General features: G+C 41.1%; 3 protein-coding genes across 5 annotated transcripts in view; 2 read left to right on the top strand and 1 right to left on the bottom strand.

Moving 5' to 3' along the window:
- dnali1 (dynein, axonemal, light intermediate chain 1) overlaps positions 1-5,919 on the bottom strand; it is a 20,061-nt gene extending 14,142 nt beyond the window's left edge. The window contains exons 1-2 of the mRNA XM_060847494.1: positions 5,811-5,919; positions 2,211-2,344 (exon numbers count right to left, since the gene is read on the bottom strand). Coding sequence (XP_060703477.1) covers positions 2,211-2,344; positions 5,811-5,891 — 215 coding nt within the window. The 5' untranslated portion in view covers positions 5,892-5,919. The remainder of the gene's footprint in view (positions 1-2,210; positions 2,345-5,810) is intronic.
- Positions 5,920-14,278: 8,359 nt separating this feature from the next.
- Positions 14,279-21,076, top strand: snip1 (Smad nuclear interacting protein). Of its 3 annotated transcripts, none has more exons than XR_009646318.1 (4): positions 14,279-14,556; positions 15,566-16,173; positions 18,415-18,742; positions 19,133-21,076. XR_009646318.1 is itself a non-coding variant. In XM_060847561.1 (4 exons), exons 1-4 carry the CDS (start codon positions 14,308-14,310, stop codon positions 19,134-19,136), a joined length of 1,032 nt encoding a protein of 343 aa, XP_060703544.1. In that variant the 5' UTR covers positions 14,279-14,307; the 3' UTR covers positions 19,137-21,076. The 3 variants fall into 3 exon arrangements, 2 of the variants coding, with proteins under 2 accessions (XP_060703544.1, XP_060703543.1); XM_060847561.1 differs by having other exon boundaries at positions 18,415-18,585; XM_060847560.1 differs by having other exon boundaries at positions 18,415-21,076.
- Positions 21,077-30,698: 9,622 nt separating this feature from the next.
- On the top strand, positions 30,699-41,315 carry meaf6 (MYST/Esa1-associated factor 6). The gene is made up of 7 exons (XM_060847361.1): positions 30,699-30,869; positions 32,659-32,774; positions 34,025-34,112; positions 34,208-34,253; positions 34,894-35,089; positions 39,733-39,766; positions 40,474-41,315. Exons 1-7 carry the CDS (start codon positions 30,780-30,782, stop codon positions 40,480-40,482), a joined length of 579 nt encoding a protein of 192 aa, XP_060703344.1. The 5' UTR covers positions 30,699-30,779; the 3' UTR covers positions 40,483-41,315.
- Positions 41,316-71,845: the final 30,530 nt, after the last annotated feature.

Here is a 71,845-nt window from a genome sequence, read left to right as displayed (position 1 = left end):
TGAAATACTGAAATTATTGTTTTTACTGTTTATTTCTTCTATATTTGACCTACTCCACAATTTCATATTTTTATTGTAACAGAATGTCCTTATTCTTTTGATTATAATTTCAGTGCAAAACTATATAATTTAGTACTTTTTACAATGGGAGAAAATTAATACTGAGCAAAATTGTGTTCAACTTATTGTTGGTTCGGCCCTCCAACACAACTCAGGTTTCTCATGTGGCTCCTTGGTGAATTAATTGCCCATCCTGGTTCTATAAATGAGGAACAGTGGGGTAAAGCCACTATTAGAGGGAGTGGTGTACAGGTAACTGTAACCATAATATGCAACAAAGTATTCAAGAAGAAATTTTGGGTGCTTATGATAAAGTGATGGTCATTACTATATATAACTTAATGTATAAATTGGAAAAATTTATCCATTTGATCAGCAGTTGGAGCCTGTATGAGGAATTCACAGAATGCTGACAAGATAGTTTCTTTGAGCAGCAGGTTTTGAACCAACTAGAGACCACATTGTATTGGAATTAATATTGTGTAATGTGTCAAGTTTAATTTGTGAAGGAAGCTAAATAGGAATGTAAAAATAAATTGAGAACAATGGGGCACTGTTTAAAAACTAGTGGTCCTCCTTCTAGGAGATGAAGGGGCTTTTCTTCCTCTCTCAGGGTTTTGCAACTTCAGAACTCTGCCTCAGAAAGCAGTGGAGATGAGGGTTATTGAATACTCCTAAGATAAGTTCTTGTTAAGCAAGGGAATCAAAGATTATTTGGGGAAAATGAGAACATAGAAGTCGGAATACCAAAGATCAACCATACTCTTATTGGCTGGAACAGCAGGCTCAATGGTTTATTTCTACTCCTGATTTGTATGTTCATTTTGGAGTTTGTATGTGTGTTCTTCATAATGATGTATTCAAATGAAGCTTTTGGAAATTTATGAACTTAGTGCATAGTGGTACACCAGTTACTTAAATCAAAATATTGAATGACTTTACATGAAATTGTCCAGTGAATAAAATCAAGGTAGAGTCACCATTTTCCCTGAGGATCATAGTGCTGCTCTTTCAGAGACAGATGGCTAGCGGTAGTTTAACCTGAGAGTTTGAGACATTTGTAACCTCAAACAATGCAGGAATTGAATTCATGGTGTTGGCGGGGCTCTGCACAGCAATACAGCTGTACAGCCAACTGAGATAACAGAACCTCTACAAGTGAAATAAATTATTATCACTGCAATGTTCCTTTTCTTTAAGTTTTTTTTTAAATTTACCCCCCATTCTTACTAATGTTGAATTGGAAAATGTTACAGCTCAGCAAAAACTGCACACCAGAGACAGTGGAGAGGTCCTGACAGAGGCTGCTGCACTGGTGTGGGGTATTCTAGTGTACAGAAGGAGCATAATGCTATGCATTTGGATGATGTCACTGCAGGAAATGTGTAGATGTAAGATGTAAGTGGGAGCCAAGGAGAATTCTGAGTTAACTGTGTGGAGGTGATTGAAGAAACCATTGTGGATTTCCTGGCCACTGCTGGATGAATATAATGGAATCAGGAAAGGAAAAACAGTGCCATCCAGCTGGAAAGCAGAAGACAGGTGGAAGATGATCGTATGGGCAAACATGTCGATTACTACAGAGAAGACAAAATAGATGAGGAAGCAAACCAAGATCATCAAATACACATTTACTTATTGTTCATCTTATTTTCTCTATGTAGAGAAAATACGTGCACAAACTGGTTGCCATATTTGCCTACATTAGACTTGAAAGACGATATTTTAATTTGAATTTTTGAGTTGCTTCTGATTATAGTAGCTGCAAATGTGTTGCTGGTCAAAGCACAGCAGGTTAGGCAGCATCTCAGGAATAGAGAATTCGACGTTTCGAGCATAAGCCCTTCATCAGGAATAATTCCTGATGAAGGGCTTATGCTCGAAACGTCGAATTCTCTATTCCTGAGATGCTGCCTAACCTGCTGTGCTTTGACCAGCAACACATTTGCAGCTGTGATCTCCAGCATCTGCAGACCTCATTTTTTACTCTGATTATAGTAGGTTGCAATGCTGGGAAATGTACATCCTGTTCACATCCATGTTGTCAAAGCCATTCAGCATCTTAGTTGTAAAATGAAGTGTTACTTTTTTGTGGACCGGAATCTTCAAATTTCCTAAGTGCCTCTTGAAAGACAAATCTGCTGGTTTACCTGGGTGGCAAAATTGCATTTAAAATCTCCTCTGTCTGCTTGGTGACATCTACTGCAACTGGTTTGGCTTTTGGAGGACTTGGAACCGGTGAAGTCGATGTAGGCTGCTGGGCACTCACTTTGAAAGGACGGGCCTGTAATGGATAAAACACAAATTAACCCTCTCCTGTTCAAAGTGGGCATTTCACTGTGAAACAGTTAACCAAGAAGCCCAGAATACAATGAATTATTTATTTACTTAGTGACATTTTACAGCACATTTCTATCACTTCCACCACTTTCTATCCCATATTTCAACTAACACAATAGTGTGAGTTAATAACTGTGGGCAACGCTGAAGTAGGGAAATAGATGGTGACATCTTGCAAAATGTCCAGATTACAGAGGAGGAAGTGCTAGATGTCTTGAAATGGATAAAGGTGGTTAAATCCACAGGACCTGATCAGGTGAACCCGAGAACTCTGTGGGAAGCTAACGAAGTGATTGCTGGGCCTCTTGCTGAGATATTTGTATCATTGATAGTCACAGGTGAGGTGCCGGAAGACTGGAGGTTGGCAAACATGGTGCCACTGTTTAAGAAGGGCGGTAAGGACAAGCCAGGGAATTATAGACCAGTGAGCCTGACCTCGGTGGTAGGCAAGTTGTTGGAGGGAATTCTGAGACACAGGATGTACATGTATTTGGAAAGGCAAGGACGGATTCGGGATAGTCAACATGGCTTTGTGCGTAGGAAATCATGTCTCAGAAACTTGATTGAGTTTTTTGAGGAAGTAACAAAGAGGATTGATGAGGGCAGAGCAGTAGATGTGATCTATATGGACTTCAGTAAGGCGTTTGACAAGGTTCCCCATGGGAGACTGATTAGCAAGGTTAGATCTCATGGAATACAGGGAGAACTAACCATTTGGATGCAGAACTGGCTCAAAGGTAGAAGACAGAGGGTGGTGGTGGAGGATTGTTTTTCAGACTGGAGGCCTGTGACCAGTGGAGTGCCACAAGGATCAGTGCTGGGTCCTCAACTTTTTGTCATTTACATAAATTATTTGGATGCGAGCATAAGAGGTACAGTTAGTACGTTTGCAGATGACACCAAAATTGGAGGTGTAGTGGACAGCGAAGAGGGTTACCTCAGATTACAACAGGATCTTAACGAGATGGGCCAATGGGCTAAGAAGTGGTAGATGGAGTTTAATTCAGAAAAATGTGAGGTGCTGCATTTTGGGAAAGCAATTCTTAGCAGGACCTATACACTTAATGGTAAGGTCCTAGGGAGTGTTGCTGAACAAAGAGACCTTGGAGTGCAGGTTCATTGCTCCTTGAAAATGGAGTCGCAGGTAGATAGGATAGTGAAGAAGGCTTTTGGTATGCTTTCCTTTATTGGTCAGAGTATTGAGTACACGAGTTGGGAGGTCATGTTGTGGCTGTACAGGACATTTGTTAGGCCACTGTTGGAATAGTGCGTGCAATTCTGGTCTCCTTCCTATCAGAAAAATGTTGTGATACTTGAAAGGGTTCAGAAAAGATTTACAAGGATGTTGCCAGGGTTGGAGGATTTGAGCTATGGGGAGAGACTGAACAGGCTGGGGCTGTTTTCCCTGGAGCGTCGGAAGATGAGGGGTGACCATGTAGAGGTTTACAAAATTACGAGGGACATTGATAGGGTAAATGGGCAAAGTCTTTTCCGTGGGGTTGGGGAGTCCAGAACTAGAGGGCATAGGTTAAGGGTGAGAGGGGAAAGATATAAAAGAGACCTAAGGGGCAATTATTTCATGCAGAGGGTGGTACGTATATCGAATGAGCTGTCAGAGGATGTGGTGGAAGCTGGTACAGTTGCAACATTTAAGAGGCATTTGGATGGGTATATGAATAGGAAGGGTTTGGAGGGACCTGGGCCGGGTGCTGGCAGGTGGAACTAGATTGGGTTAGGATATCTGGTTGGCATGGATGGGTTGGACCGAAGGGTCTGTTTCCATGCTGTACATCTCTATGACTCTATTAAACTAACAAAAACAATCTGTACAATAAAAAAAAATCCAGGCAATGAAAATTTGTGTGCTATGATAATTTAGCTTAGTTATTGATTCTCTTGCCTGTGAGTTGAAGTGTGTGGATTCAAATCCCTTCCCAAGAAATGAGCACATGATTGCAATTTGTATTCAGGCTGAAGTTTTAGAGGAGCTAGGCCTGAAAGTCCTTTACAACTTGCATGTGCAAACTCAGTTTGAACTTGCAAATTTCACTGTTGTATGGCCTCTGGCAGAAATTCACACAAGATGCCATCATACCCGCAACGCCAAATATCGGCTGACTATCGACTGGATTTGGGCTGATCAAAATGTATTCATAAAGGTTTAAGAAAAATGGTTTCTGGGACTTCCTTGTACCTCCCCCCAAAAAACAAAAGTTGGTTCAAACAATACTGTTTATTAGAGTCCCCATTTCTACTGCAATAAGTCTCAGTAAAGACTTTTTCAGATTTTTAAGCCATTTTAGCGTAATTTGAGAGACTAGAGCAGTTGGATTGTTGACTTCTGGCTGCAGCTGCAATCATTGACTCTTTGATTGTAGAGGCTCAGAAAAGATCGGCTGAGGGTATCACAGCAACAGCAACATCAGATAAGTCAGCAAAGACAGGTGAAAGAAGTTGGCAAAGGAATCATGGACAAAGGGGTAGCTATGACCGTAGTTGTTTTCTGGAAATGGGATGTTGTACCTCAACATATCAGTGGGTTCGTTTATAAGAAGACTGTGCTGCAGCAGCAGGTAGTCTTGATTGATGGTACCTGTGCAGTAAGAATATTGCCAAACTACACACCACTGCTTGTGGATCTGAAGTAATGGTGGCTTTCATTTTCTATACCACAGCCTTGTTGCACATTGCAGTCAACATCAGTCAATGTACTGTCCATCAAGGATAATGCAATAAATCAACATCTAAACAGAATGTATTTGGTTTGACCACTCGCAAGCAGCAGATGGTTCTAAGTCATCTACTTGTTGATGTCAGACCAACAGTTGGTCAGTACTGTGACAATTATGGAACAAAATGGTGCAGAGGTAATATTGGCTATCTTCACCAATCCAATATCTAATTTCATACTTTTACAGAAAACCTTAATGAGGAATATGAGAGAGGCAATAATGGAATGATATTCTATACAGGCACATGAACATTACCCATTCATACTGAATACAATGGTAAAGGTAAGAAATAATGAAGGTAGTTGCACAGACGAAATGTGAAAGAAGTCAAAGATTAGAGAAGTTTAAAAGGTATAGCTCTATAATCACAGGCATACAGGTCATTACTTGGTGGGTTTAGCTAGGAAAGTCTCAGTGCCCTGGGAGAACAGAAATAGGACCTAAAAGTTCAAATACAGAGAAGTCTGGTCAGAGGTGACAGCACTTCAGAATCTTCGATGAAAATGATATTAGGAATGAGATAGTAGTTTGAGAAGATGAAGAGATTGAAGATTTATAACAGTTTTAAGCAACAACAGCCAAGTTGATGAGCATTTGGTGGGAAGTAAAGGAGGAAAGCTGTATTGAAGCAAAGCAATGAAGGTGGATTTCAAGTTAAAACTGCAGAGTCCTCCTCACCTTTGCAGATTTTTTCTCTACATTTCTGCTGACAAGTAGTGGATGGTCATATTTCAAAAGTGAGTCTATTGGAGGAATCATCTTCTGCAGCTCTCCTGGTTTATCTTAATCTCCCTACCTATCCCAGTTCAACTTGGTCTCTCTCCCTATCCCAGTCTCTTTCTCCCTGTAGCTCCCAGATTACTCCCGTCTCTCTATCACGTATCCTTCTCTTTATCCCAGTTTATTCCAGTCTCTATCCCACACTCTCTACCGCTCTCTGCTACTCTCTCTCTCTCTTCTATCTCTCTATTCCTCTCTCTACCTTTCTCTCCTTCCTGGATTACTCCAATCTATCACAGTATCCTTCTCTTTATCCCAGTCTCTTTATCCCACACTATCTCTCTACCACCCCTTTCTAACTCTCTCTCTGTCCTTCTCTTCCTTCAATCTATTTCCTTTTCTCTATATCCTCTTTTTCTCTCTCTATCCAATATACCTTTCTCTATCTCAATCCTTCTCAAGCTCTCTATCCCTCTCTCCCTTTTATCTCTCTATGTCTGTCTCCACCCACTCTCTATCTCTCCTCTCTATTTCTATCGTCCCCTCTATTCCTCTCTCTCTCTATCCCCTCTCTATATTCCTTTCTCAACCCCTCTCCCTTCTACCTCTCTATCCCTCAGTCCCTATCCCACTCTTCTCTCTCTATCCCACTCTCTCCTCTCTATTTCAACTGCCCCCTGTATTCCTCTCTCTCTATCCCCCCTTCTATATTACTTTCTCTACCCCTGTCCTTTCTATCTCTCTATCCCTCAGTCTCTATCCCACTCTCTCTCCTCCTCTCTCTATCCCACTCTCTCCTCCTCTCTCTATCCCACTCTCTCTCCTTCTCTCTCTATCCCACTCTCTCTCTATCCCACTCTCTCTCCTTCTCTCTATCCCACTCTCTCTCCTTCTCTCTCTATCCCACTCTCTCTCCTTCTCTCTCTATCCCACTCTCCTCTCTCTATCCCACTCTCTCTCTCCTTCTCTCTATCCCCCTCTCTGCATTCCTTTCTCAACCCCTCTCCCTTCTACCTCTCTATCCCTCAGTTCCTACCCCACTCCCCTTCTCTCTCTATCCCACTCTCTCCTCTATATTTCAATCGCTCCCTCTATTCCTCTCTCTCTATCCCCCCTTCTATATTACTTTCTCTGTCCTTTCTATCCCTCAGTCTCTACTTCTCTCTCTCTATATCTCTCCTTCTCTCTATCCCGCTGTCTGTACTCCTTTCTCCATCCCTCTCTCTATCCCACTTTTATTTCTATGCTCTTTCCCAGGCGCTGACTCCAAAGCGCGTGCTGTTTCTATGGGAACAAAACTTGGAAACGGCGCAGCTTAACGTCCAGGTGTCTCAGCATAAAGTGTCCGGGGGGACGGGAACAAATTGCGAACCGGAACGGACAGTAATGGGAGCCGGACCCGAAAGGGAGAAACGGGAGCTGTGCCAGTTGTCCAGGACAGTGATGGGCCCTGGCCACTTCTCCCACTGTCAGCACCAACAAAAACACATTAGTTTATTCTTGTAGAAATTTACTTCATGTAAATTTGGATCCTGTATAACTGCATTTAGAAGGTAATCTTTTTTTTGTGCCCAACACTTAACTGATCGCAAATATTTAAAAACTGAAAATCTCGACGTTATTAAAGTATAACGTCATTATAACACGTTCGTGTTTCTTCGGCTGAAATGAGTTTTAAAATGTTCAGAAGTCATGAAAAGCGCCACTTAAAATGCAATTCCTTTTGCAATTTTACTGTTAGATATTTTTACTAATACACAAACCCCATGTTTTTTCTGTAACTGCACATGCTTTATTTTCTGACGACAATCCAATTCATTTTTGAATGCTTTGATTGAATCTGCCTCTGCCACAATCTCGGGTAGTGCATTTCAGATCTTAGCTATTTGCTATGTATAGCATTTTTTCCTCATGTCTCTTTTGCCACTCGCTTTAAACCTTGACAGCAATCCTTTCATGAGCAGGAACAATTTCTCTTCAAACCTGTCAAGGTTTTGAATACCTCAATCAGATGTCCTGTCGGCCTTCTCATCTCCAAAGAGAACTGTCTCATCTTCATCTGTCTTTGCCACTGAAATTCCTTATCATTGGAGGCCCTGTCATGAATTTTTCCTGCATTCCTTCCAATGCCTTCACATACAGTCATAGAGATGTATAGTATGGAAACAGACCCTTTAGTCCAAATAGTCCCTATCTGACCAGATATCCCAACCTAATTGAGTCCCATCTGCGAGCACCTCACCCATATCCCTCTAAACCGCTCCTATTCTTATACCCTTCCAGATGCCTTTTAAGTGTTGCAATTGCACTAGCCTCCACCACTTCCTCCTAGAATCATAGAGATATACAAGCAAGGAAACAGACCCTTCGGTCCAACCCATCCATGCCAACCAGATATCTCAACCCAATCTAGTCCCACCTGCCAGCACCTGGCCCAAATCCCTCCAAACGCTTCCTATTAATATACCCATCCAAATGCCTTTTAGATGTTGCAATTGTACTTGCCTCCACCACTTCCTCTGGCAGCCCATTCCATACATGTGCCACCCTCTGTGTGAAAACGTTGCCCCTTAGGTCTCTTTTATAAATCTTTCCCCTCTCACCCTAAACCTATGCCCTCTAGTTCTGAACTTCCCCACCCCAGGGAAAAGACTTTGTCTATTTATCCTATCCATGCCCCTCATAATTTTGTAAACCTCTATAAGGTCACCTGTCATCCTCTGACGCTCCAGGAAAAAAAGCCCCAGCCTGTTCAGACTCTCCCTATAGCTCAAATCATCCAACATTCTTGTAAATCTTTTCTGAACCTTTTCAAGTTTCACACATCTTTCCGATAGGAAGGAGACCAGAATTGCACGCAATATTCCAACAGTGGTCTAACCAATGTCCTGTACTCAATACTCTGACAGATAAAGTGGCATTCCAATTGGAAGTAACATCCCAACTGAGGCTAAGCTAGTGCCTTACTTAATTTCAATATTAACTAATATAAATACAAATCTTCTCAAAAACCTTAACTACTTAATTTTATGCACTATGCCCCTACTCGTAAAACCTAAAGTACTATATGTTTAATTAATCACACCCTCAGCCTATCCTGTAACCATTTATGCATATATATATATATACCCAGGTGTCTGCACTCTTGAACTCCCTAACTCGATGTTGTTATTCCCATGTTCTTCCTTCCAAAACGAATTACATCATATTTCCCCACATTAAAGTTCAACCACTTGTCTGCCTAGTTTCCTGACTTTCCAATGTCCTGTTGAAATTCTACTCTCCTCCTCCTAGTTCAGGCTTCCAAGTTTATAAACATCCACAAATTTTGAAATTGAACCCTTTATGCCAAGGGAATTTTAAAAATATTACCTATCTGGAGATGGTTGTGTATTAAGTTGTTAAAATTGTGCTACCAATATTTTAGTTATGGAGCTATCACGTGCCATTGTAGTACATGACTGAAACCTTTTTCCTTAACAGTTTATTTTTCATTTGTGTAAGTAATTTTCCTCTTCAGTTTGCCTAACTTATCTTAGACAAGCATGAGGTGGTTCTGCATAGCACAAGCTCATACACTTTCAATTTATCTTGTGTGGTGCTTCCACCTTTTCCCAAACCTGTGCACTTCTTGTCTTCAACATTTTGCAGTCTGCTCATGTTTTGCTGGCAACATTAAATGTTAGCTGAAAATGTGTTGCTGGTTAAAGCACAGCAGGTCAGGAAGCATCCAAGGAACAGGAAATTCAACGTTTCGGGCCAGAGCCCTTCATCAGGAATCTACTCTGTCAACTCACAATGTAATATAGGCCCTGATTACAAGGTCTTTCTAATGATCAGCTATGTGAGGTCATTCTCCCAATACCACTGCCATTTTTTAGGTGACAAAAAGATGAACTGACTGTCAATTAAGTCATAAGCAGTACATTCCACCTGTATAACCAGATACTGACTCAACTTTGCACAGAAGCAAAAGTGTTCACACTATAACCTGGCCCACAACATGACATCCACGAACAAACTAAAAACGGTTCTTTTCTAGTTCAGACATTTTTTCCTCTTTAGAGGCATGTTATCTCACTGTTGTTTTCCTTTGTTTGATCTGTAAAAAAAGAAACAATGTTTGCCAATTACATTGACGATCAGAGTTCCTAAGGATCATGGAGGCTGTATATAATCATTCCATCCTAAAAATCTCAGGAAGGCTGTTTAGATTAGATTACTTACAGTGTGGAAACAGTGTGGCCCAACAAGTCCACACCGACCTGCCGAAGCGCAACCCACCCAGACCCATACCCCAACATTTACCCCTTTACCTAACACTACAGGCAATTTAGTATGGCCAATTCACCTGATCCGCACATCTTTGGACTGTGGGAGGAAACCGGAGCACCCGGAGGAAACCCACGTAGACACGGGGAGAACGTGCAAACTCCACACAATTTTTCTGGTTTTGAACTCTATCCAATTTATTTAGCAGGGCATTTAATTTAGGAAAAATATTTGGCATATGTTTAAATTGCTGTTTCACAACAACATCCTGTGCTTTTACAGAACCTTCAACATAGAAAAATGTTCCAACATGCCTTCTGTGTTTAACTCAGATAAGAATTAAAAGAAATCAACATTGTATAGAGCTTTCTATAGGCACTTGCTATAGAACAGCAATTGCTTTTTGCATCATTCCAGTCAGCACACCTGTCAGAGGCTCCCAGAAATTCACTTTCAAATTAAAAATCTTACTCATCAGTTTAAATCTTTTTCTTGATTTGTCTGCCCTGTCTTTGTAAGCTATTTCCTGCCCTACACCAACTTCCCACTATAATTTTTCATTCCTCCATCTTTGCTCATTCCTTCCTTCCACTTATCATTGTCAGTTGGTGAGGCCTTGCATTGCTGGAATTCCTTCTCTCAACTCTTCCATATCCTTCTCTTCGTTTGGATTGTTTTTTTTTTAACAATCCAGCAGTTTGACAAATACTTTGGTTACTTATTTAGTTTGGCATTAATATTTTTTCTCCTGTTATGCCTCCATGCACAGTCTTCTACATTAAAGGTTTCGTATGAACAGAGGAGGTCGTTATCAGACAGCAATTTATAGAGTCATGGAGGCATACAGGAAAGAAACAGGTCCTTTGGCCCAACTCGTCCATATTGACCAGGTTTCCTAAACTAGTTCTATTTGCTTGCATTTGGCCCATATGTCTCTAAACCTCTCCTATCCATGTACCTGTCAAAATGTCTTTTAAATATAATTGTACCCGCCTCTACCACTTCGTCTGGCAGCTCATTCCATACACACACCATCCTCTGTGTGAAAAAGTTGCCCCTCAAGTACCTTTTAAACCTTTTCCCTCACCTTAAACCTATGCCCTCTAATTTTGAACTTCCTACTGTGGGGGAAAAGAACTTGGCTATTCACCTCTCAGTCTCCTACACTCCAGGGAAAAACATCCCAGTCTATCCAAACCACAGAAATTGCAGGCAGCTTGAGAATCTATGAATCAATTTAAAAACCTATTCTATCTAGGGGTGCTTCACTACATACCATCAGCATTTTTATCTACGATATATATTACATGCCAGATATATCACCCTGAGAGATTTTTGGTGTCTTAGTTTATAATAAAGGGATTGAGGGCCTTACAGATAGAAACCTTTGCCCTTTGACTCTTTCGTGTGTTTCTGTACGCTGTCCTGAACCTGAACATTCAGTTTACAACACAGTGACCAATTGTCCTGAATATTATTGGATTGTACAACACAGGAGGAGGTTGTCCCATGTCGTGGATTGTCTGTTGTCAGAGCAACCTTTATCCTGTATTTTTTATCTTTAATTGTTATGCATGACAGGGACAGTCGGCATAGTTTTTGTGTGAGGAAAGTCGTGTCTCACAAACTTGATTGCGTTTTGAGGAAGTTACCAAAAAGATTGATCATAGCACAGCAGTAGACCTTGTTTATTTGGATTTTAGTAAAGCCTTCCAACAAATTTCCACACGGTAAACTGATTAGTAAAGTTAGGTCACATGGGATTCAGGGTACATAATTGGCTTAACAGCAGGATACAAAGAATGGTGGTGGAGGATTGCTTTTGGTACTGGAGGCCTGTCACTAGCAGTGTTCAGTAGGGATCAGTTCTGGATCCTCTTTTGTTTGTCATTTATCTAAATGATTTGGATGAGAATATGGAAGGTACAGTTGCTAAGTTTGCGGATGTCATTAAATTGGTGGCATAGTTGATAGTGAAGGAGCTTTATGAGATTACAAAGGGATCTTGATCAAATGAGTCAATGTGCAGAAAAATGGCAGATGCAGTTCAATTTGGTTAAATGCTAGGTATTACATTTTGATACAACAAACAAGGATAGGGATTATACAATTAATGGTAGGGCCTTGGGTGGTGTTGTCGAAGAGGGATCAAGGGGGTGCAGGCACATAATTCTTTGAAATTTGCTTCACGTATGTCCAAGCTGGTTAAAAAGGCATTTGGCATGCTTGCCTTCATGGCTCAGTCCTCTGTGGAAACGGGTTGGGAAGTCATGTTGAGGTTGTACTGGACATTGGTGAGGCCTCTTCTGGACTATGTGTCTACTTTCATTGCCCAGTTAAGATGGAGAAGGTTCTGAAGAGATTTCCCAGAATGTTGCCAGGTGTGGAAGGTTTGAGTTATAAAGAAAGCCTGGATAGGCTGTGACTTTTTTCACTTTGGTAAGGTCCTAGGGAGTGTTGCTGAACAAAGAGACCTTGGAGTCGCAGGTAGATAGGATAGTGAAGAAGGCATTTGGTATGTTTTCTTTTATTGGTCAGAATGTTGAGTACAGGAGTTGGGAGGTCATGTTGCGGCTGTACACGACATTGGTTAGGCCACTGTTGGAATATTTTGTGCAATTCTGGTCTCCTTCCTATCAGAAAGATGTTGTGAAACTTGAAAGGGTTCAGAAAAGATTTATAATGATGTTGCCAGGGTTTGAGGATTTGAACTATAGGGAGAGGCTGAACAGGCTGGAGCTGTTTTCCTTGGAGCGTAGGATGCTGAAGGGTGACCTTATAGAGGTTTACAAAATTATGAGTGGCATGGATAAGGTAAATAAGCAAAATCTTTTCCCTGGGGTCGGGGAGTCCAGAACTAGAGGGCATAGGATTATGGTGAGTGGGGTAAGATATAAAAGAGACCTAAGGGGAAACTTTTTCACACAGAGTGTGGTACAGGTATGGAATGAGCTGCCAGAGGAAGTGGTGGAGGCTGGTACAATTGCAACATTTAAGAGGCATTTGAATGGGTATATGAATAGGAAGGATTTGGGGGTGTTGGCAGGTGGGACTAGATTGGTTTGGGATATCTGGTAGGTATGGACAGGTTGGACCGAAGGGTTTGTTTCCATACTATACATCTCTATGACTCTATGATTTGAGCATAGGAGCTTGAGAGCCAAAATGATACAGTGAGAGGTATAGATAGAGTTGATAGTAGTTGCCTTTTCCTTTAGGTGAGGGATTTCAACACTAGGGGGCACATTTTATAAGATGCGAGATTTTAAAAAGACATGACAGGCAAATGTTTTACAAAGAGGGTGGTTCGCATTTGGAGTGAACTTCCTGAGGAAGTGGTGGCTGTGTATACAATTGCAACATTTAAAAGACATTTGGATAGGTAAACAAATTGGAAAAGTTTGGAGGGATATGGGCCAGGAGCAGGCAGGTTGGACTAATTTAGTTTGGGATTATGTTTGACATGGATTGGTTGGTAATGTACCTCCCACTGGCTCACCAACATCTCCCAGCCCAGACGAATAGTCAACTATGCCAAAATGTCCCTTCTCTCTGCCCCCAAAGTTGCACCCCCTCCCGTTATGGACATAGTAATTAGGAACAAAAGCCATTTGTCCCCCTAAACCTGCTTTGCCATTCAGTAAAACGTCTGAACTAATTGTGGCCTCAACTCCTCTGTGACATCTAATTCCCCCCTCCCAATAACCTTTGCCTTGCTGGATAAGAACCTACCTCTGCCTCAAAAATATTCAGTGAACCCACCTCCATCATGCAAGAGACTGTCAATGGCATTTGACCTTCTGACAGACAAATAAACTCGTTATAACTTTAACTTGAAATGGGATGCTCCGTAATTTTGGTCTAATTCCAAACGAGCCCATCGACACCTGTTGCCTAATGGCTTTGAAAGGAGCATTGGGGAGAGGAAAGAACCAAAAATAATAAAAATAAGGAAACCTCAGCAGCATCTTTGGAGTAGGATGTTATTGAGAGGTGAAGAAGTGACTGCTCAATCTAATATTTGGGGGGGAGGGAGTTGGGATAAAGTCCCTCTGCAGTTGGCTCCCCAGTAATGGAGGTAAGAGCCTTGGCTGGCTGACCTCTCACCTCTGCTGCGTGCCCCCGGAAGTGTTCTATGAGCTGGCCGGCGGTGTTGTTCCGGGTCGGCGTCACTGCCGGGAAGATGGAGGCTCAGGGCCGACGCAGGGCCTGGCACAGCCCCGAGCCTGAGTACCGGCCCGGGCACCACCGACTGAGGATCAAAAGAGAGGGGGCAGCAGGCCCCAAGCACCGGCCCTCGAGTTCGGGCTCCTCCGGGGGCAGCGTCTCTCCTCCTGGGCACTGGCAGAGCCGCTCCCCGGCCCGGCGGAAGCCGGCACCCGAGCAGCAGCAACAACAACAACATTCACGGGCCGGGGGCAAGTGGAAGCGGGTGAGTCACCGAATATTAATAATAAAACACTCCTGTTCATCACAGCAACATCAGCCTGAATCCAGCCACCTCTGTAACGGTGCAGGGGGGGGATTTAACACTCACATCAGATCACACTGTAATGTCATTGCTGAAGGAGAGTGTGTCAGGGTGAAAACTCCATTCCTTAATCAGCGCTTAATACCAGGAAGGAGGGGAACTTGGTGCAACAGGGAGGCAGGGGAAGGGTGATTTTAAAAAAGAAGTCCCATTAAAGTGCATGAGGAATTGTGATCAACAACAGAAGGGGCCTGACTGAGAGAGCACAGATTCAAAGGTGATCAGAGAAGGAACCAAGTGCAAATTTACTGTTACCCTGTGAGGTCTTATACTCTGGAAAGCATTCCTGAAATGGTGGCAGGAACACATTCACAGTTCATTTTCAAAGGAAGTGAAATGGTTTGACAGGGACAAGAGTCACTGTGGTCAGTGAGTAGGGCTAATTGGACAGTTCACTGAAGGTGCTATCTGGCTGACTGGCCTCCTTCATTCTGATTAAATTCTGTTCTTCACATATTTAGTTCACATATTTCTGGAATAAATTAATTTGGTTACATAGCTGCCTCAGTGCCAGTGATCCGGGTTCGATTCTGGCCTTGGGCAACAGTCTGTGTAGAATCTCCCCTTCTGGTGCTCTGTTTTCCTCCCACAGTCCAAATGTGCAGGTTAGGTGGATTGGCTGTGCTAATTCTCCCCACAGTATCCAAGGATGTTTAGGCTAGGTGGTTTGGTCATGGTAAATGCAAGGTTATGCAGACAGGATGGAAGGTCGATGTGTGTGAGTCTCCAGCTCTTTGGAAGGTTGGTGCAGACTCGATGGGCTGAATGGCCGCTATCTGCACTGTAGGATTTTATAATTCTATGATGTAACAATAATCTCTACTGGTTGCCATGTGAGGTTTTTTTAACCAATTGTCAATTTCTGGCTGTGTCATGACTTGCGAAACTAGATTTTTTTCATTGCGTTCAGGAACGGCATGACCATTCGCAGCGGGATCATGTTGAGAGACGACACAGAGACCATTCCGATAGAAATGGACACCGGCGCAAGAAGAACAGTGACCGAGAGCGACACAGAGAATGTTCAGACCGGGGGCGAGGCCACAACAAAAGGAATGGCAGCTCTCACACAGAAGCTGGCGTGAGTGGCCGAGACAGGGAGGCTCAGCTCCTCAGCACCCAGCAGGCCGAGCGAGAGTATTACAATGAGAGAAGGCGTCAAAACCGTAATCAGTGCCCCCTGCTCAATGATAAGAATCCTGCCTCTGAGTCAAATGACAGCCAGGTTCCTAGTGGCAACGCAGCCCAAGTGAAAGAGGAGCCAAATTTTGAGCTGTCTGGTGCCCTCGTGGAAGACACAAACACCTTTCGTGGAGTGGTGATAAAATACTGTGAACCACCCGAGTCCCGGATCCCAAGGAAACGATGGCGTCTTTACCCATTCAAGAATGATGAACCACTTCCAGTCATGCACATTCATCGTCAGAGTGCCTATCTCTTGGGTCGACAGCGTAGGGTAGTGGATATCCCAATTGACCATCCTTCCTGCTCCAAGCAACATGCAGTGCTACAATACAGGTTGGTGTTTAAAAAGCTGTTAATGTAAGCTTGTGAGGAGTGGGGCTAAACTGGATTGCTATGTGGGCTCTAGCATGGACAAGGCGAAAGTGAGTACTGCAGATGCTGGAGATCAGAGTCAAGATTAGAGTGGTGCTGGAAAAGAACAGCAGGTCAGGCAACATCCGAGGAGCAGGAAAATCGACGTTTCGGGCAAAGGTCCTTCCTGATGAAGCGCTTTTGCCCGAAACGTCGGTTATGCTGCCTGACCTGCTGTGCTTTTCCAGCACCACTCTAATCTTGACTCCAGCATGGACAATTGATCAGGCAGCATCCAAGGAGCAGGAGAGTGAGCCCTTCTTCAGGAAGAAGGGCTCATGCCCGAAACTTCGATTCTTCTGCTCTTTGGATGCTGCCTGACCTGCTGCGCTTTTCCAGCAACACATTTTCAGCTCTGATCTCCAGCATCTGCAGTCCTCACTTTCTCCAACATGGACAAGTTGATTGAATAGCTCCCTGTGCCTTAAATGACTAAATCTAACTGGGACTTTGCATTGATCTGATATCAGTCGATCTGATGCAAAACCCTTTGGATTTCCTGGCTGTTACCCATCCCCCATATTAACAGTCACCTTCTATTCGCTGTCCAAGTTTCTCTCTCCCACTTTCTGTTATAGGAAGTAGAGAGATTGCAAAATGATTTTTCTTTTCCTCAATGGACAGCAGTTACTATAGTACAGTCTTTCCATGAAAAGCAGTTAGTTAAAATTAAAAAACTACTTTAAAAAAACCTAAACAAACATCCAATTAAGAACTGAGCTCATGACCGCAGTGATAGTTTCCTTACTCAGCAATAACTAAAGGGCTTGATGTTTCCTTGGGATAGCGAAACTGGACTCTTGGGCTCTTGATATTCTGGAACTAACGAACGAACTTACCCGAGTCACCTTAGGTCACTGGAAGGCATTTTATAATCAATACAGTAGTTTAGAAATGTTGTTGCTGTTGTATTTTAGTAAATGTGACAGCAGTTTTATTTATGGATTTAACAAGTACACTTTTAGTGATGGGGCAGTGAATGGGAAGCAGGCAATGTTTATCAAAATGTTTGTCTTGGGGCATTAAATAAATGGAAGTGGTTTGTGAGTGAGTAGATTTTACATACTATGATAATTTTGGGTTTGACAGACCATAGCTTTTGTCCAATTCCACAGTCCAGTACAAAAGTGGTTGTTTTAGCAGTCTATTACCCTATTTTTATCTCTCTGAATCCCCTTTTGAAAGCATCTCCATCACCTTTTGGTACTTTGAGAGAAATACTTCGGTGTAATAGTTAAAATGTATGGTTTCACGGTGCATGTGTCAATGGTTTGATTTTATTTAGCTGGACTGAGCAAAGTTAATGGGTAGCTTTGCATTACACTTTGTGCTATGATCACTTTTACCAAGATTAAATTTATTCAGTCAATTGTTTCTAGTTCTTTATGTTAATTCCTCAAATGTTTTTTTTTGACCATAGTTATTAGGGTGCTGAAGGAGGCCATTTGTCCTTTTGAGTCCATGCTAGCTCTCTGTAGATCAGTTTGATTCACCCTACTTTATTTCTGTCATCTTGTAAGCATATTTCCCTCAAACACCATTCAACATTGACACATCCAGTACAGCTATATTTTGCTAGAAGAAATTTTGGAAGTTGTCTTCAGTATTTTCTCAGCTAAGGAAGTGTTTTTGTCATTTGCTGCTTTCATCAAATTTGGGTGCGTTTAGGGTTCCTGTTTCAGTCAAGGAGACATTCCAGTCTCTGACAGTGCTGCTGGAGCTTGCCTGCATGCAGGTGAATACAGACAGCACAAAGTTACTTTATTGCAAGTTCTTTTCTCCTTTCATTCCACATGTTTTTGCCTTCCACTCTTGTATGGACTAACAGTCTCCCTCCCACAGTAGCTTTTAAAAGATATCATAGTTTATTGTAGCTATCTCTGATGCCTGGACATGCCTATTAATACTGTTATTTGAGGGACCTGGGAGCCTCATTGGGTTCAATTCGGTGGTCAAGGATAAAGCTACAGTTTGCATCTCACTGGGTCTTTCTTGTGGTGTAACTTTGGGTCGAGATTGTTAACTTCTTTAACTTGCATTTAGTAAAAGCTCTGTATAGTTCTTCCTATTTTCACGAGGCTGGAGTAGAAATTACAAAACCTTATATCATTGAATCACAGGTGGTATGCAGCACAACATGCTTTTTTGTTTTGCCCCCTGCAGACTTGTGGAGTTCACACGGAATGATGGCACACCTGGCAGGAGAGTGAGACCGTACATCATCGACCTGGGTTCGGCCAATGGCACGTACCTTAACAATCAGCGCATTGAGTCACAGCGATATTATGAACTCAAAGAAAAGGATCTGCTGAAATTTGGCTTCAGCAGCAGGGAGTACGTCATTCTACATGAATTCTCGGATACTGCTGAGGTGGATGCAAAAGAAGGGCAGCATGATGAGGATGAGGAAGTTGAAAGTTAATATAAAACCTTTCCCACTTTTTCTTTTGAAATTGGAACTGCAGGTTTACTTTCCCTTTCAAATGTTCAGGTAAATAGTTCAGAATTCAGAGGACCAGGTGACAGTTGACCAGCTTCATAATTTTAAGTCCAGGCTCACTCTCTGTCAATTAACTCACTCTCATGTTGTCAGTATTCTATTATAAACCAATATGATAATTTGAAGAACAAAGTGTGGTCTGGTGAACAGAATTGAACGGTATGATCCCTTCAGACCAAACATTTAGCACCCTATTTTGAATTTCATGTTTCACAATCTGATCACTTTGCCTCCAATCTGGTGCTCAGGTGGAGACATGCTAAATAATGGCAAGAAACCACAGAGTTTACTCTAGAAAATTCACCAGAGCAGCTACTAAACTGTAGCATTGTCAGTGCAGTCGGCGTATATATGCTTTTCATTATATTTTGATTTTTTTAGGTAGAGGATAATAAACTTCATAAGCAAACTATTCTACTGGACTCTGGTCTTGGGACATCATCAAACAACTGCATATCGTTGCTTCAGCTCCTTTCACTCCTCTGTTGTTTATTTTTTACAGGATTTGAGATACTGTGTTGCTAGGTTGAAACTTGTATACTGTAATTACTTTCCTTTCTTGAAGCAGGCCATAGACAAGTTTTGTGCTTTTCCTCATTGAAAACCTCTTCTGTCCACGAGTTATAGAAACGGACCTTTCAGAATGCCTCTTGCATTTAATAGTTGATTAAGGAAATGGTACAAATGGCCAAAAGCTTATAATTTTTGACTGAAAACATTTTTTTGTGCTGAACCTTTTTTAATGAAAAAGTGCAAGATTTTTCCTCAAATCAAAAGTGATTTATGCCTCTGAGTTGGATTTCTTCTTTCAGTTAGAGAGGAGAAGGTTGAGATCTTGCTTCCTGATCGTGCACTGCATCTGTTGCCCCAGCAAGCTTAGAATTAATGTTAAAGGTCATTGTTTGCACTAGGAAGCAAGAGATCATTTGTGGGTAGGGTAGGGCCCCCTGTGTCATGACCTATTTGGTTTGATTTTGAAATAAGTCACAAATTTGGCTGCATCTGGCAGTGAAGGGAACACCAATAAATGGCAGAAACCCATTAGCTAGATATTTGACCTGTAAGATGGGACTTTTAACCTATACCTTGCTTTGTACCTATATGATAGATGTACTTGCCACTGACTGTCATCCCTCCTGCTTCCTCTCTGGAACCAGTTACATTGCTGGGATGTCACTGGCTTAGATCCAGCTCCTTGGGATAGTTGTTCCAATGTTGATTGGAAGCTTGGGTTGCAGTTCTTTGTTGTAAATTTTTAAATCTTTGCACTACACGTCACTAAAATGAAAATGTAGCCCTGTCAGAGGTTGGATTCTGTCAGCATGGTCAGATTCTCATCACTTATTATTTTGGATTCAAGGAAGAAATATTTGGAATAGGTACAGTTTATGAAAGTGTGTCTGTGCATTTGTTTCTGGCTTCAGCTGATTGGACATGAAATGTTCCAAAAACATTTGTTTAAATTTTTAGCAGCTGTATAAAAGCTTGTGGAGCTGAAATGTTAATCCTATGCTTTTCTCTCCACACACGCTACCTGACATGCTGAATGTTTTCCACCTTTTCTGTTCTTAAATAACTTTCGTAAGGTTGATAGATTTCCCAGTTAAAATGCCTGACTGTCCTAGACAAACAGCTGCATCTAACGCTGCCTCCGTAAATGGTTGGAGTGAAGATAGTCATTTTAAAGTGGTGAGGATGGAACACTGCTTTCAGGCACCTAGTTTGATTTGTACTTCATACTGACATGCTACATTGGCAGAGGTCCTCTACGCTGACTTGAAAAATGTTGATGTTGTGTAGCCAGTGTGAGAGGGGTAGGAAATGTAATTGCACTTGGTAAGTATGGCATCGAAGGAATTAGTTTTATTTTAAAACCGGAAAGCGGGTAAGTTTTTTTTACAGCTTTAGTATAATTGCACGTACCTAATGCGTGCTGACCTTGAAAGCAAGCAGTCAGGGGGAAAATATCTTGACTTTCTTTTCTATTTACAAAATTGTTTTCTTTGTTAACAAATATATCTGCAAAAATGTTAACAGATCTTCATACCAAAGGGCTCAAATTTACCCCTCCCAATGCAGTCACCGAGCAAAGAAGTGTTCAGATTGTTGCTAAGCAACAGAAGAATGATAATGAACAGTGACACACGCCTACCTTTGAAACATTTTGTTATTAAATGAAAACCTGTTTTAAAATACTGCTCAAAATTATATTTTGTTGTATAAAGTAAACTGGTGTTCTTGTAGATTGTAATGTTGACTTTGTTACAATCGCTCCTATGTTTTTGGCAGTCTGTGTCATTTTTAGTAAAGTAGATTTCGACAATAGTTTTCATGTGTTTGACTGCCTTTGTTCCAATTATAAACCCTGACATTGCACTTTTTTTTATCTCTAGGGGAGAAAAAGGCTCATTTTTAAAAATAAACTTGATTATCTAATTTTTCTGTGGCATTGATAACAGCATGTGGCAGAACCATGTCTGAAATGCTTTTGCTGTTAAATTGGAGATGACATTAACTTACCTGGTTTCCCTGAGGACTGAGTCTCTGCATGTCCTTAAATGATTTAGAAGCTAGTTATTGGAAGGTCCTATTGATTTGGTAGCTATTTACACATCTTCAATGAAAGATGCTATTGCTTTGCATTTTATGATTTTTCAAAGAAAAAAGTTATTATCTTTTGCAGAGCTTTGTCAGTTCAAAAACTGTCCCAGTGTCCAAGTACAAAGACATGAGTTAGTGTTGGCCATTTATCTAAACGTGTTGGCAATTCTTGTGAACTTCCCAAATGGATCATAGGATAATGGTGTAAAGAGTGTTTTTTTTTTCTTTAAGTCAGGGACAGAAAGACGAAAGAAAAATAGTAATATTTGAGAAAAGAAAAACCTGAAAGAACTGCAGATGGTGGAATCAGCAACCAAAACACAAACTGAAAAACTCAGCAGGTCCGGCAGATTCTGTGGAGAAATATCAGAGTTAACATTTCAGGTCCGTTGACCATTTTTTCAGAACTGATAGTAGCTTGGAGAATTATTTTATGCAGAAGATAGGAGACCACATTGTAAGGAGCAAATACAGTAGACAAAATTCAGTTAAGTGCAGGTGAATTGCTGCTTCACCTGGAAAGTATGGCACTTTGGATGGTGAGGAAGTAAACCGGCAGGTGTTAGGCCTTTTGCGATTGCAGGGGAAAATGCCATAGGCGTGTTGGGGAATGTTGGGAGTGAAGGAGGGGTGGAGCAGTGTGACCTGGGGGGAATGGTGTTTGCGGAAGGCTGACAAGGAGCAAGAGGGGAATGTGTGTCCTCTACATTGGGGAAACGAAGCACAGACTAGGTGACTGTTTTGCAGAACACTTACATTCTTTCTGCAAAAAGACACTGAGCTTCCATTTGCCTGTCACTTCGACACATCATTGTGTTCCCTGGCTAACACCTCTGTCTCAGGCTTGCTGCAGTGCTCTAGTGAAACTCTGCAGAAGCTGGAAGAGCTACACCTCAGTTTCCCCCTCAGAACTCTGTAGCCTTCTGTAATTAATGAGTTCAATAATTTTAGTGCTTGAGCACCTTTTCCCATGCCCTTACCCCAATTCTCATGCACCAAGCCTTGTCATCACATGTGCTGCTACAACACTACCCATTGTCAAATACAAATAGTCCCTATTAACAGCTATTCGTTCTCCATGGCTGACCTTTACCCACTCCATTGTCTGTCCAACTGTTTTTCTCTATTGGAATTCAGTCTCCAATGATAGTATCTCCCCTAGCATCTCTGAATCAGTGTTTTCGTCATGCGTTTCCAAACCTGGTCTTTGAAATCATCATGTGACATTAGCTATTACCCATCACGTGACATCATCACGTGACATTAGCTATTACCCATGTGCCCATTTATTTTGCACCAAAGTTAATTTCTTGCCTGACCTTCATCTGTATAGTACCCAATAGTTGTAGCTATGATGTCAGCTTGCATTTATGAGTCGATAGCATTGAACTTTATTGCTTCATCATTCCCTTGTTTCCATCCGCTATGCTATCCAAACCACCTTGCTGCTAAGTAACTAACAAAACCAAAATTGATCTGGTAAGCTTTCAACAAAAACTTCAGCACACAGCCCAATTTTGCCCCACTCTTAAATGCCCAATTCGATGGATCCAATCTCTGTGACCTGGTTTCAAGTACCACCTTTCCGTCCAAGGCCATATAATTCTGTCCCTGAAACATTGCCTGTCTCCATTCTACACCCCCATTGGCAGTGGTGCTCTCTGATTTCAGATGACCTCCTCATCTGCCCAACCTCTACTCCACCAAAGACTTGTCATTCATTTATTCTGTCAAAAATCTCCTGAATAATTTTTATCCCTACTTTAGCTATAATATTAAGGTGTGACGTGGAAGATAGCAATGGACTGGTCAGGTACACAGAAAAGTGGTGACTAGAATTTAACTTGGAAAATTGCAAGGTGCTTAACTTATGAAAAAAAGTGGAGTGGAAATGAATGTCCACAGATTCCTGAAGGAGGTCAAGGCATATGAAATTCTGTCCTTTATTATTTGAGGTATAGAAGACATTACAGAAACGTTATCTTGGGACCATATGTTAGTCCACAATTTGAGTACTGAATGCAGTTTTGATTACTTCATTACAGAAATAATCTGATAGGTGGGTCTGTCTGTTAAGCGTAACACACCCTCCAGTCCTAGTTATTTGATTTATTTATTGTCACATGTATTTTGTTACAAAATACAATGAAATGGGTTGTACAGGATTGCCACTCTCTGGTGCCATCTTAATACACAGAAAAATAAACCAAAACATAGAATATAATGGCAGAAAAATAAAGTTCAACTTCACGGTCCTTCTTGTCAAGTGCTGTGCCATGGGCCTGGAGCAGCAAGCCGTGGGTCCCCTTGCGGCCTTGTTGGAACAGGAGTTGCAACTCTGCATGGCTATCTCACTTCCACTGATGTTGCCACCACTATGAGTCCTTGCTGGACCTCGCCAGTACTGCTGCCACCGATGCTGCCAGGCTCTGCGTTGACCCAAACTCTACTCTACCACTGCCAAGAGTCAGCTCTCGGCCCACCTTACTGATGCAGCTGCTACCGATGTCATCGGATCTCGTAAGGGGCCCGAACAGGTTAAACAGGGAAATTAAGATAACGGGTTGGAATCTCTGGAAGGGATCAGTGGGATAGGCTAATGTGATTGAGCCAGAGAATGGGTACAGTACTGTGGGGATCTCTGAAGTACTCACCTTGGACTGAGGGTAGCAGTGTGCTGAATGTAACTCACCCTCCAGTCCTCATGCTGGTGGTGTGTTGGGTGTTCTGACAGTCATGTGTACTTTGTATAACTCACCTGGTCCTGAGGGTACAAGGGTTTGGAGCTCTGCTCTTTCATCAGGTAGCTAGTGGGGCAGGATCATAGGACACAAAATTTATAGTAAAAGATCAAAGTGTCATGCAAGTGATGTGATGTATTGAGCAAACCCAGATTACTCATGAGTTTTTAATCAATTAGAATGGATTGTAAGTTTTGATTCATAGCCATAGAGTCATAGAGATGTACAGCATGGAAACAGACCCTTCGAGTCTGGCCCGTATCCCTCCAAACCCTGCCTATTCACATACCCATCCAAATGCCTCTTAAATGTTGCAATTGTACCAGCCTCCACCACATCCTCTGGCAGCTCATTCCATACACGTACCACCCTCTGCATGAAAATGTTGCCCCATAAGTCTCTTTTATATCTTTCCCCTCTCACCCTAAACCTATTCCCTCTAGTTCTGGACTCCCTGAACCCAGGGAAAAGACTTTGCCTATTTATTCTATCCATGACCCTCATAATTTTGTAAACCTCTATAACGTCACCCCTCGGCCTCTGATGCTCCAGGGAAAACAGCCCCAGCCTGTTCAGCCTCTCTCTGTAGCTCAGATCCTCCAATCTGGCAACTTCCTTGTAAATCTTTTCTGAACCATTTCAAGTTTCACAACATCTTTCCGAGAGGAAGGAGACCAGAATTGCATGCAATATTCCAACAGTGACCTAACCAATGTCCTGTACAGCCACAACATGACCTCCCAACTCGTGTACTCAATATTCTGACCAATAAAGGAAAGCATACCAAATGTCTTCTTCACTATCCTATCTACCTGTGACTCCACTTTCAAGGAGCTATGAACCTGCACTCCAAGGTCTTTTTGTTCAGAAACACCCCTAGGACCTTACCATTAAGTGTATAAGTCCTGCTAAGATTTGCTTTCCCAAAATGCAGCACCTCGCATTTATCTGAATTAAACTCCATCTACCACTTCTCAGCCCATTGGCCCATCTGGTCCAGATCCTGTTGTAATCTGAGGTAACCCTCTTCGCTGTCCACTACACCTCCAATTTTGGTGTCAACTGCAAACTTACTAACTGTACCTCTTATGCTCGCATCCAAATCATTTATATAAATGACAAAAGGTAGAGGGCCCAGCACCGATCCTTGTGGCACTCCACTGGTCACAGGCCTCCAGTCTGAAAAACAACCCTCTACCACCACCCTCTGTCTTCTACCTTTGAGCCAGTTCTGTATCCAAATGGCTAGTTCTCCCTGCATTTCATGAGATCTAACCTTGCTAATCAGTCTCCTATGGGGAACCTTGTCGAACGCCTTACTGAAGTCCATATCGATCACATCTACTGCTCTGCCCTCATCAATCTTCTTTGTTACTTCAAAAAACTCAATCAAGTTTGTGAGATATGATTTCCCACGCACAGACATGTTGACTAGCCCGAATCAGTCCTTGCCTTTCAAAATACATGTATATCCTGTCCCTCAGGATTCCCTCCAACAATTTGCCCACCACCTAGGTCAGGCTCACCGGTCTATAGTTCCCTGGCTTGTCTTTACCACCCTTTTTAAACAGTGGCACCACATTTGCCAACCTCCAGTCTTCCAGCACCTCACCTGTGACAAATATCTCAGCAAGATGCCCAGCAATCCCTTCTCTAGCTTCCCACAGAGTTCTCGGGTACACCTGATGAGGTCTTGGGGATTTATCCACCTTTAACTGTTTCAAGACATCCAGCACTTCCTTCTCTGTAATCTGGACATTTTGCAAGATGTCACCATCTATTTCCCTACAGTCTATATCTTCCATATCCTTTTTCACAGTAAATACTGATACAAAATATTCATTTAGTATCTCACTCATTTTCTGTGGCTCCACACAAAGACTGCCTTGCTGATCTTTGAGGGGCCCTATTCTCTCCTGAGTTACCCTTTGGTACATTTGTAAAACCCCTTTGGATTCTCCTTAATTCTATTTGCCAAAGCTATCTCATGTCCATATTTTGCCCTCATGATTTCCCTCTTAAGTATACTCCTACTTCCTTTATACTCTTCTAAGGATTCACTCGATCTATCCTGTCTGTACCTGACATACGCTTCTTTCTTTTTCTTAACCAAACCCTCAATTTCTTTAGTCATCCAGAATTCCCTATACCTACCAGCCTTCCCTTTCACCCTGACAGGAATATACTTTCTCTGGATTCTTGTTATCTCATTTCTGAAGGCTTCCCATTTTCCAGCCGTCCCTTTACCTGCGAACATCTGCCTCCAATCAGCTTTTGAAAGTTCTTGCTTAATACCATCAAAATTGGCCTTTCTCCAATTTAGAACTCCACCTTTTAGATCTGGTCTATCCTTTTCCATCACTATTTTAAAACGAATAGAATTATGGTTGCTGGCCCCAAAGTTCTCGCCCACTGACACCTCAGTCACTGCCCTGCCTTATTTCCCAAGAGTAGGTCACGTTTTGCACCTTCTCTAGTAGGTACATCCACATACTAAATCAGAAAATTGTCTTGCACACACTTAAGAAATTCCTCTCCATCTAAACCTTTAACATTATGGCAGTCCCAGTCGATGTTTGGAAAGTTAAAATCCCCTACAATAAGTACCCTATTTTCTTACAGATAGCTGAGATTTCCTTACAAGTTTGTTTTTCAATTTCCCTCTGACTATTGGGGGGATCTATAATACAATTCCAATAAGGTGATCATCCCTTTCTTATTTCCCAGTTCCACCCAAATAACTTCCCTGGATGTATTTCCAGGAATATCCTCCCTTTGCACAGCTGTAATGCTATCCCTTATCAAAAATGCCACTCCCCCTCCTCTTTTGCCTCCCTTTCTATCCTTCCTGTAGCATTTGTATTCTGGAATATTCAGCTGCCAGTCCTGCCCATCCCTGAGCCATGTTTCTGTAATTGCTATGATATCCCAGTCCCATGTTCCTAAGCATGCCCTGAGTTCATCTGCCTTCCCTGTTAGGTCCCTTGCATTGAAGTAAATGCAGTTTAATTTATTAGTCCTACCTTGTCCCTGCTTGCCCTGACTGTTTGACTCACTTCTGTTCTCAGCTGTACCCATCTCAGATTGATCTCTTTCCTCACTGTCTCCCTGAGTCCCCCCCCCCCACCGCCCACAACCTTACTAGTTTAAATCCTCCCAAGCAGTTCATTAAAATGTAAATCTCAACTTCTTTCAAGTCACATTTCTGAGGTAATTTAAGGTTTTAATAAAAAAGTGATATATCAGCTTAGACAATGCATTAAAGTTAAAAACAAAGACTGCAGATGCTGGAAACTAGATTCTGGATCAGTGGTGCTGGAAGAGCACAGCAGTTCAGGCAGCATCCAACGAGCAGCAAAATCATGGATGCTGCCTGAACTGCTGTGCTCTTCCAGCACTACTGATCCAGGATGCATTAAAGGTGTTAGGTTACAGCCTATCTGTATTCCAACCTTGAGCCAGACCATTTCTATTTCCAAAGTAGGCGTTCATTAAATGTCACATGGACTGACTGCCTCCACAATGTGTGCATTTTGAACAAAATAGCATGTATCTGCAAATAAAAGCCTGCAAATGCAAATTCACCCCATAGAATTGAAGTGGGAGATGACACAGGGCTGGGTGACACTAGGCACACAGACACATAAGATGGTCGCTGGACCAAAATATGGAGAGAAAACAAAATATGGAAAGAAACAGCAGAACAAACACACACACTGCCTGGGGCATCAGAATGTCAGTATAATGTATTCACAACCTAGTTGATTAGTTTAAGGCAGGTGGGGGAGAGAATACACATGAGTAGCGTACACTGCCCGCCGAAGTGTCAGGGACCAGCCAACACCTTTGACAGAAATGCTAACAGCTCGGTACAGACTCAATACAGAGTGCTAATAGCCAGGGCTACAGTAAAATTAACAAAGGCTGCGCTGGAACTGACAATGACTGCACCAAAACAATCAATGATTCTGCAATGTTTACCATGAACAAACCATGTTAGAAAGACAACAATCTCATCACAAAATGCATAAAAGTATGTTGACATGTGCTCTGGGTTGAGAGAAGAATCGCAGCTGACCACTGTGCTGTTGGTGTCTTTCTCTCCATGGAGCTCCGGTATTTCCTTGTACAATAAACTCTGTCGTTTACCCCTGACTCTGACACCGAGGCTGTTGATTTTCCCCACAATAGACTTACATGTGTGTGCATGCATGTGAGGGAGAATGTGTGTATGTGTGTAGAAGAGAGGGAGAGTCTGTGTGTGCGTGAGTGTAACAGAGTATATGCCTAAAAGGAGTGCACACACTCAAACTCTCTCACTCTCTCTCACACACACACACAGAATAAGTCTATGGGGTAAATTTGTATTTGCAAATACATTCTATTTTGTTCAAAACACACAATCCTGTGGGCAGTCAATCCATGTGACATTTTATAAATTCCTACTTTGGAAGAAGAACTGGTCTGACTCAAGGTTGGAATACAGACAAACTCTGACCTCACACCCTTAATGCATTGTCTGAGCTGAGAAGTCACCCTCTTTTTTAAAAACCTTTAAATTGGGATTGTGACTTGAAAGAAATTATAGGGTTTACATATTAATGAATCGAAACTTGCAACCCATTCAAAGTGATTAAAGACTTAACAGCAATCTAAGTTTGTTGAATAATCGCATCACTTGTATTACAATAAATTCTGTGTCCTCTGATCCTGCCCCACTAGTTAGCTGAAGGCGCATCACTCCGAAATCTTGTACTTTCAATTAAACTTATTGGACTATAACCTGGTGTTGTGTGATTTGTAACTTTGTCCACTCCAGTCCAACCCCGGCACCTCCACATCCTGAGGGTGGCAGTGTATTTGGCTAAAGTTAAAAATCACAGAACATCAGGTTATAGTCCAACAGGTTTATGTGGAAACACTAGCTTTTGGAGCGCTGCTCCTTCATCAGATGGTTGTAGAGTATAAGTGTATTTGACTTAAATCAACCATCAATCCTGACAGGGGCAGCATGTTTGGTGTAATTCACCCTCCAGTCCTGAGGGTGACACTGTGTTCAGTGTCATTCACCCTCCAGTCCTGAGGGTGACACTGTGTTCAGTGTCATTCACCCTCCAGTCCTGAGGGTGACGCTGTGTTCAGTGTCATTCACCCTCCAGTCCTGAGGGTGACGCTGTGTTCAGTGTAATTCACCCTCCAGTCCTGAGGGTGACGCTGTGTTCAGTGTCATTCACCCTCCAGTCCTGAGGGTGACGCTGTGTTCAGTGTAATTCACCCTCCAGTCCTGAGGGCGGCGGTGTGTTGGATGTAATTTCCCCTCCAGTCTTGAGGGCAGCAATGTGTTCAGTGTAATTTATCCTTCAGTCTGGGGGGGGGTGGTGTGGTGCTCAGCGTAATTCACCCTCCAGTCCTGAGGGTGACGCTGTGTTCAGTGTAATTCACCCTCCAGTCCTGAGGGTGACACTGTGTTCAGTGTCATTCACCCTCCAGTCCTGAGGGTGACGCTGTGTTCAATGTAATTCACCCTCAGACCTGAGGGAGTCTGTGTGTTCTGTGTAATTCACCCTCCAGTCCTGAGGGCGGCGGTATGTTCAGTGTAATTCATCCTCCATTCCTGAGGGCGGCGGTGTGTTCTGTGTAATTCACCCTCCAGTCCTGAGGGCAGAGGCGTGGTCAGTGTCATTCACGCTCCAGTCCTGTGGACGGCGGTGTGTTCAGTGTAATTCACCCTCCGGTCCTGATGGTGGCGGTGTGTTCAGTGTAATTCACCCTCCGGTCCTGATGGTGGCGGTGTGTTCAGTGTAATTCACCCTCCGGTCCTGATGGTGGCGGTGTGTTCAGTGTAATTCACCCTCCGGTCCTGAGGGTGGCGGTGTGTTCAGTGTCGTTCAACCTCCGGTCCTGAGAGCGGCAGCGTTCAATGTAATTCACCCTCCAGTCCTGAGGCGGCGGTGTGTTGGATGTAATTTACCCTCCAGTCCTGAGGCGGCGGTGTGTTGGATGTAATTTACCCTCCAGTCCTGAGGGTGGCGGTATGTTGGATGTAATTCACCATCGAGTCCTCAGGGCGGCAGTGTGTTCAGTGTAATTCACCCTCCAGTCCTGATGGTGGCGGTGAGTTCGGTGTAATTCACCCTCCAGTCCCGATGGCGACGGTGTGTTCAGTGTAATTCACCCTCCAGTCCTGATGGTGGCGGTGAGTTCGGTGTAATTCACCCTCCAGTCCCGATGGCGACGGTGTGTTCAGTGTAATTCACCCTCCAGTCCTGAGGGTGGCGGTGTGTTCGGTGTAATTCACCCTCCAGTCCCGATGGCGACGGTGTGTTCAGTGTAATTCACCCTCCAGTCCTGAGGGTGGCGGTGTGTTCAGTGTAATTCACTCTCCAGTCCTGAGGGTGGCGGTGTGTTCAGTGTAATTCACTCTCCAGTCCTGAGGGTGGCGGTGTGTTCAGTGTAATTCACTCTCCAGTCCTGAGGGTGGCGGTGTGTTCAGTGTAATTCACCCTCCAGTCCTGATGGTGGCGGTGTGTTCGGTGTAATTCACGCTCAGTCCTGAAGGTGCCGCTCTCGCCCGGACAGCGCCCCCTGATGGTCGGAGGTCCGCACTGCGCCCTCCTGCCGGCCGCGGCCTGAAGAAGGGGTTTTATTCTCCGTCTCTCGGGCGCTCCTCGCTCGCCAGCTCCGACATGGCGATGCACAACAAGGCGCAGGCCCCACAGATTCCGGACACCCGGCGGGAATTGGCCGAGCTGGTCAAGAGGAAGCAGGAGCTGGCGGTAGGTTAAGTCTCGGATCGGGCGGGAAGCGGAGGCTGCGCTCGGGGCCGGGGAGGGCTCACGCAGGAAAGTCCGGGGAGAGCCTGGGCCTGGGGAGGGAGCAGAGGGCCAGGTCAGCGCCCGGAGGGTGGGGGGCGGGTTTGGGACTGAGCAAGTTGTCCTGAGCCTGGTGGGGGTGGGGGGTAGGGGGTGGGGGTGGCCATTGAGTCTGTCCTCCCCCCTGGGGGTGGGGGTTTGGGAGCTGGCTGCCTGCCCTGTGCACTCTCTGGGGTACTCCCCTCCCCTCCCCTCCCCTCCCCTCCCCTCCCCTCCCCCGGATGGTCCTGTGTAACATTGGAGCGGGTCTGTGCAGTTGGTGTCCCTCCTGTCAGACAGGCTCACCCTGTTGTTATGGTCATTACAGAATGTGTGCTGGCTCCCAGCCTTGTCAACACAAGGGAAGCACCACTCTCTCCACTCGGGGCTGAACACTGAGCTCTGTCTTTGTCGGCCAGAGTGGGAACTCCAGTGTCCTCCTCCAGTGGGGGTGGGCAGCTGGAGTATTGGGATTGCAGCCTCTGAAACCCTGATGCTGTGTGACACGTGTGTGTCCCAAGTTTGGTTAATCTGCACCTTTTAACAAAGGTTTCTTTTCTTTGCAACAACTTTTACTCTCCATGGGTCTGTGCAGCCCCTGCTGCAGGTTTGCCATGACTGCCATAACTGGTGATGTGTGCGAGTGGTGGGTTTGTAACAGTACCGGGTTGAGACAAGAGGTAAAGCTGTAAATACTTGGTATGAATTGTGATTAATAAATGTTGAACGAGAGAGACAAGAGACAGGATTGTGACAATTTGGGCAATGTGAGGCTCCTGTTGTACTTGTAGAATATGGCATTTGAGTATTTGTTCATTGACCATATTCACTCATGTGAAGTAGTTGAACTTCCTCTGGCATTACATCCAGAACCATGGGGTTTGATTCATTGCATTGATCGCTGCGGCTACCTACCTTTTGGCCTTACCCAGGAGACCTCTTGGCCTCTGGTGATGCAGACCGCCTCTCTTGTTTTCCACCTCCTCATCCAGAATGTCCTGTGCAGCATCTGAAAATCACAAAGCCTTCTTTCTCCTCTCTTGTACCATTTCTCCCTTTTTACCAGGTCAGAAGCTCTTCACCTATGACTCTCAGCATTTGTTGCAACCCCAGCACAAGCATTGTGCATGCTTCCCGCTGACTGTCTGCTCATGCATTCAACTAGTGTACAAAGTGATTAGTGATACGTAGGGAAAAATGCAAGTAAACAAAGCACAAAGTTTAAATTAAACCTTAATATTACAGATGCTGCAAATCTGAAATAAACACAGAAAATGCTTGAGAAACTCAACAGGTCTGGCAGTATGTGTGGAGAGAGAAACAGAGTTAAAGTTTTGAGTCTGGTGTGACTTATTCTTTCTAAAGGAGCATCCTCTTGTACTGTGGTATTCTGTTTCTCCAAAGATATTGCTAGACTTGTTGAGTTTCTCCAGCATTTTCTTTACAACACAAAGTTTATAAATGCATTGCAAATGACAAATACTGACTAATTGCACATGACAATCCCTATGTCTGTTTTGGGAACTAACCAGTTTAGCTCCAAATGATGTGTATCCTGACAAAAAGTATTTATTCTTTGTCGTTGTTCTATAAATTTATTCTTTGTAAAACCATTTTCCATGATTATTTGAAATACGCTGGTTGGAATACTTCACAGCAGACCATTTTACTTCCCCAGCTGTTTGATGAATATTTTTGTAACTGCTTTTCGCAGGAGACCTTGGCAAATCTGGAACGTCAGATCTATGCTTTCGAAGGAAGTTATTTGGAAGATACACAGATGTATGGGAATATCATTCGTGGATGGGATCGGTACTTGACCAATCAGAAGTATGTGTATCGATTTTGTGCATAGGCTGAGTCATTTTGACAGGTCCACCACCACTTAGTCAAATGTGCCAAAGCTTCAAATTCAAGCTTGCATAAGCTCACAGGCGACCTAGTATCATTTTTAAGTCTGCTTTTTGAAGTGTTACGAATATAATGCTAAACGTCTGGAATGGTCATTTTGCTTATATAATATTTTTCAAACAAATGAAAAAATTTATGTTCAAGTTTAATTTTTTACTTGGCCAACTGTTGCACAGTGAACTTTCAGAAGTCTCAAACGTGAAGCAGGCAGTTCTGTACATTAAAAAAAACAAAATGAATTCATAAATGTTTCCAATAACCAGTTACCAAACATGTTCCTAAGGACGTAACTGAGTTGTGATGGTGTTTGGATCAGTCTCTGATCCTTATCATGTTAACTTCCCTCAAGCTGGTTGAGTGCTTGGGACCACTAAGTTGGCTTTGTCAACTCTGACTGAAGGCCTGGGAGTGGGAGTTCTGTTGTTTACCACCGTGCCCTGACTGTTTGTGTAGGTGTTCATTGTAGACAAAACTAGGATCAGTTGATTTTTCCACAGCTTAACAACTGACAGGCACTGACAACCGAGCTGGCAGTCAAAGAATGACTATCGAGGGCACTGAGGGATAGAATTGTACCCAAACAATATTCAGCACCTTCATGAGAAGTTTGAAAATCGCTGCAGGAAAATCTTAGTTCCTTCTCAGGGCAGTGCCTGTATCATGACTGAAAGTTACACACTTCGAAGGTTACTGATGCTAATTAGAGAGATGGTGTGAATCTAAATTTTTGAGAATGTTGGTCATAAAGTAATGGTAGCGTTGTGCTCTGAATGCAGGACATTTTATAAGAAATAGTTTGGAGTACCAGTATGCTTCATTTCAACATTTCGGGGAGTGTTTTGACTTGGCTTTATGGTTTGACTTGGAATAAATATATTTGTAATTGGCAAAATCAATATTTTGTTCTCCCCGTATTTTCTTTAACTTATTTCATTCTGTGGAATCTATACTAGACAAAAGTGGACACCTTACTCCTGAAGGCCTGCCAATGCAAATAGTTACACAGTTGATGGAGGGGAACTCTTTCACATATCTCTTCCCTGTTAGGAGACTCCTGGCTGGTTAAGGGAGCGATGATCATAGTATCAATACAAAGGAAGTTTATATACTTAACTTTTAAATGGTAAATTCCTTGGTATTAAATGGTAACCTGCCTGGTTATGTTTCAGAAACACTAACAGTAAAAATGATCGAAGGAATAGGAAATTTAAAGAAGCAGAACGTCTCTTTAGCAAGTCATCCGTTACTTCAGTAGCAGTGAGTAAAATAAACTTGTACTTGATCATAAAATACATAATATTTGCAAATGCAAATATATAATATATTTAACAGTGATTTCACATCTGTTACAGGCAGTGAGTGCTTTAACTGGTGTCCAGGACCAAATGGTGGAAAAGCGTAAGTTTTAGAAATAAGTCCCCTTTCGTGTTGAGTATAATACATACTTTTCCACTTGAAATTTGACTGAAAGTAGGTGTTGCCCAAGGGTTTTCTGCTATAAAGCATATGATTGAGGAGGGGGGAGTAGGTTATGGGCTGGTTCCAGAAGAAGAGAAATGCTTTGATTAATGTTCTGTTGAATTAGTTCCACCATTTAATGCATTAAACGGAACACATCTTTGACACCCTCAGATTTATTTATTTTATTATTTGCTATTTTAAATACTTTGTCAGTGAAATCAAAGCTATTGCAATAAAATTGGGAACAATAAGAATATAAAATAAGGTTAAAAACTTTGCCATGTCTACACAATGCCAATAGTATAGTTCATTCAACATGTTTCACAAAATGTTGGTATGGATTATTTTACACATGGAAGTAAGTTGGAAAGTGTATGGATATATATATACCATATACTTATGGATGCTTTAAAAACAGAAGCATCTCAGCAACAATTTTTAACTGGAATAATTAAAGAGCAGTATGCAATTGACTTTGCTTTTCTTACTTGATGCCGGGGTGATTTGGGAATTGCACTGGTTTAAGCAAATCTGTTTTTTTTCAAATTTGCATTTTGTGTGTAAATCACGTGATTAGGTGAACCGGGTAGTGGGACAGAAAGTGACAATTCTCCAGACTTCCAGAATCAGGAGAACGAACCCAACCAGGAGGACACTGAGGAACTGGATGGGTCACATCTGCAAGGAGTGAAGCCTCAGAAAGCAGCCTCCTCCACATCATCCAGCAGCCACCACGGGAGTCACAAGAAAAGGAAAAACAAAAACCGACACAGGTAATTTGTGCAACAGTAGTTCATGAGATTGCAAGATGAGTGGGGCAAGAGTGGAGGAGGCTTGTTTGGCTTGGTCCTTACAAAGCTTCTTGATTGCAATCATGAAAGTAGAAGAACCACCTTTTAGTAAGAGTACGCATTTGAGTTAAATATGGCTTGACGTTGTTATACAAGGAACTTTTTTTTGGCATATGCTTCATTGTTTCCATGTAGTAACTTGTCGAGAAAGAAAAAACATTGTGTTCAAGAAATTATAACTGTTAAGGTTAAAAATGACATTTATGAATATATTTATTTCTCCATTTAGTTCATCAAATCGCCAGTGTTTCTCACCTTATTTTTGTTTAAAATATAATGTTCCAAATAGCTTGAGACACTGAACTGGTATGTTAACCTTTGTTACTTTCTCTCTTCTTCTATGCTGCCATCCAGCCCATCTGGCATGTTTGATTATGACTTTGAGTAAGTTTGCTTTCTATCAGTATATGTGCTGTGTTTTTCCCAGTATTCCCTTGTACTGTGAAATGTAGATTGTAGACATTTTTGGAAATACTTACTACCTTTTGCCACTAGCTGCTGTAAGTTTGGATATTTACCAGTGTTATGTTAGGGCCATGTAACTGGAATGTTTATGAAATGTTCTCAATAGTAGTCACAGTACGACAACGCTTGTTACATTTTATATTAAATCTAGTTTCCAGGCAGAAGATATTGTTGGTAGTGGTTTCTTCCAGTGCATAGAGTATCTGACCAAGCAAAGTACAGTCATCAGTGTAACTTCAGCTACGCTGGCTCTCATACACACAGCTATTCCGTCTCTCATCAGTAATGGAAAATGAGTACTGCAACAATCCATGGATTTGTAATAAATCTACAGTTATGAATTTCTGTCACAAGACACCCTCAGTATGTTAAGTGTAAAGATGGAAAACAGAGGACCATGTTGTAAATTTACAAAGCAGAATAGGACTTCAGAAATTGAAAATTCTCTCCAGGTTCTCAACAAACCCTACAGTCTCCTCTATTGTTTGAAGTACTTAATCTGAGGGGTTTGCACCATTATCACCATTTGAACCAAATTTAGCAAAAACTAATGAAGTGGAAATTTTCTTTCTCCATTGACAGTAAGTGAAATGTAATCATGTTGACCCATTTCTTGATGGATATCTGTTCACAGTCCATGATTTGGCTGAAAATTAACTTGCACTTAAAGGTAAAATGGCCTTTAAAGAATGTATAGAATTACAGAATTGTTTCGGAGCCATTGCGTCTGCACCTGCTGTCCTAATGCACATTATGGCTCAGTGCTGTTTTCCTGCCTTAGTTTCGTAGCCCTGCACTTTTCTTTGTATTCACATAAGCATCCCATGCAGTCTTCAATGTCTCAATTGAACCTGCCTCCACCACACATCCAGAGAGTACATTCCAAATTCAGACTAGGCACTGTTTGGAAAAGATTTTTCTTGCAGCGCGTTTGCTTCTTCTGTGTTTTTCTTTAAATCTGTGCTTTCTCATTTGCAATCCCTTTGTGAGTGGGATTGGTTTCATGATATCTACTGTCCTTAACACTCATGGTTTTGAAAACACCTATCACATCTCCTTTTAGCTGCTCTCTGATCTTTCCTCATAACATTGCTTATGTACGTTCGCATCAAGGTCTGTCTGCTCCTGCACACCATTTAGTATAGAACACAATTTTTATACTGTCTGTCCATACTCTTTTTACCAAAATGTATTATTGCTCGCAATTCTGTATTGAGCTTCGAGTGCCACCTATTTGTCCAGTTCACCAACTTGTCAATGTCCTTTTGAAGCATAAAATTATCCCCCACAGTTTACAAATGTTCCAAGTTTTGGATCATCCCCAACAGACCATGGGCTAGATTGGTAATGTTTCTTGGGAAAAGTGATGGGTCGCACACTTATCCCTGGAGGAGCATGATTTCAAACCTTTTTCCAGCCCAAAAAGTATTCATTACACGTTGCAATTTGTCTCTTATCACTCAGTCACTTTTCCATCCAACGTGCTATTGTTCCTTTTATTTCATAAACTCGATTGTTACAGGTCAATGGTGTAGCATTTCATCAGATACCTTTTGGAAGTCTCCCTACACCACATCAACAGCAGTATCCTCACTCATTCTCTGTTACCTCTACAAAAACTACAGCAATTTATTTAAACTTTGATTTTTGCTTCTTAAATCCATGGTGCTTCTCCATTATTCACAAGTGCTTACCTATGTAACCATTAATTTTACTCCAAAATAGTGGTGGTGGGAAAACCTCAGGAAACAAAGCTAAATTGATTGCTTTATAATTTCTGAGCTTATTCTTTAAAAAAAAACTTTCTTAAGCAGGATTGTAATGTTTGGAATTCTTTAGGCATCTGGCACCACTCTTGAGTCCAAAGACTGAAGAAATATAATAGTGCCTTCACAGTTTCCACTCTCACTTCCTTTTGTATTCTTGGAAACATCTCATCTGGTCTCAGTGTCTTATCAACTTTAATTACAGACCATTCAGTGCCAACTCCATATCAGGTTTGAACTCTTCTAGTGACTAAATATCCTCCTCTGTCACCATAGCCTGGGTAGCATTGTTTTCTCAGTAAAGGCAGATGCAAGATATTCATTTAATTGCTTAGCCATGTCCCTGTTTCCATATGGAAATCCCATGTTGTCCATAATAATCCCTTTTACTTTTATGTGCCTGCAGAACCCTTTCAGATTTCCTTTGTTAGGTGTCTGGATTTGTTTGCCCTATCTGTCCCTTTTGAGGGAATTTCCTTGAATGTACCTGATCTGTTTTGTCCTTGAAGGTAGTCCATTGTTCACTTGGATTTCCCTGCCAGCCTTTGGCTCCAGTTTATCTGGCCCAGATCTGTTGTTGCCCAGTTGAAGTCACCTCTCCCCCAGTTAATTATTATTCTTCTGGTTTGTTCACTGTTCTTTTCTACCAGGATCTTAACTTTTATGAAATTGCAATCACTGTTCCTAATGATGTTCTGCCACTGACACTTGATTTACTTGGCTCACCTCAACCAGATCAACCAGCGCCTCCTTTCTTGTTGAATTGTGTACATATTGCTGTAGAAAAGTCTCCTGAATGCAATCTGGGAATGCTTGCCCTCCCTGCTATTTACACCACCATTTTCAGTTTGCTTTTGAAATCAACCATTATACCCATACTTTGCTCTCTGTAATTTCCCATACTTTACATTCTGTAATTTCCTTTCAGATTTGTTCCTCCACATTCTTCAAACCATTTGGTGTTCTATCAACTACACAAATAGTTGTAATTACACCTTTTATGTTGTTCAGTTCTAGCCATTGGGTGATTCTCTTCCCATCATAAATATTTTTTATTTATTCACGGGATGAGGGCATTGCTTGCTAGGCAGCATTTATTACCCACCCTGACCACATTGCTGTAGGTCTGGAGTTGCATGTAGGCCAGACCAGGTAAGGATGACAGTTTCCTTCCCTAATGGACACGAGTGAACCAGATGTTTTTTTCTGACAATTGACAATGGTCATCATTAGGTTCTAATTCCAGATATTTATTGAATTCTGCCATCTGCTGTGACGGGATTTGAACCCCTGTCCCCAGAACGTTATCTGGGTTAATAGTCCAGCAACAGTACCATTAGGCCATCACCTCCCCTAATGATATCACCCCTTTCCTCCTTATCTTTCCCTGCTTCCTGATGTTAAGTTTTTTTCCTGTCGTATAAGTTGTAAGAAGGAGAGCAACTCTTTTATCAAACCCAGAGGAGTACTTAGGCTTGTTAGTTGGTCCAGGCATGATAACATTTTCTCTTAATATTTATGACATCCAACATGAATATGGAAAACAGCCACTTTGAAATGTTTTTCAGCATCAGTTTCTAAAAGGATCCTTTTAGTATTGGTAAGTATGGGGGTAGTTTTAGTACAGGGGAGTATGGGGGTAGTTTTAGTACAGGGGTGTATGGGGGTAGTTTTAGTGGAGGGGAGTATGGGGTGGTTTTAGTGGAGGGGAGTGTGGGGGTAGTTTTAGTGGAGGGGAGTGTGGGGGTAGTTTTAGTGGAGGGGAGTGTGGGGGTAGTTTTAGTGGAGGGGAGTGTGGGGGTAGTTTTAGTGGAGGGGAGTGTGGGGGTAGTTTTAGTGGCGGGGAGTATGGGGGTAGTTTTAGTGGCGGGGAGTATGGGGGTAGTTTTAGTGGCGGGGAGTATGGGGGTAGTTTTAGTGGCGGGGAGTATGGGGGTAGTTTTAGTGGAGGGGAGTATGGGGGTAGTTTTAGTGGAGGGGTGTATGGGGGTAGTTTTAGTGGAGGGGAGTTTTTGCTCTTTGTGGGATTGCTGGAATTTATTGCCCATGTTGAATTGTCCTGAAGAAAGTGGCCTTGAGTCGCCTTCTGAATATGTTGCTGTTTATGTGCTGTAGATGTTCCTAAAGTACCATTAGTTTGGGAAGTAAAGCAACCAGTTGCAGAAAGCTGACTACTTGACGCCCATTTACATAGACAAGGCCGGTAAATAAACACCTGAAGCTAAAGGGATTTGTTGATATGTGCTCCTGTTGTATATCAATAAATGGTAAGTGTTGTAACTTTAAAGGAGATGGCGCTGCTTTCTAAAGTTTAATGCTTCTGTTTAATTACAGGATTGATATCAAGTTGAATAAAAAACCAAGAACTGTGAGTATAACTTATACTTTATTGCTGTACGCCTTACAATATTGTAAAATTACAGTGGAATTAGTGAAGCTGGTGCAGATGTTGAAGCATAATAATTGATTGTTATGGTGGTAATTTAAGATGAGGCGCTAATCCAAAATGCTCCTGTGGTGGAGGGACCAGGCATTTTGATATGTTAGGCAGAAAAATTTCTTTGATACGGAACACTTCTTTGCGACAGGTTTCTATGGCCAGCAGAGAGAGCTCTGTGTTCTGTGGCGTTGATGAGTTGAAGACCTCTCTCTCTGGATGGGAAGAGTAATGTTGAAATTCAGTGTGTTGTCCTTTGTCTGAACTGCATTAGAGAAAGTATTGAATGCTGTTCTGCGCATGTTGTTAAAATATGTTAGTATAATAAATTTTATACCAAGCTGTATATTGCAGGTGAATAAAATGTAAGTAGGATCTGGATAGAGACTAGATTCAGACTAGATTGAGTAAGATAAAGTATCTAATTATAAAATTAATTGTAAGATTAGTGATATAACCAATATATAGACTGTTCTACATTCAAATTTGAATTTCAATGTTTTTGTCAATGCTTCAGTGTAAAATTGTTTGGACCTTAATTCCTTGCTTATTTATTTGGTCTAAACTTAAGTGCCTTGTTGCAACACCTGGACAATACTTTGATCTTTGATTTAATTTTACTTTTATTATTTACAAAGGATTATTGAAGAATCTTTTGACCGTTGCAGTTGTCATGATCCGGGTTTGAAGAACATGGACATACAGCAGCATTGAAAGCATTTTGCTCCAGAAGTTCGCAGTCATTTTTTTTATAAGAACCAATACAACAACAAAGCAGCTGTGCTTGATCCTGATGTTTGAGGCCACCTTGCATCTTCACATGCTGCATTTGATCTGTGTTCAACTGAATGTTGCTATATGGTTAAAGTCCAATAGTTATTTGTACAAGTACAGCACGCACTGGGTTTTATAGTCAATTTAAACTGTCATGGGGATGGGGGGGTGGTATTAATTGGTCACTTTTAAGACTGTTGTGACTCACTCTGACCATTTGATCTTACCAGTGGCATTACATGAGATTATATTCTATATAAAATGTGAAGTGTTTTTGATTTGGTATGATTCAGTTTTAAATCTCTTGTTGGAAGTTCCTAAAATGCTAGTGATGTCATCACTATTTCAGTTTTTGAGTACGATTGGCAGGTTTTTTTCCTTTTTAACTTGTCTTGAACTTCATTTAAAGTGTATTTTTTCTGTGCTGGATTGTGTCTTAACTGATCTGATATGCAGGCAGATGCACTTGTTTGGTATAAAAACCTCGTGCACCTCCGAGAGAAAGTGACAGAGAAAATATCAAAAGGCTTTCATCTCCAGGTATTTCTAAATGGACTCAATGGAGTTAGTTTTAATGGCAACATGTGGTTTTATTTTTTGAACCCATTATATTTTGTTGTGCTTTCAATATTGTATGTATAAATACTACCTTTTAATTTGTACAATTATGACTTTTTGTTTTTTTGGACAAATGGCTTTATTTTTTTTTAAGAGGAAAAAATGGGTTTGTGACCATTTTGTATTAAAAAAAAGTTAAATATAATTAGTTGTTTGTAGAATTATTGCACACCAACTTGTAAACAAAAACACTAACATGATCTCTGCCTGAGGTACATATAACGTTTATAACAATGTGAAATCCCATACTTTAGCAGGACTGAAGTTTCACTAGTTTACCTAATCTAAAAGTTCAGTCTATCTAACCTTGTGTGCTCTCTAGAACTAGTCGGCCTTTGCACAATGTCTGCATCCTAACTACTTGAATTTGGAGGTCAGGCATTTCATTCAGAGTGGAGAATGGAACTTGAGTAGTGATTTAGTGAGTAGGAAAGAAGCTCAGGGTTTTTAACTGAAACTTTAAATCAAAGTTTTATCTGGCTAATTGGCTAAGCCAAAACAGCTTGTGATAATTTGTCTCATTTCTGTTTGTTCAACATTGTCATTACATTGTCTGCTGGGTTTTGCGTGCATTAATAGCGATTGCATTCTGAAGTAATTCTTCAACTATCAAGTGTTTCATAGCATGTTGTCAGATCAAGTTTGTTAAACATTTTAAGATACAAAGCATAATTTTTTTTCTATTTAACATGATCTTCACTAATTGTCACGAAATCTTTACTTGCTGATTGCCTATATCAATTGTTTACAGCTGGGGCTGATTGATTTTCTTGAAAAATCAAAGGTTTTGTGTAGTAATACGCTATTTTAACATCATGTGAATGAAAAATTCAAATCTTGTAACAGAGTTTCACTGGTGAAAGGTATAGCTCTGCTCTTTAAAACATCAGAAGGTTGGGCTGCAAGAAGTAACCTGTGGGAGGAAAAGCCAAACGCTTTATTGATGTTAACAGAATCTTGTGTCTAAAAGACGCTAAAATAAAACAAACAAACTGTGGATGCTGGAAATCTGAATCCAAAAACAGAAGTAGTGAAGAAAGGTAACTGGACCAGAAACATTAGCTGTACTTTCTCTCCACACATGCTGCAAAACTTGCTGTGTTTCTGTAGCACTTTGTTTTTATACCTGAAAAGCACTCTTTGACCTGTTGTATTTAGTCAGTAGACCAATAGTAAAGGCAACTTGTTATTTTCCTGCAATGTTTTAGTGCTTTTGGTGGTGACATATAGACTTCCATATTAAAACTGCATGAGTTGAATTACAATGCATTGAAAATGCATCCTAGCCTTACTATAATAAGGGAACATCATATTATATGGAGTGAGTATCTGCATGTGAACTCAGCAGAACATATGAAATTGACAAGTGCAGTTAAGATCTTACTGGGATGGTCAAAAATACTCAGTGGACTTGATGTCTTTTTCATGGATCTGTTGTAATTGAAGTCTGTGATAATGACACACGGCTAATGCCGTCTTCCCCAGTAAAATCGACTCTCCATGAAAGGTGGGAATTTTCAATTGCTGCTGTAACCTTCAGTAACACAATGGTGAGTACACTTAAAAAAAAGTACAGGGTTTTAAAATGCTTTGGAACATCATGAAGGCATGGAACATGCCATATCAACCATGTATCCTTGCTTCACAATTTTCTCCAGTTAATTCAGAATTTTCAGAAAATTGTTGGGAAGAACATGTGCTCTTTACTATATGATATAATGTCAGAGTCCAAGTAAGTGCTGAGGGGGTGTTACCAACCTTTACAAAGCTCTCGCTTTAAAATAAATTCACCAAATTCTTTCACCTTTCTAAGAAAAATCCATGTTGTCTAATTTGTTGTGTTTTTAGGTTCCTTTGGTATTTGTGAGTAGCATGCCTTGTACTGCTGTTCAATCTGTGTAAACTATCATCAGCTATGTGAAGGGAATGATCATTATAAACACATCCTTGTCTACAGTAATAGTGCCAGAAGACTGGAGGATAGCACTGTTGTTCCTTTGTTCAAGAAGGGGAGCAGAGACAACCCTGGAAATTATAGACCTGTGAGCCTTACTTTGGTTGTGGGTAAAGTATTGGAAAGGGTTATAGGAGATAGGATTTATAATCATCTGGAGAGGAATAAGTTGATTACGGATAGTCAACACGGTTTTGTGAAGGGTAGGTTGTGCCTCATAAACCTTATTGAGCTCTTTTGAGAAGGTTACCAAACTGGTTAATAAGGGTAAAGTGGTCGATGTGGTGTACATGATTTCAGTAAGGCGTTTGATAAGATGCCCCACAGTACACTACTGCACAAACTGCGAAGGTGTGGGATTGAGGGTGATTTAGCGTTTTGGATAAAAATGGGCTAGCTGAGAAAGGGTGCTGATTGATGGGAAATATTCATCCTGGAGTTCAGTTACTAGGTGGGGTACGGCAAGGATCTGTTTTGGTTCCACTGTTGTCTGTGGAGTTCTGGATGAAGGCTTAGAAGGATGAGTTAGTAAATTTGCCGCTGAAACTAAGGTTGATAGAGTTGTGGATAGCCATGAAGATAATTGTAGGTTATAGAGAGACCTAGATAGGCAGTAGAGCTGGGCTGAAAGGTAGCAAATGGAGTTTAATGTGGAAAAATGGGAGATGATTCACTTTGGAAGAAGTAACAGGAATGCAGAGTACTGAGTTAATGGTAAGATTCCTGATAGTGTAGATGAGCAGTGAGATCTCAGTGTCCAGGTACATAGATCCTTGAAAGTTGCCACCCAAGTTGATAGGGTTGTTAATAAGGCATACAGTGTGTATTTATTGGTAGAGGGATTGAGTTTCGGAACCATGAGGTAATGCTGCAGCTGTACAAAACTCTGGTGTGGCCACATTTGGAGTATTGCATATAGCTCTGGTCACAGAAGCTTTGGAAAGGGTTCAGAGGAGATTTACTAGGATGTTGCCTGGTATGGAGGGAAGTTTAATGAGCACTACCTGAGAGACTTGAGGCTGTTTTCGTTCGAGAGACGAAAGTTTAGAGGTGACTTATTTGAGACATATAAAATAATCAGAGAGTTAGGTATGTTGGACAGTGAGAGCCTTTTTCCTCGGATGGTGATGACTAGCATGAGGGGATATATCTTCACATTGAGGGGTGATAGATATAGGTCAGATGTTAGAGGTAGTTTCTTTACTACGTAGTAGGAGCATGGAATGCCCTGCCTGCAACAGTAGTAGACTCACCAACCTTAAGGGCTTTTAAACGGTCATTTGATAGGCATATGGCCGAGAATGGAATAGTATTGGTTAGATGGGCTTCAGCTTGGTTACACAGGTCGGTGCAACATCGAGGGCCGAAGGGCCTGTACTGCACTGTAATGTTCTATGTTCTATATGGTTAGAATTGTCATTGTGCAAAAGTTGTGTTGTTTTCAGTTGCAAGTTTCAGTAGAACAAGCGTGTGCATGGGAATCATGTTTCATGTATTATACATTAGAAGGTAACTATTTAAATAGGGGGTCAGAGTCCACACTTTGAGAGAGCTTTATTTTAGTTACCCACTAGAAACTCTCACCCCACTGAGTACTGGCTCCTCACATATATGTAACATATTCATATTCAATTATCCCTTAATTAATGCATCTGTCATGTGGTCCCTTCTTCCAAAAGGTCTCAGGTACCTTTTCTGCTGTTATTAGATGATAATGTTATGGTCCTCACTTTGCTCAAGTACCCCATATTCCTGAATCCGTCATCAATTGGTGACCAGTGGTTAAGGGAGGGGTGGTTTGTTTGGTCGGTTTTGTCATTGGTTTCCTATGTTGTTCAGTGTTGCTCCTGTGTATTATCTTGTTAACACTGTAGTTAATACTTGCTTTCATACCTACAAGTATGCATGACTGGCAGTAGGAACTATTGGCAGTTGGTGCCTCTGAGCTTAGGAGGCCTGAGCTCAATCTATGGGTTCAACATCTCTGAACAGGTTCATTCGAATATATATATATGGCAATTATAGTGCCATTTTGTATTTCAACTTGTCACAATTACACTGTTTCTGCTACATTTTATGCCATGAGTGTGGAGTAAATTTATCTAGGTATCTATTGTAGAAATAAAATATGATTGCACTAATGCACAGACATGGTGTCACCTGGCTACTGCGGACAGGCCAGAAACCCCTCCTGTGTTCAGCAGCTGGCACCCAGACTGGAAGTGCTGTTGAATCACTAAAGAGCACATTTGGGCTGTTTGACAAATGCAACCAAGAAGGAAAGGCCTGCATTTGGGTAGCAACTGACATGACCTCAAGTTATTGCAAAGTACTTTGCATTTAATAAAATGCTTCACAAGTGTAGTCATTGTTGCAATGTAGGAGACGCACAATTTGATAATGATAGGATCATCTGTGATGGTGATGTTAGTCGAGAGATCACTGGGAAGAACTCTTCTGCTTGTTTTTGTAATAGTGCCATTGGCTGTTTAGCAACTATCTATGAGAGAAGAAAGGGGTTTTAACAATGATACCTCTGACAATGTATAACTCCCTCAACTATACAAGAGTGACAAACTATGCTCCTACTCTGTGAGCCACCTTCATACACTGTAATAAATTGTGACTTCCTTGGGCTTGTGTTTAGATTCTGCCCTGCTTCCCTAGCATGAAATTATACATAAACATCATTAATATCTTCAGTCATCACTGACTCTATTTAATAATTGGATCGCTTTGCTTTTAATCATGATTTAAAATGAGAAAACTTTCACAGTAAATGCAATTTTTTAAAAACCCAACTTCTTTAGACAGAACATCATGATCTGCAAGGCACTACAAGAGAGTAAAATAGATTTCCATAGGCAATTGCTATTTGAAAGTTACTATTTGCTTAATGAGAATTAAATTTAGGGGAAGTAGCTAGGTGTGGGCCTAAATTGGACAGTTCTGACAGAACAGATTGAATAGCCTTCTGTGCTACTGTGCAATTATATGATTCTAATTAGCAAAGACTGTGGCTGACTCTAAAAGTATCTCATCAAGGAAATTCATGCATCACTCACTTGCCCTTCAAATAAAATTTTCCTCTTGGTTCTAACCATGCAGATATTGACTGAGGTCTGTAACAGGTTTTCCTGTTTGAAAACATTTTGTTTTGCCTTTCTTCTTCACTTTCTGAAGAAGTGAGGAATGATGAGATTAGACTTACAGTGTGGAAACAGGCCCTTCAGCCCAACAAGACCACACCGACCCGCCGAAGCGCAACCCGCCCATACCCCTACCTAACACTACGGGCAATTTAGCATATCCAATTCACCTGACCTGCACATCTTTGGACTGTGGGAGGAAACCCACGCAGACATGGGGAGAACGTGCAAACTCCACACAGTCGCCTGAGTCGGGAATTGAACCCGGGTCTCAGGCGCTGTGAGGCAGCAGTGCCAACTACTGTGCCACCGTGCCATGCTGCAGTGAAACCACATTGATGTGCTGTGGTGTCTTGTACAGTATGTTTCAACAAAATACAATGATTCTCTGTCTTTACTGATAGTGTACTACATGGTGGTTGTAGGTTCATATCCCAATCCTGGAATTTGTGCAGAGATGTCAGCTGTAATCCCATGGGTTGCAGTGACAATTTCTGGGTGAAATGTTAAGCCAGTTAGTCCTCTCAAGTGGACATTATATACCCCATAACACTCTTTTGAAAAACAGGTGAGCTCTCCTCTGTGTCTTGGCAAATACTTGTCTTAAAAACGTCCCTTTAAGTGCCCACATAATCTGGTTATTATCACATTATTCTTCATTGGATCTTGCTGTGCAAAAAATGGCTGCCACATTTCCTCCATAATGATAGTGTCTGCACTTCAAAATTACTTCATGGACTGCAAAGCTCTTTGGATTTTTCTAAGGGTGTGAAAAGGAATCATTCCTCCCTGGAGAAATTTGTAACTGGGATGAGCAGTTAACTTTGACAAGATACGAATATTGTAGTTGACCTTGGAACCCTAGGCTAAGAATGGAGGAATCGGTCAATGTCGTGTTGCTGACCATTATTCAATGACTCTTGGAAGGTAGACATGTAGGAAGATGGAAATTGGTGGGCGACTGATCATCTGAGCAATCGTACTGAATCTCAAAGAGCTTCCTGACATTCAGTGGCACGTTTCCATAGTACGAAAAAAGTCACTTTGATGAGATAATGCAGACTAGTTCCAATTTAATCAACTTGTGAAGGAAGGCCAAAATATTTGGATTGGGAGATGATGGAGGAGGGGTGGTGTTGAATCTCTGCATTAAGCTGGATGATACATAAGATACTCCTGAATTCTTTCAAAATGAGTTGTATTCTTTTTCTTTAATGGCTTTGATCAAAACTTTGAGAAACTTGTGAAATCAATTGTAGGAATGGCAATTTCCTCTGTTGGATGCTATGTGAAGTGTCAATTTGGCAAAAGTATAAACAGGTTCTAATAGAAATTTCAGCTCAAAGCAAAGCTCAACCTCTTCATTGTTCTATTTAATGGTTAGAACATGAATAGATATTTTTATAAAGAATAACTGCTATGATTTTGCTTCACTTTGCTCTTTATTTCCTTGTTCTCCAGTTTTCAAACAGTGATGTCTAGTATAACATTATTTTTGACAATTTAATTTTCTTTCAATTTGTAACATGTCAATATTGTTTTGCAGTTATATGTGTACTTTAATTGTCGCAATAATCACATGGATGATTATTTTTAAAAAGCTTCTCCAAATCCAGTCGTGGAGCAGTTTAACAGGCCAACTTATTAAAGCTCTTAAATCTCATCAAATAAGGCACTACAACTGAACAACTAATTGTTGTGCATCTGACTGCCCCCTGCAGTGTTTTAGAAGTGGGGAAAAATACTTTCTTTTGACAAATTTTCAATTGTGTTTTTTTTAATGACAAAGCTTTCATGAAAATAGTGGCATTAAGATGTGGAAGATGGATTAAAACGATGTATGCTTATAAAACCCTGGATTATGTTTTGCTGCCTCCTGTGTTTGTTTACTCATCAGATCAGTCATGCAGTTACTAAGAGTGACATGGCAACATTAGGCGGTATGTGTACACACTTGGAGGTCTCACATGATTAACAGATTGAGAGCTGGCGTACTGCTGCTCAGAATGACCATGTGTCAGGAAAGCAGGCTGAAAAGGTAATTGAAGTAATCTGTGCAGGATTCTTACACTTCTCCGAATGACCAAACTAGCTTTGCTCAGATAAGATCATTCTATTTCTTTTCAACTCTGACATACAAAGGTAGGATTTTGCATGATGCATGCTGTGCATTTTTTTTTGCTAGGAGATCTCACTTCTCTATATTCACAGCATTTATTACCAGCTTGATAGAAGTTCAAGGTAATTGGTGTAAATGTACTTCAGTTACTCTCTTTTCCCCAGTTGTACATGATGTGTTAAACTGTACCTGTTGATGTTGCCTTCCTCTGCTGGTATAATGTTGCTCATTGTACAAGTCAGCAACAAGGCAGTAGCAATCATTGCGCCAGCTGTCCTTGTAACCCCTTCCTTTGCCAATGTCAATTTAAACAGAAACAGGCAGAGATTTTGTCCTATCTATAAGATATGCTGAAAGTGAGAGACCAGCTATGTGTTCTAGACATAGTAGGAACAGATGAAATATTGAAAATTTTGTGCACATACTATAAGTAGAGATCGAACTCCAATAATGAATGACAATAAGATATTAAATATTGTTTCTTTTACAAATTATGGTAGTCACAGAAATCTTAAAGTTATTGATTTATTTTCATTGAACATTGGTTGCTACACTATATGTTTCTATTAATAAGTCAGAGTTATCATGGTCAATGTTGCAATATTATCGTACTTATGTTAATGGAGTGACCTAAGTTATTAATCTGGAAACACAAGTTCAAATGCCACCATGGCAGCTGGGGAATAAAGCTAAAAAATAAAGCGAATATTCGTAATAGTGACCATAGAACTATTAAATTGTTGTAAATCTGCCTTCTCCAGTCTGTGACTCGAGACTCTAGGCAAGGTGATTAACTCTTAACAATGAAATTGTGTAATAACTCATTCAATGATATTCAAAATGGCAGTACACCACTATCTTCCAAAGAGTATTTATGGAAGAATATTAAATTCTGTCTTAGAATTATTCTTTAAGCTCATGAAAGAATTACAAAACAAAAACCATACAAAGCAGTTTAACAAGGACATCAGGGTATTATGAATCCAGTGTAAAATTTGATCAAATAGAACTTTCTATTTACCTTTATCTTGTGAATCAGTGTAAATTATAAACTATTATTTAAACTTGGAGGAAACACAGAGCTATTGACACTGTTTACAAAGAAGTAAAAGACTATTATCTAACCGAAAAAATGTTTACCAAATAAACAAAATGAACAGGATTAATATTGATTGTGTGCATTTAACACTGACAAGTTTACTGACACATTGATTGGAGAAGGCTCTGGGTTTTCTGAGATTCACAGGAGGGTGGTAAAGTTGAAGGAATAGGTTGGAAGCTGCTTTGAGGAAAGAGCTAAGTTATCCCAACACTTTTACCCAAAATTGATATTTTACTCACTACCTCCACCCAATCAGTTATCGCTAGTCTGTTTGCCATGAAGTTAATGGCAACTATGAAACACAGTGGGGAAGGAGAAAGTGAATATCAGAATAACAGCAAACTCCTAACCAAGGGGATTGAAATGTTTCATAAGTTCTTGAAAAACAAAAAGCTTTTTACATATTAAAAGAAAAAATGAACTAAACACAACAGCTGTCAGCACAGTCTCGGGCAGGTTTAATAAGGAATTGGAATCCCTTGTGAGAGGGAAGAGGACGGCCTATGTAAAGATGAGGCGTGAAGGTTCAGTTGGGGTGATTGAGAGTTATAAGGTAGCCAGGAAGGATCTAAAGAGAGAGCTAAGAGCAGCGAGAAGGGGACATGAAAAGTCCTTAGTTGGTAGGATTAGGGAAAACCCAAAGGCTTTCTATAGGTATGTCAGGAATAAAAGGATGACTAAGGTAGGTATCAGTCCAGTCAAGGATAGTAGTGGGAAGTTGTGCGTGGAGGCGGAGGAGATTGGAGAGACACTAAATCAATACTTTTTGTCAGTATTCACTCAGGAACAGGACACTATTGCTGATGTGAATATTGAGTCACAAGTGATTAGAATGGATGGCCTTGAGGTATGTAGGGAAGAGGTCTGGGGAATACTGGAAAGGATGAAAATAGATAAGTCCCCTGGGCCTGATGGCATTTATCCTAGGATCCTCTGGGAAGCTAGGGAGGAGATAGCAGAGCCATTGGCCTTGATATTTATGTCGTCATTGTTTACGGGAATAGTGCCAGAAGACTGGAGGATAGCGAATGTGGTCCCCTTGTTCAAGAAGGGGAGTAGGGATAGCCCGAGTAACTATAGGCCAGTGAGTCTCACTTCTGTTGCGGGCAAAGTCTTAGAGAGAATTGTAAGGGATAGGATTTATGAACATCTGGATAGGAATAATGTGATCAAGGATAGTCAGCAAGGTTTTGTGAAGGGCAGGTCGTGCCTCACAAACCTTATTGAGTTCTTTGAGAAGGTGACTAAGGAGGTGGACGAGGGTAAAGCAGTAGATGTGGTGTATATGGATTTTAGCAAGGCGTTTGATAAAGTACCCCATGGTAGGCTAATGCAAAAACTACGGAGGTATGGCATTGAGGGTGCATTAGAAGTTTGGATTAGGAATTGGCTGGCTGGAAGGAGACAGAGGGTAGTAGTTGATGGAATAGGTTCATCTTGGAGTGCAGTTACTAGCGGTGTTCCACAAGGATCTGTTTTGGGACCATTGCTGTTTGTCATCTTTATAAATGATCTAGAGGAGGGGCTTGAAAGCTGGGTGAGCAAGTTTGCGGATGACACGAAAGTCGGTGGAGTTGTGGACAGCGAAGAAGGATGTGGCAGGTTACAGCGGGATATAGATAAGTTGCAGAGCTGGCAGAAAGGTGGCAAATGGAGTTCAATGTAGCTAAGTGTGAAGTCATTCACTTTGGTAGGAGTAACAAGAAGATGGATTACTGGGCTAATGGTAGGCTACTTGGTAGTGTGGATGAGCAGAGGGATCTTGGTGTCCATGTACACAGATCTCTGAAAGTTGCCACCCAGGTAAATAGAGCTGTGAAGAAGGCATATGGTGTACTGGGCTTTATTGGTAGAGGAATTGAGTTCCAGAGTCCTGAGGTCATGTTGCAGTTGTATAAGACTCTGGTGCGGCCTCATCTGGAGTATTGTGTGCAGTTTTGGTCGCCATACTATAGGAAGGACGTGGAGGCATTGGAACGAGTGCAGAGGAGGTTTACCAGGATGTTGCCTGGCATGGTAGGAAGATCGCATGTGGAAAGGCTGAGGCACTTGGGACTGTTCTCATAGGAGAAAAGAAGGTTTAGGGGAGATTTGATAGAGGTGTACAAGATGGGTAGGTAGGATTCGGTCGGCGCAACATCGAGGGCCGAAGGGCCTGTACTGCGCTGTATCCTTCTATGTTCTATGTTCTATGATTAGGGGTTTAGATAGGGTAGACACTGAGAACCTTTTCCTGTTAATGGAGTCAGCTGTTACTAGGGGACACAGTTTTAAATTAAGGGGTGGTAGGTATAGGACAGATGTTAGGGGTAGATTCTTTACTCAGCGGGTTGTGAGTTCATGGAATGCCCTGCCAGTAGCAGTGGTGAACTCTCCCTCTTTATGGTCATTTAAGCGGGCATTGGATAAGCATATGGAGGTTATTGGGCTAGTGTAGGTTAGGTAGATTTTGGTCGGCGCAACATCGAGGGCCGAAGGGCCTGTACTGTGCTGTATTTTTCTATGTTCTATGTTATTTATGCTTTGTGCATTCATTGGCAGTTAAGAATTAGAATTAGAATTCCTATATTGTGGAAACAGGCCCTTTGGCCCAACAAGTCCACACTGCCCCTCTGGCACCCAGACCCATTACCCTACATCTCCCCCGACTAATGCATCTAACCTACACATCCCTGAACTCTATGGGCGATTTAGCTTGACCAGTTCACTTAACCTGCACATCTTTGGATTGTGGGAGGAAACCAGATCGCCTGGAGGTTAATTTTGCAGCAGAAGCATCAACTAATGTTCCACAACTGTGGTAACATTTCGTGGCCAGCAGAGGATGCAAAATAGTTTGCAAGTTATTCTCCCAGCAAAGAGAAACAGCAACATCACTAGTTAGACATATCTCAACCAATCTGCATTAGTTGTAAAAGTGTTCTCCCTAGCCTGCAATTTTGGTCATCACCTTTTAGATGTGTCACATTTGTGACACTTTTGCACATGATTTTTCTTAAGTCTGTTTTCCTAAAACAACAAGTAGAGAATATACTAAATGCAAAGTGGAAAAATAACAAGTGGAACTATCAACCACAAAGTTCAAAAGCGATCTCAAATGGACAGTCACCAATCAGCAGACATTAGCAAAAAGCTGGGATAGCCCCAATGAAACCATGCTATATAGATCCTGAAAATTCCTCTTTTTTTTTCACTCATTACACTGAGGACCCATTATTGGAAATCAATGCTGGAACTTTTAGTTTCATTGAAGGAATAAAATCAGCTTTCTTGGATCAGCAGTTTGTTGTATAAAACACCTGAGTCTTCCATTTGAGCTATAAGGAGAATTAGAATAGGCTGGGATACTTTGTCTTGAGGGTTGGATGCTGAGGGTCGATCTTATAGAAGTTTATAAAATCTTGAGGGGCATGGAAAGGGTAAATGCACAAAGTCTTTTCCCTGGGATGGGGGAGTCCAGAACTAGAGGGCATAGGTTTAAGCTGAGAGGGGAAAGATACAAAAGGGACCTAAGTGGCAACTTTTTCACACAGAGGGTGGTACACGTATGGAATGAGTTGCCATTGGAAGTGGTGGGGGCTGGTACAATTGCAACATTTAAAGAGCATCTGGATGGGTATATGAATAGGAAAGGTTTAGAAAGATATGGGCCAAATGTTTGCAAATGGGACTAGATGAGGTTTGGAAATCTGGTCAGCAAGGATGAGCTGGACAGAAGGGTCTGTTTCTGTGTTGTACATCTCTATGACTGACAGTGCAACACTCCTTCAGTACTGCATGACTGTAACCTTGCTTATCTATTTCAGTTTCTAGCATGGGGGTGGGAATGCACAAACCTCTGACACAGAGACACACTTTGCCCACTGAGCTCAACGCCCACTTCTTCCCTGTCATACCCATACAATCATAGTTTCCAAAAGAGCCTTTCATGTGAAACCTCCAGCTTTTAACATTATGCAGCTTCTCTTTCAATTTGGTATGCCAAATACTTCAAAGGTTGGCTGAGGTGAAATCTGCTCTCCGGGAACCATGTTTTCTTTATTTATTAAATTATTTTCATTTGGATTCTGAAATAATTCTTTTTCTGGGATTGTCAATTTTTCTTTTCCCATTTTCCATTTTGTGTGGGGGGGGGTGTGGAACTTTAAAGGAAACAAAACACAACAAAATGTTCACAGAATTCCAACAATGTGGAAGCAAACTATTCGGCTTATTGAGTTCACACCAATCCTTCGAGTAGCATCCCACCCACACCCAACCGTCTTGCCTATCCCTGTAACCTTGCATTTTCCATGGCCAATCCACCTAACCTACCTATCTCTGGGCACTATGGGCAATTTAGTATGGACAGTGCACCTAACCTGCACATCTTCGAACTGAGAGGGGAGACCAGAGCACCCGGAGTAAACCAACGCAGACACGGAGAGAATGTGCAAACTTCACACAGTCATCCAAGGGTGGAATTAATTTTGTTAGTGAATTCCTCAAAAATTCAGAAAGGTAAACAATCTGAGCAACTTGACTTTGAATTCTGAAACGTCAAAGCTGTTTCTCTTTGCACAGATTTGCTGAGAATATTAAATGCTTTCTATTTTTATTTCGAGCATCAACAGATTTGGCTTTAGCCCTTGTGAAGCCATGTGCTCACTCCAGGGAATCTGTTACTCATCTTGTGTGTAAGTCATAGCTTCAAATGGTCCATCTAAATTGCAGAAATAATCTTGGACAGCGTATGCTGCGATGAGTGCTGAATTCCAATCAGATAGGATTGAAACTGGACCTTCTTGGACCTTAGGTATCGTCCTATCCCACTCAGTGCAGGCCCCGCTGTGGGCAGCAATCACAGCACCAGGGACTCAGGTTCGATTCCACCTTCGGTTGACTGTCAGTGTGGAGTTAGTACATTTTTCCAGTGTCTGCATGGACCTCTGAGTGTCCTGGTTTCCTGCCACAGTCCAACGATGTGTAGGTTAGGTGGATTGGTCATACTGAATCAGCCAACTGTATACAGGGATGTGCAGGCTAGGTGGATTAGCCAAGGGAAATGCAAGGATATAGGGATAGGGTAGGGGAGCGGGTCTGGATAGGATGCTCATCAAAGGGTTAGTATGGATTCACTGGGCCGAGCAGCCTACTTCCACGCTATAGGGATTCTGGCTTATCGGGAGCACCTTTGCATCTACATCAGAAGTATACAGATTCATTCTCATGTCAGTAATTTGGGTTGGCTGAGTGGCGAAATTTGCTCTATCTCTCCTGTAATTTTAGACTAATGTCACATCTGTAAATTGGGTGGATCTTAAGATCTATTCAGTCTACTCTCTCTTATATGTGACAAGATTTTCTATTATAAGCAAAATCATCTGAAGAAACTAATTATGCAATCGGGATAGGGTTATATAGTACATAATGAAAGGAAGAAATCATGTTGTTCACTCTCTTTCAGTCCCATCACGAAGGTGGATAAACACCGCTTCCCCATTGTGTAAACCATCTGCAACATCCATCAAGCCAGTAGCAGATGTACATTTGTTTACCACAGAAAGACGCCAAATAGACCATGGTCCTGCAGTACACTCGCTCAGTCTTAAGGAAGATTTTCAACAGTGTTTTATTCTGGTGGAGATATATGTTGGTGGTACTGACTTCCTTTACTCTTGAAATTTTCAGCATGCAATATTGTCACAAAATATTTCAGTAAAATAAATTTGATGTCTCTGCTGAACTAGCTTAGTTATTTGTTTATCTCAAGCTGATAATGCATCAGCATTTGTGTGAAGAATGCTATATTACAAAATGTGCATATACTATTGAAATGTAAATATAAATATTTTTGATTAAATAGCAGTTTGGAAATAGTGAATGTCTAACCATTATTTGAGTTAAATTGAATGTCACCCAGGAATCTGTGCTGGAACCTTTGCTTTTACTATATCTGTTGGTGACTTTGAAAAAAGAATAGAGAACTTTCTCACTACATTTGCTGACAGTACCTAGTTAGTTTTGACAGTAAAGGTGACGAAAATTGCCAAAGAGGAACAGAAACTTGTGAAACTAAGTTGATGATGAAGTGAGTGGGCGAAACTGTAGCAGAGGGCGTTCCATCAGGGAAAGTGCAATGTCATCCATTTTCCATCTAAGGAAGTTAGATCAGAGCATTTTCTGAATGGTCAGAAGCTAGGAACCATGAAGGAGCAGAGAGATGTCGAGGTCCATGTACAGAAATCATTGAAAATTTGTGAGCGGCTAAGCAAAATGTAAAGGTTCAAAAAATGTCCTTTATCTTAAGAAGACAAAGAGAAAGATTTGAAATTTATGTCATACCTGTACAGCACTTTAGTTAGCTCCATCTTGAATGCTGTGATCAGCATTCAATAATGCACCTTAGAAAGGATATATTCCTCAGAGCAGATATAATGTGTGATACAGCAACAGATTGCAAAGACTGAGGTTTCATTCCCTTGAATTTATAACAATATAGTGTGACCTAATTGAAACATTAGTAGTTGACATTTAGTTACTGTTTCCCTGGTAGGGGAGTGCAGAGTGAGGAGGCATAGCCTGATGATTAGCATCAAATTGTTCATGGGTAAAATGAAAAAACTGAGAGAGATTGATTTGCTATTAGGTCAGGGTATTGTATAGTGGAACCAAAGCTGGCAGATGGAGTTAGTTCATAGACCAGCCATGATCTAATTGAACAGTAGAACAAACTTGAGGGGCGGAATAGCAAGTCCTGTTCCTATGTTTCCTGGAATGTATTTAACTATTAATTCTCTTCTACCATCCTCACAGCCCAAACTGCACTCGACCAGATTTAAAATTGAACCTTTCTCCTACTTGACAAAAGCAGTAAGTCTTAATTTTTCTTAATAAAGCATATTAAATTAAGTGAATAATCGTGTTAAACATTTTACATTTTATAATATCTGGTTAGATTGTGTTGTAATATAATGGTGAAGGAGGTGAAAACTCCTCATTGTGGTTGTGATGTGAATGATTGAGGAACAAAACCACCAAGTGTATTTGTTAAATTTGAGCTCCCTGTTAGAGAGGAGTCCATGAGAATGTAAACCAAGGTGCAATGTGCAGTTGCTGGAGGCTCTTCGTTGAAACATCTCAACATCGCTGCTGTGCAAATTCCTTCAATAGTAATGTGTGTGGATATATTGAATGTCGTTATAATGTGCTGTTCTGCATCAAACAAAACAGATGGCAGTCTGAAGTGGAAGAAAGCTAATGGTACCTGTGAATTGACAGCCCAACAGCAGTCAGGAGAAGGATTACTAAACTGAGTTGAACATCTGAAGTGATCAATAGGGGTAAATTAAATGTGGGGCTGGGGTTGGGGAGGGCAATAAAATCAAAGATAGGAAGACATATCAATGAAGAACATAGGGAAAAGGATCTGAAGTAGGCTTTGGGTCTTTCAAGCCTCCTCACCAGAAAGTGAGACGATGGCTAATCTTCAACCTCAACTTGACTCCTCGCTGAAACCCCTAAGTTCTTTAATTCCCTTTGAACCCATGTTGAGTTTACTTATTTATAACCTCTTGAATTTATTTGAAAAATATTAATGTAAACTGGACAGTTTTTGCTAACGAAGCAGATGAAAGGTTATTGGAGATATGCAGGAATGTAGAGTTGAGGATAAAATCAGGTCAGCCATGGATCTTATTAAAATGCAGAGCAATTTCGATGGCCAAGTTGCCTATTTTTGTTCATTGTTTGTACATTGGAGCACTTGGTCCATGAGTTGGGTCACAGCACTGCCCACACCATTGTACAGGTAACTACCAGGTTTCTAGGCAAAAGATCTAAACACCTAACACCAACCTACACTATCTTACAATAGTATGATAACACTTAACAATAGAAAAAAAAGAAAAAAAATGTATTAGTCATTTCTTAAATATTGTACAAATAGTTATATACGTGGTAAAGTGGAGGCTGTACGCAGTGGTGATCAAACGATTTACAAGTTATTTGAAATTTTATGCGTGATAAATTGCATGAGGATGTGTTGACCTTGGTATCAGGGTAGAGTCAATGTATGAATGGGCTTACTGTGCTGAGGGAAGCTTCCTGCCTCATGGAGGGTTGCCTAACCAGGGCTTTGTTCCTCCATGATGTCTTGGCTGGAATGCTGGACTGAATGCTTCATAAAGGGACTGGCTCATTCATGGGCTCTGGGCTAGAACACCACACTGGATCCTCCCTCGGGTAGTCTACTTTTATCCACCCCTTTTATTTCAGGCCTGCTGTACATTGAGACCTTTCTCTCCCAGTTGGGGTGGGTAGGAACAGCTGTGAGTCAGCTTCTGAGGTCAATGCCTCGAAAGAGACAGGTTCAGAGATAGGGCCTCGATCAGTGACTGGGACTTATCCGGGATCAGAAATGGGATCAGTGACTGGGACTTACTCAGAATCAGGAACAGTGACTGGGACTAGCACTAATTAACAGGAGCTGCAGGGTAAGGATCGGGATCTGCTTCTTCCAATCCCTCTAAAAACAGGTGGAACCGATGGCCATTGCCCTGGACTCTTTGGGTTGTCTCACTGCAGTGGTCTCTGGGTCTGGTCAGCCTGATGATGCCCATCACGAGGCACAAGGAGCTGGAGATGCTGTGCAGCTCAGCTGCTGGTCGAAAGTGTTGTTGAAGAAGATTCAGAAAGCAGAATGAGGTGATGTCCCAGATTGTCCCTTTAATCTTTATATGCCTTTCTCAAAGGTATGGTTGCCTGTGTCAGGCAGAGACAGGATGATCCATTCAGGTGATCACTTTCCATATTTGGAGGTCACAGAACAAGGCTTTGAACCTTCAATTGGGAGGAGAAAGTGTGGACTGCAGATGCTGGAGATCAGAGCTGAAAATGTGTTGCTGGAAAAGCGCAGCAGGTCAGGCAGCATCCAAAGAGCAGGAGAATTGACGTTTCAGGCATAAGCCCTTCTTCAGGAATGAGGAAAGTGTGTCCAGCAGGCTAAGATAAAAGGTAGGGAGGAGGGACTTGGGGGAAGGGCGTTGGACCTGCGATAGGTGGAAGGAGGTCAAGGTGAGGGTGATAGGCCGGAGTGGGGTGGGGCCGGAGAGGTCAGGAAGAAGATTGCTGGTTCGGAAGGCGGTGCTGAGTTCGAGTCAACTGTCCAGCATAGTTCAACTGAACCAAATGTAAATAGTTGCTATATCCTTCTTATTCTCTGCTCTGTGTTTAATATTTTTTATATTTCTGATGATGGTGTGAAACATTGTACAAAATTAGTCTGGTAGTCACGGTGCCATTTTTGGGGTCTTTGAATCTTACAAGAACTGATTCCTGAAATTTTGCAGCTTTCAGATTGTAGGGGTAAAGATTAAATTCTGGCAATTGCTAAGAACTGGTTGAAAGAGGAAATGGCTCCAAAAAATCAGAATACCTGCATCACAGGTAGACAGGGTGGTTCAGAAAGTGTTTAGCATGCTAATCTTCATGTTCATGGAACATCATGTTGAGGTTGTAGAGGACATTGGTGAGGCCACTTTTGGAGTACTGTGTACAGTTCTGATAGAAAGAATATTTTAAAACTGGAGAGAGTTTTACCAAGCTAATGCCAGGACTGGAGTGTTTGAGTAATAAGGAGAGACTGGATAGGCTGGGACCTGTTTCACTGGAAGTTAGGAGGTTGAGGTTTATCAAATCATGAGGAGCATAGATCAGGTGATCTGCAATGACCTTTTTATCGAGAGTGGGGTGTTCAAATCAACGGGGCTTATTTTTAAGGTGAAAGGAGAAAGTTTAAAAGGGATTTGAAGAGCAACTTTTTCAAACAGAAGCTAGTTTTTTTTTCCTTTGTTCTGTCACAGGATGAGGCATGGCTGGCTAGGCAGCATTTATTGCCCATCTCTAATTGCCCAGGGGGAAGTTGAGAGTCGACGACATTGCTGCGGGTCTGGAGTCAGACCTGGAAAGGATGGCAGACTTCCTTCCCTAAAGGACATTGGTGAACCAGATGGGTTTTTCCTGATAATTGGCCATGGATTTGTAGTAGTCATTAGATTCTTAATTCCAGATATTTATTGAATTACAACTCCATCTTCTGCCACGGTGGGGTTTGAACCCAAGTCCCCAGAACATTACCTGGGTCTCTGGATTAACAGTCTAGTGGTAATACCACTAGGCCATCAGCTTTTGTATGTGGAATAAACTGCCAAAGTGGTAGATGCAGTTAAAGTTACAACATTTAGAAGAAATTTAGACAGAAAAATGAATAGAAAAGGTTTATAGAATCATGGGAAACTTGGTTGGTATGAACGAGTTGAATTGAAGGGTCTGTTGCCATATTGTATGACTCTATGACTCTGTGACAGTAGATGGGGATGGTGGGGTTTTAAACCTTTTAGAGACCTTGCCTATAATGGAAATGCATAATCTCTTTGTACAATTAGTAGAACCAATAGTGCCAAAAAAAATATCAAGAACTTATTGCTGAAAAGTCCTCCAGGTAATTTAATCGACTTCTGCTGTTGTACATGCAGTTAACTGAACAAGCATAGAACAAGTTCATAGTTGATTTTAATTTAAACTCAATTATATCATTCACCCCTTTTTGAACAAAATAAAAGGGCATTTAAAATCATGACTTTCATCTCAGAGTAATATAACAAACACCTCCCTGTTGCATATTCCTGCACAATATTATTTCTGCTCTCTGGTCTAACACAGGCATCCTTTCAAGTAATCAGGCTGGTTTCACATATGAAACATCTGATTTCACATATCATACACCTGGTTTCACATGTCATATATTTGGTTTCATATGTCATACATCTGATTTCACATATACACCTGATTTCACATGTCATATATTTGGTTTCATATGTCATACATCTAGTTTCATATGTCATACACCTGGTTTTCCATGTCATACACCTGGTTTCGTATGTCATACATCTGGTTTCATATGTCATACACCTGGTTTCACATGTCATACACCTGGTTTCACATACCATATATCTACTTCATGTTCAATCTCAAAGCAACGTGCCCTAATAACTTTGAAATGATAAGGAAGTCTTCAAATGTTGATTTTTTTTAACAAACGAAAGCAGGTCTAGCCTTGGGCTACTTTGTTGAAACTAATGTCTAGCAATATATCTATCAGCTTTGGAGAGTAGTCATTAAGTGAAACACATGTTTCCGATGCTGCTGCATTAATGTAATGACAGTATGAGTGAATAACTGCAGTTTGGGAGGTGAATTGAGAACTCCCTTTTCTTTAAACACAGAACATTTATGGAAGTGATACCTTATAAACAGAATCATCCAAATCAGTACAAGGCTATTTAGTCCCAATTGTAGGGTTAGCGGTGTTGAAGTTGCACATTTATTGCTGCATGATAATGGGGAGTGGCCACAATTTGGTGCCCGTCTGTCATTCTACATTGAGGGCCTGCTTCCTGTGTAAAACCATTAGTCAAAATGTTTACAAGCCATCAAATATTTTCATTGAAACAAACTGTACCTTGAATGAAACTTATTTGAAATGGAATGACATGATTTGAAAAATTAAATGTTCCAGCACCAAGCATGAAGTGTTATTGAAAGTTTCAATATAGAATGTACTTCTTGAAAGAATACATTGACTGTGCACTGAATTAATTCAAGATGGAGGACTGGAAAAAGTTGTGGCTATAAGAGCTGCTCCTTTTATGTGGTATTTTAGGTGCTGGAGGTGATTTCCTCAAATTCCAGGAGCAGCAATCACTGTTTTATATACTGTTGCATTGTTTTGGAGCTTTGAAGGGAAAAGGATCAAAACAATGACACTTTTAAAAAGGAGGAAGACAGACAAAAGGCAGTGACCACATGATCACTGAGGAAGAGAGAGAAAGAAACCTACCCTGCTAACTGACACAGCAGTGGATCTGCACAATCACTGACTGTTTGAGTTCATGTAGCTCTGGATATTGGAGTGCATCTAGGAAAAATGCACAAACAGTGAAATTCACAGCTGACCTTGGAAGAACATGTTCGGGAGAGCTCACAGCACAGGAACAGATAAGTGCTTAGTTTTTAACGTGTAACCTTGCTGTGAGTCTGCAGTATTGAGCAGAGTGGATTCTTTCTTGATTATATGTTTTATTGAGATCTGTCTCATGATTAAGTTTTAAAATATAAACCATAAGTACTCAGTTAGCCTGGAGTACCTTTTTTAGAGCAAAAGGATGGTGCTATTTTCTGGGTCTGTAGATTATGAAGGACCAAAGATAGCCTTTAGGAGAGTGATATGCCATTCTTGTTGGATGTAGAAGTTTAGGGAGAGTTTCTATGTTACTGATGATTATGTTTGCAGGAAATGTCTTTGTTTGTGAATCCTATCAGATCACATGGATTGGTTAGAGTGACAGTTAGAGGCAATGAGGAATTTACTGGAGCTAGGGGGTGTGATAGATGGTGGTATAGGCAGGGAGAGAAGCTGGAGATACTGTCAGGTAGATGGGTTAACTCCAGGGAAGGTAGGAGGGGTAGGTAGGTTGTGCAGGAGTCTTCTGTGGCTATCCCCAATTCAAACAAGTATGCTGTTTTGAAAAATGTAGGGTGTGATAGACTCTCAGGGGAATGTAGCACAAGACAGGCTCAAATGTAATGAGGGTACGTCAAAGGCACAGACAGACATTTCTGCAGCCAGCAGCGAAAGAGCGGAATAGTGTGTTGCCTCCATGATGCCAGGACCAAGGATGTCTCAGATAGGGTATAGAATGTTCTCAAGGGGGAGAGGGGCCAGCAGGAGACATTGGAACTAATGACATAGGAAGAGAAAAGAATGAGATTCTGAAGGGAGAATATAGAACATTAGGCAGGAATTTAAAAAGGAGGTCCTCGAAGGTAGTAATATCTGGATTACTCCAGGTGCTATGAGCTAGTGTGTGTAGGAATATGAGGATAGAGCAGATAAATGTGTTGCTGAGGAACTGGCGCAGGGGACAAGGATTCAAATTTTTGGATCATTGGAATCTCTTCAGGGGTACAAGAAGGACCGATTGCACCTGAATTGGAAGGGGTCTAATAGACTGGTAGGGAGATTTGCTCAGGATGATTTAAACTAGTAAGGTGGAGAGGTTTGACCCAGGGAGATAGTAAGGAAAGAGATCAATCTGAGACTGGTACAGTTGGGAAAAGGAACGAGTCAAACAGTCAGGCAGGCAGGAACAAAGCAGAGAACAAGGTAGCACTGGTCAATTAAACTGCATTTACTTCAATGCAAGAGGACTAACAGGGAAAGCAGATGAACTCAGGGTATGGTTAGGGACATGGGATTGGGGTATCATAGCAATTACAGCAACATGGCTCAGGGATGGACAGGACCGGCAGCTTAATGTTCCAGAATACAAATGCAACAGGAAAGATAGAAAGGGAGGCAAGAGAGGAGGAGAAGTGGCATTTTTGATCAGGGATAGCATTACAGCTGTACTTAGGGAGGATATTCCTGGGAATACATCCAGAAAAGCTTTTTAGGTGGACCTGAGAATTAAGAAAGGGATGATCACCTTATTAGGATTGTCTTATAGACTCCCTAATGGTCAGCGGGAAATTGAGAAACAAATTTGTCAAGAGATTTCAGTTATCTGTAAGAATAATAGGGTGGTTATGGTAGGGGATTTTAACTTTCCAAACATGGACTGGGACTGCCATTGCATTAAGGGTTTAAATGGAGAGGAATTTATTAAGTGTGCACACGAAAATTTTCTGATTCAGTATGTGGATGTACCTAGTAGAGAAGGTGCAAAACTTGACCTACTTATGGGAAATAAGGCAGGGCAGATGATTGGGGTGTCAGTGGGTAAGCACTTTGGGGCCAGTGATCATAATTCTATTAGTTTTAAAATAGTGATGGAAAAGGATAGACCAGTTCTAAAAGTTGAAGTTCTGAATTGGAGGAAGGCTACATTGACGGTATTAGGCAAGAACTTTCAAAAGCTGATTGTAGGCAGATTTTGCAGTAAAGGGATGGCTGGAAAATGGGAAGCCTTCAGAAATGAGATAACGAAAGTCTACAGACAGTATATTCCTGCTCGGGTGAAAGGAAAGACTGGTGGGTGTCAAGAATGCTGGATGACTCAAGAAATTGATGGTTTGGTTAAGAAAAAGAAGGAAGCACATGTCAGGTATAGACAGGAGAGATTGAATCCTTAAAGAAAGTAGGAGTATACTTAAGAAGGAAATCAGAGGACAAAAGAGGACATGAGATAGCTTTGGCAAATAGAGTTAAGGAGAATCCAAAGGCATTTTACAAATACATTAAGGACAAAAGGGTAACAACAGAGTGAATAGGGCCCCTCAAAGATCAGCAAGGCAGCCTTTGTGTGGAGCTGCAGGAGGTGGGGGAGATATTTTGCATCAATGTTTACTGTCGAGAAGGAAATGGAAGACATGGAGTGTGGGGAAATAGATATTGACATCTTGAAAAATGTCCATATTACAGAGGAGGAGGTACTGGATGTCTTGAAATGAATAAAATGGATGTATGCCCAGGACTTGATCAGGTATAGAATTCTGAGAAGCTCGGAAATGATTGCTGGGCACTTTGCTGAGATATTTGTATCATCGATAGTCACAGGTCAGGTGCCAGAAGACTGGAGGTTGGCTAACGTGGTGCCACTATATAAGAAAGGTGGTAAGGAAAGGCCAGGGGACTATAGACCAGTGAGCCTGACATCGATGGTTGGCAACTTGTTGGAGGGAATCCTGAGGGACAGGATTTACATGAATTTTGGAAAGGTAAGGACTGATTAGGGATAGCCAGCATGTGCGTGGGAGTTCATGTCTCATGAACTTGATTGAGTTTTTTGAAGAAGTAACAAAGGGGATTGACGAGGGCAGAGGGGTAGACATGATCTTTATGGACTTTATGGATTTCAGCAAGGTGTTCGACGAGGTTTCTCATGGGAGACTGGTTAGCAAGATTAGATCTCATGGCATGGACAGGTTGGACCGAAGGATCTGTTTCCGTGCTGTATGTCTCTATGACTCTATGACTCTCTTTGGCTCAGAAAATGTCTGTTTGTCCTTTTGTGTTACAGTTGGCCAAAAACAGGTAATTCAGCTCAATCCTTCTTTCCAACTCTGAACCTTAGCCCCTGGGTTTAATGATGTAATAGTGGCATCAGTGTTCACCACAGGAATTGCCTGTTGAAGAGCAATGATTATTGATCCCATCAAAGCCTGTTCCTCGCAGGTGCTTGGTAATATATAACATGAATATTCCTGAAAAGAGAGACATATTGCCATCAAAACAAATACAAGAATGTCAAATTTCAAATGATTACAACAATTTATACAACAGGAGAAAAACAGTGCTGACTGATTAGTAAGTTGATGGTGATTGTTCAAAGCATTGCCAAGAAGACGAGAATGGGCTTCAAAATAGTTCAAAATGCAAAAAGGCCTCCATGTGTTCTTCAGTTTGTAGAGAGTAGGTTCTGGTATGTGAATGTAGATGACTTCTAGCAAATGTAACAAAGCCACATTATGAGCTCCACTGAATATCTTAAATTGGTTATCTTACCTTAAAATTAGCTATTGTAGCTGTTATAACATTCATAATTATTCAACAAATGCTGCCAAAACACACAGTCCCATCTCTGTGACCACTTATATTGGAGTTTGCAAGCATGTTTATACTTTGCCTGTTACAACCATGTCATTTGATTAATTCAGCCAATCACTGGGACAGATGTCCCATGCAATTGGTATCATACTAATATTGAAAATCATACATCAATTTTATGGCATTCATGGAAAATAGCGCTCACTTAACACTGCACTTGCTGAATAATCCTTAATGTATCACTGGCTACATTAACAATCAATTTAAGACAAAGACTTAAGCTCATAATGTCACTCATTTATGCATGCAACAAGTGACATGTATTCTCCGCCATCAAAAGGAATATAGCCAATCCTTGTACCTTTTATTTTGAATTACCCAGAAGCGTGAGGAACCTAGGGCTCCCCACTGGTTTCTTCATGGAATTGCCTTCGGCAATCTGAGTCAACCTGCTAACGGATCAAAACCATCTTCTCCTGTAATATAGGTTGTTGTGATTTCTTCATAAAATTTGGCATTCTAAAATTTGTCTTGATGAGTGGAAGACAAGAATCTTTGGTGACCTGTCCCTGGTTACAACTTGTTAGTTTAGGACTATTAGATTCCAAATGCTCCACTGCCTTGAGTTGTAATACCATGCTTGCAAAAATTTTATTCCAAATATTTATTGCCCTTTGAAAACTTATTTTCCTAAATTCCAGGCAGGTACATCTCTCTGTATTCAGAATCAGCTCAAAATGGCCACCAAGAAAGATGAAATGAAGTTCTTTCAATAGTTCCCATTGTGACTTCTTCAAATAATCTGAACAAGAATGATCATACTGCTTAACTTAAGGAAATCTAAAAGAATGGAAGCAAACACTTTGGTGATTATGTTTGTGCCATTTTGATCAGAAGACGTTGTTACATTGCACAATAGATTGCACTAATTAGAAATGGATGAAGCATGGTGATGATTTTCAGTTTATTGAAAATCAATGTAAAAACTCAGAGTGAAACTGGTCATGCTGAAATTGTAAATACCTGCTTGACACACGTGCAGCATGTTGAGTTTAGTGTGAGCTGATTGGAGGACAAAGAAATGGATTATTTAATTTCAGGTCTTTTAAATTTACTTAGCTTTCTACAAGTTGTGGACCTATTTCCCTTGAGCACACCTTGAGAACTGAATGTGCAACTTTACAGAGCCAATAATACTGGAAGTTTTGTTATATTCTCATCACATCTCCCATCAAATTGGTAGGGCAGAAAATATCCCCTTGCCTACATTCACTCATGGAGGTTAAGGTAATCATAGCCATGTTGAATTGGAGGGTAAACATTTGCACAGTTAGATCTGTTTAATGTACAAGTCATCCTATTGAAGAAGTGGAACATATATAATTTTAACCAATATCATTTTAACCAATATCATTTTAGATACAGAGGCTTCAAATACCCTTCACATTGTGCAAATAGAGCTATACGTTTATAATATCTCCTGACAGTTATCACAGGTTATGTTTTGTTTTGTCCCTGCACAACGATATTTCTGTATTAACTGGTTTCAAGGAACCTCACACACAATTCTCATTACAAACTGAAACCAATCTGTGCTCTAATGTAATCTTGACTCAAAAGTAAATTGGATAAGTTTAGATTTTCATGAAGTAATGATCATCTTTTATGGACTTGGTTTACCATTCTTCTGAACATGTGCATAAGTTATATTGTAAAGAGCAGAAATTGATAATAAATGTGGATTTAACACTAATTATTTCTGAACTCAGTTTTAAATATATATATAAATATTTCCCATCTCTTATCAGGCTGCAGTCTAATGGACAGAGTTCATTGATTGTTGGCGCATGTTGGTGAAAAGTGAAACCCATTGTTTACATTCTGGGCAACTCATCAAATGCTTTGCTTTAAAGGTTGAGTTTAAAGGCCCAGCTCCAAGTGCAGCAACAAGACAACTGTATGAAGATCTTGCAATCACTTTGGAATCACAGCAAAAGCAGACAGGTCTGTTTTTTTTAAATTAGAAAATTACTAAAAGATACCAATTTTCCCCATTAGCAAAATCAACATTAGACTTTTTGAGACAACAACATTTCTGCGTTTGTTGAAATTTGGTCACATTAGATTTCATTGCAAAATAATCAGATTCTCACGTTCAGAGTTAAGAAACATGGAGCCATTGTCAGTTGATCCCATTAAGCTGGAATATTTTAATTAATGATTGTTAAAAGCAACATCTAAAGACAACCTAGAAGATACTGCATTGAATATCCTCGAAGTGAGCAAGAGCCACAGAATTGGAACTTCTTTTGGCCCACATCTTTTTGAATATAACCTCTGAAAGGACAAGTTCAGTGACTTACTAAAAGTCAAGATTTCAAAGCTTTCACGTGTATAAAAGCAAAATATTGCAGATCCTTGCAGTCTGAAATATAAAAAGAAAGTGCTGAAAATATTTAAGAAGTCACATAGCATCTGTGGAGGAAGGAACAAAGTGAAAACTGCGGCCTGACCTACTGAACACTAGTTATATATTCTGCTCATATATGCAAAGCTATGTTGCCAATTAATCCCTCACTTCCTTTAAGGTTTGTATGCAGCCTCTGTTGATGCTTTGACATGATTGCACTGTGACAGTGTAATATTAAGCTTTAATAGCTTTCAATCCTTGAATACTGTTACTTCAAAAAAAATATAAATTTGCACTTTTTTTTCACATACTTTATTCTGAGAAGTGGGAAAGTCTCATATCTGTCACCATCATATTCAGACTTGGTATGAGGTAGTGATGCAATAGACATGCTTGCACAACATATTAAACCTCAAATTCACAAGCAAAGAACTCTTGTTAACTGGTCACATTTCCTGTAAAGTCAATTGAAATAGAAAAGCAGCTTGCATATTGAAAGCATTTTTCACATTCTACAGATGTCCCAAAGTGCTTCACAGCGAATGCAGAATGTTTTAGATTAACTTGCTATTGTAAAGGAGAAAACAGGACCACTAGATTGTGCGCTGGAAGCTTCCACGGGTAACAATTGGTTTCCAGTGCTTTTTAGTTGAAGTTGGCCTGGCCATTGGAAGGAGTAACCTAGGGTCCTTAAAATCCACTTTAACAGATGGATAGGATCTTGATTAAAAATCTTAAGTGTAAGATCGCACCTCTGGCTGTGCAGTGCTCCCTCTGTAGCAACTTCAGTTTCTGAAGTGGAATTTAATCCGGTAATTTTCTGCTTGGATTAAGTCATTCAGACATGATGAATAACATTCATGGACATTGCGAGAATTAATCAGATACCGAGGTCACAACATTTTTTGGCCAAACCAACCTAAAGGTTCTAAAGGTGACTGGTCCAAAGCCAGTAAATTTTGCACAAATAATTTCAAGCAAATTTTAATGGAAATACATTGGTGGTAAAATGATCTTCGTGCAGTATATCTTAATCAAGGCCAATGTTGTGTCTTCCATATTCATTCACGGGACGAAGATGTTGCTAGCAAAGCCACCATTTATTGTGCTTGAGAAGGTGGAGTTGAGGCATTTCCTTGAATAGAACTGAATTATTTGCTTGCTAGGTCACTTCAGAGATCAATTAAGAGCCACCAACTAGAGTCATATGTAGATCAGGTCAGTTAAGGACAGCAGATTTCATCCCCAAAAACAGAATTAGTGAGGTTTTTCTTGAAAATTTGATAGTTTTCTGATTTACTTTACTAATTTACTTTAAAATCTGTGGCTCTTGTGATGGAATTGTTATTAAGGACCATTTCATTAGAAAAGCAAATACAGCAGATGTTTGAAATTTGAACTAAAAGCCAAAAATATTGAAAGTGCTCAGTAGGTCAGACAGATCTGTGGAGAGAGAAACAGTAAATACTTAAGAGTATTATACCCTGCATCATAACTGAGGGGCCTTGAAACATTCATCTTGTTTCTCTCTCTACAGATGCTATCTAACTTGCTCAATTTTTCCAGCTTTTTCTGCTTCTAACTCCAAGCCTTTGAGGTCTGTTACCATGCTGTGTGACTCTCTGATACTACTAGTCCAATATTGTAAGCAACAGCTACCATAACTGATGCTTAGTTGTTTTTTGCCAGGCTCCTTCATTCACTTGTGTTTGATTTAATGTTTCTGCAGATGGGGTGATTCAAAAGTTCATTAGCTTGCAAGAAGAAAGTAAAGAGTCGAGGAAGAGAATTATAAAAATTGAAAATGACATTGAATGCATTAGATCAGGACTGGCCAAACTGCAAATGGAGTGGGAATACAGACAGCATTACTTATTGACCGAATGGAGTGACACCAAAGAGCAGGTAATCAAACTATTTCTCCCTTTTCAGCTTTAGAATCCAGTATTCCTATTCTTTAAACTTTCATTCAATGCATCCACGACAATGCCACCTTCACACTTAAACATTCAAGAACAATATTTATCAATTGAAAGTTATAACCAGTGATAATCTATAAAACACAGGCATAGGAGATTCAGTCAGGCACATATAAATATGTTACAGTGAACTTCTATCATATTCTGAACTAACAAACCAGCAATGCTTCCCTTTCATCTCCACATACATTCTTCTCTCAACACATGCACACATACCACCACACGATATCCACATTTATTCACACATATATCCACTCAAGCACACACAAGTCACAAGCAATCATACAGATTCACCCACACAAATCTCAAATGTGTAATGTGGTGTTTGTATATAAAAAGATGTTATCACATGATGGTTGGCATGGACTGGTTAGACAAAAGGGTTTGCTTTTGAGCTGTATGCCTCTATGGCTCTATAACTAATCGTCTTTCCAAAGACTGGTTCTAAGTTCTTAATAATGTACAGTAGCAGACAAATAGCAACTACTGTGTCTTAACAAGAAGAAGATCTTCACTGAATAAGACATAGTTTATCTTGCAACAATAACTGGTTCATTAGGCATTGGGAAAGTTTCACGGTGGTTTCTCTCTTTAAGCCTTTGCGGGCTTTCTTATGCTACCTTCCCAACCTTGCTTTATTACCTATGCACCACATTGTTATGGTGCCCCACTATCGTATTTTCCTACCACAGACATAAGTATTAGCCACTGCTGGGACTTCCCAGTATTCCTGGCATCTGTACCCCCAGTCAAGGTGCTGTCAGGCCACAGCTGCCTCGCACGGTTCCTGTCAATTGGCCTTGGTACGTCAAGTAAAAGGAATTAGGTAACTGAGATTTTGGTGACTGATCGAGGTCTGGAGGACAAGCAATAAGCTGGAGTCACATAGTTACTGCTCTGACTTCCGCATTGGATTTTGATACCCTCCAGGTTCTACCTGTCATGTGGAAGTATTGAAAGCTGCATATTGATGGGGCAGAATCATTATAATCAGGATGTTAATGGTTGCTAATGCATGAAAAATAGACCTCTCACTGCTCACCAGTGAGAATCTCAACTCGCCGTTCAATACTTGGTTGCAGAATGGATTTTTTTTTTACTTTTGACATTCAGAAGCTCCTCACTCACCACCTCTCGTGATTTTCTCACCTTTGCCCTCATTATTCAGGCACTTACAAAGATTTTGCCATTGTTACTAAGATTATAAGGAGAGCTATACAAATAGACCTGTGTGATATCCCACCCGGGCCAGTGTAATCTCATCAGAGTGAGTGGAGTCAAAAATTGTTCCTGATGAGGAAAAAAAGAATTCCTGATAAAGAGCTTATGCTCAAAACGTTGACCCTCTGCTACTTGGATGCTACCTGACTGAATGTGCTCCAGCACCACACATTTGGACTCTCATCTCTACCATCTGCAGTCCTCACTTTCTCCTCAAAGTGAGTAGAGCCTACTACAGTGTCCAATGTTAATTGCTTCAGAACCATTACCTTGTAGAACATATAATATAATGAATAAAATCAGAGACTGGGGGAGGGAGTGTAGTATAAGAGGTTAAGTCTGACTGAACGACAGGGTAATATAATACATTATCAAAAGAAGTATTACAATGTCACATGATCTTCCAACTTTATGAAGTTTCGTGGCAGAGTAAAGCTATAGTATAATGTTTCTTAAATATAATTAATCCTTTCCTGACCTCAGAAGACTCTGTGAGGATTGCTTAGTGCCATAACAAAACCAAGGATATTACAAAATGCCGTTACTGAGGGCAGCGTTTTCTTAAAAAGATTGGCATCTTGGAAAGAACAGTGCATTGGCAGTGTCCACAGCTGGCCAATGGGATTGCCCTCTTACTTTCACAATGTGTGGATCATTGGTGAGCTCCTCCCCATACCCACGTGACAGAGCTGCCAGCCTGATCAGAATGCCATCAGTTCAGCGGTGTCACTAGGAACAGTGGCTATGTCTGTGAAAGGCAGGTGCCTGGTAGTTTGCACCAGATAAGATGTTTCTTAAAATACACAAATTATATTCACAGAGAGAAATCCTCTCCAAGTTCATCACTCTGTACAGCATCCACTCACCCACTCCAGCTGCCTGCATTTAAATGGAAACTTCCCCATCCAGTATTGAGTTATTGGCAAAATGCTGACGGGGTTGTAAAATGGTCCAACGGGGTATTTGAATGCTTAAGTTTGCTTTCCACCTCTTTGTGATAGCAACTCGTTTCGAATTGGCTTATCCCACTGTAGATGAAATGCCTTGGCCATCCAGGGCATGGTTACTAAGCCATTCTGGCACAGGTCCCATCCCCCT

Source organism: Hemiscyllium ocellatum, chromosome 30, assembly GCF_020745735.1.
Source record: "Hemiscyllium ocellatum isolate sHemOce1 chromosome 30, sHemOce1.pat.X.cur, whole genome shotgun sequence".
NCBI classification, from domain to species: domain Eukaryota; kingdom Metazoa; phylum Chordata; class Chondrichthyes; order Orectolobiformes; family Hemiscylliidae; genus Hemiscyllium; species Hemiscyllium ocellatum.
This window is presented reverse-complemented; position numbering and strand designations above follow the sequence as displayed.

What these genes read in the sequence shown, in the direction of transcription:
- snip1 (XM_060847560.1), top strand. Translation starts at nt 14,308, where the DNA reads ATGGAGGCTCAGGGCCGACGCAGGGCCTGGCACAGCCCCGAGCCTGAG. An exon ending in CCGGGGGCAAGTGGAAGCGG is followed by an intron (nt 14,557 to 15,565) that starts GTGAGTCACCGA and finishes CATTGCGTTCAG; the next exon opens with GAACGGCATGACCATTCGCA. An exon ending in CATGCAGTGCTACAATACAG is followed by an intron (nt 16,174 to 18,414) that starts GTTGGTGTTTAA and finishes TGCCCCCTGCAG; the next exon opens with ACTTGTGGAGTTCACACGGA.
- meaf6 (XM_060847361.1), top strand. Translation starts at nt 30,780, where the DNA reads ATGGCGATGCACAACAAGGCGCAGGCCCCACAGATTCCGGACACCCGG. An exon ending in CGGTACTTGACCAATCAGAA is followed by an intron (nt 32,775 to 34,024) that starts GTATGTGTATCG and finishes GTTATGTTTCAG; the next exon opens with AAACACTAACAGTAAAAATG. An exon ending in AAAAACAAAAACCGACACAG is followed by an intron (nt 35,090 to 39,732) that starts GTAATTTGTGCA and finishes GTTTAATTACAG; the next exon opens with GATTGATATCAAGTTGAATA.